We start from the raw sequence: 72,089 nt of genomic DNA, 5'->3' as shown, positions 1-72,089 counted from the left end.
ATTTTTGCAGAAGAGCTGTTTTGTGGCCCCTGCACTCGCTTGTTTTTGTACATTTTATTTGGTTTGAAAAGTATGCTTGTATTATTTTTCTTTAAAATAAAAGATGTTTTGTTATATCTCTGATTTATTATATTTTCATATTTCAGGATTGCAGAGAGTTTTAAGAATACTGAGAGAATTTGAGATCTTTCAAAGGAGGTTTTGAGACAGTGATCCAGGAACGCTTTCTCTTTATGTGTTTCGCGTGAGGAAATTGTGCATTCTTTGACCACGCATTCAACAGGAAGGGCTTTTTCTTTTCCTCTTTGTCTTTCTCTTAGAATTTGGTTATTTTGAAGATCGAAAGTCATTCTTTAGCTTCACTCTGCAGCATGCTGGGAAATTAATCAAGTGTCACATCTTTTTGGTAAGCTTATTTTGAACCACCGGTCCCCATTTTGCATTTAGACACATCTGTTAGGTTCTTTTTACTGCAACAATCCACAGTGAACAAATGATGCTGACCTTTGACCCATAATTGACACTTGTTCTTTGTTTGACCCCTGGGTCATGGTGATCCGAAATTCAAGTAATGCTGTAATTAAAAAGAGTGACATCTGGAGGAGGAACCGGTTTGAAATAGATTAGAATGATGTGTTCCATGCATATCTGAGATTTGATCAACCACCCAGAACACCCCAGCTAACAAAAAATATATTCTAAGAACGATATGATAATGATCCTATTAAGTTATTTCTGATTGTTTCCTGAATGTTCAAAATGGGCTAATAGTTTGAGAACATTAATAGACCAGATAACTTTGAATAAACATTCTATTAACATTACAGGAAGAATGTTTGTTCATTACTTTGATCTGAGCCTTCTGACCCTAGCAACCACAGCAACATAATAAAAACACTCACAACAACTTGTGCAGCCACATTGCAATGCCCTGGCAACCACCTAGAACACCCAAGCAAATTCTACTTGTATTTTCTTCAGAGGCCAGAAATTTCAGTTTAATCAATGCATGTATCCGATGCTGAGACGAAAAACACTGGACATAGCTCACATTAAAACACAAAGATGGATGAGAAAAAGAGCTGAAATGAACCCGCTGATGCATATTGCCAATTATATTTTAAAAGACATGTATAGTTTCAGATGTATTTTTCAAGCTTTAGTTTTGCTGTAAAGTTCTAGTAACAACACCTACAAGTACAGTGTACAACTGTATCAGTGCTATTACAGTGTTGTTGTTTTTTTTGTAAAAATAAACATTGGATTCACTTTCGAGGGAACTCAACGCTGCATCAGAATATTGATGCTATGGGAACTCTTCCGCATGACCGGCATGTGTGAAATCACGCTAATTCTATTGGCTGACGGCAGTCATATGACGTGAAATGGCGTTCCATAATGACTATAAAAGGGTACCTGCATTAGGCATCGTCAGCTTCTTTGTCTTCAGGAAGCACTATGTGAAACCGTTTGTCTTATTTAATATTTGTCAAAATATGAAAGAACATTTTTTTTGGAATGGCGAGAAAACAATTCAGAAGGCATGTGTCTCCATGTTGTTTGTTTGGGAGTGAAGCATGTCAGGGGGCTCACGAGGAGGCTGGCTTAGTGCATTGAGAATGACTCTCAATTAGAGTGCTCCGCTCCCGCTTGGCTATTTTCTCTGAGGCGGAAACCCTAGCTTGTGCACCCCATGGTAGCACAGCGGCTCAGATCATGGGTGTCACAAATACAGCTGAGACGTGTTCTGCCCTTTCTCAGGTCTCATCTGCCAACCCCAAAACCTTTGTTTTGGATCCAGAAGTCTGCTCTGTAGTTTCTTCTGATCTGAACGAGGGCCCGATGTTAACTATATCTGGCTCCAAGGAGTTGGATGTGGTTAACATTGAGGCGGGAGGATTTGAGGAAATGCCATCCCTTGATTGGCCAGCCGAGGAGCAGTAAGCGCTCAGGAAAAGTAAACTGGATTAGTACTTTCTATCTGAAAAAGCAAAACCTCCGCATAGGAGCCTTTCAACTTTTCTGGATCCCTACACCGAGTTGATGAGATCCTGGTTAAAACCGTATTCGGCTTATGTTTATACACCTGCCTTGTCCAACTATCCGACAATTGGAGGTCTAAACGATCATGGACATGGAGCAATGCTTAAGTTTGACGAGACGTTAGCTAACTCTCGTCTGAATCGGCATTGTCTCTGAAGGCTCAGACGCTGCCCACCAAGCTTTGCAGGGTTACAGCTGGGTTGGTGGGCAAAGCGTGTGCCACTGCAGACCTGGATGTAGGCGAGAGAATTGGCACAGAACTCCGCCGGGCCACAGTTTTGGCTCTCTGCACCACCAAGCATTATGGCCTGCTCCCTCTGCAATTTGATGATTGCCATTGTGTTGCAGAGAGGCCAGATCTGAGTGCCGTAATTTCTGCTCGGAAGGCTACTGGCAAAAAACCCCATGGCAGCTGCATCCAACGTGATTCCTTTGGGCCTTTTGTACTGTACATGAGACCATTGCAGTGATGGCTCAAGACCAAGGGGTTTTCCCCGTGGGCAAACTATTGTGGTCACTATAGGTTATATAGTCCATATATGGTCACTATTTGTGTTATCAGGGTTACATGCAGATGCTTATGATGGGGAAGAAACCATTGTTCTTGGCCCAAAGTCCCATGTTGGGGGTATCGTGTCATTGAAAAATGCCAATGTCAGATGCTTCCCTCCCGGTCAGGGGTGCAGTCCTAGACTGCAGCTCACTATCTTTTTTGGCATATAAATTGCTTGGAGATGAGGGCCGTATTTCTGGCTCTAAAAACTTCCTCCAAGATCTTAGAGGCTACCATGTTCTTGTCCAATCAGACAACACTTCGGTAGTTGCATTCATAAACCATTCTGCGTTCATGCCCTCTTTCCAAATCCTTTTGCGTCAGATCCTGCTTTGGGCCTAGGGCGAGCTGCTCTCACTGAGAGCAGTCTACATTCCTGGTAACTGAATAAGGAAGCAACATCCTGTTTAGGCAGAGCTGTCCACTCTGATTCACACTATGGTACTGACGTAGTCGAGGTTACATCTGTACACTTTTCCTCTGATTGCTCTGCTCCCGGGAGTCCTAGCCTTGATATGCCAGGATGGGATTTGTCTGGTACTCATAGCCCCGTTTTGGCCAACCCGAGTTTGGTGTTCAGACCTGATATCTCTCCTGGATGGCCCTCCTTCCATTCTGAGGGATCTTTACAGCCCATGTCAGTTGCCTCTAGCCTGGTCCTACCAGACTCTCGTACATTTCATTTGTACAGAGAGTATGGCCACTCTCCATTGACAAGCGTTTACTTCCTTGAAGGCGGGTGCTCTGTTGAAGTTTAAAACTATTGGATCTGCCAAGAGCCACTCTGGATCTGCCATAACCAATCGCTAACGTTTGGTCGTGACGCATGTCATGCGCCGTTCGCCTTTATTTCTCACATGGAAGTCCATAAAAATAAATGTGTGCAGCCACCTCAGTGATAAAACCTTGTGCATTCGGATTGTAATTTATTCACGGTGGAGGGGAGAGTTTTGCGCTGCTCACGAGGTCCATAATATGATTGTATACTGTAAATAAAATATCATATGCTTGGTATGATAAGAATATATGCTGCCGTAAATAACGGCCCAGTTCAAATGTTTACGTGCTTTTCGTCCTTTTATTTTTTGAGCGGTGATGAAATATATTGCTCTTGAAAATACTTGCTAGCATTTAAAGAAATACAATTCTAGAAATGCATCCAAATTACAGCGAAGCGCAACCGCACGGTGCTCTGCAGTTGTCAAAAAGGATATAAACAGTGAATTTTGAAGTGATCTATTCTTGAAAACCCAGAGATGTGGATTCGAACAGCAATTAAATGACCACACGACCTTGGTGTTTGTCTAAACAGTAGGTAATTCGGCTGGGGATTTTTACATGGGTGGTGGGAGACGGACGGCAATAAAATCACTGACTAGCCCCTGTAAATGATGACAATACCTTCCGACCACACGCGAAACAATTACCGGGGCTTCAGCCAACTCCTTCACAACTAACGGAGCGAGCTGGAAAATCAAACTTTTCCCGGGACACAACATTATGGCCACCAAAAAAACTCAGCAAAGATTGTTCTTGATCCAGCTTTAACTTCTGGACATTCGGCAGTGGTGCCACAACGGAATGAATGGCTTCGCTCGCATCTTTTCTCCGCCGCCATTACTGAACTACAACTCAAACTAGCGCACGACATCAACGTCATCGTTCTCAGTCACTCCCTCTGTTCGCTGATTGGAGCGCTAAAAATTTGTTCGGAGAAAACCTAAGACTATACCGCAGTCCCAGACGGAGTACTGAAGGAAGATGAAAATTGAGCGGAAGTACGTAGGAGGGCGGAGCCAGGCAAAATTGCCTCCTCCTGCCAGGATTTTGCTCCTGGTGGAGTCAAAGCTATTCTTAATCCTAGGCTGGATTTTGTCCCAAAGGTGCCTTCCTCAGTGACACATTATGTGGTTTTTCAGGTCTTCTTTCATCTGCCTTTACAGTTTGCGGAACAGGAGAGTCTTTATCTTTTAGGGCCTGTTTGGGCTCTCTGCATTTATGTCCACCACTTAGGCCAGTGGCGTAAAACTTCACAGACCGGTTACGCAGAAGTGTTCCCATAGCATCAACATTCTGACAAGTGTTTTTTTTTTGTGAATTAATAATTCATGTATCAGAGAGTTAAATTCACCAGTTTCTCTCATTGTTCCACTCAAGTATCTTTCTCTTATCTTACCATTAGTCTTAACGCCCACAAACTATATACAGCACACCCAGAAGCACTCAAAAAAAATTTGTTTAAGGAAACAAAACTAAAGATTTTTTTTATGCATTTACATGTCAAGTTGTTACAGTCCTAAAAACAAAAACATACATTTAGAGATTGGCTGTCCAGTGGAACAGAAGAGAAAAACAATAAAGACAGAGGGAACAACTATAACTCAATGGAAAACATTAGGACAAAAAAGGCAGTTTTATTGCGATTTTAAGTGACAAACAGCATAGTTTCCAATGGCTTTTTAAACAACGAAATGTGCAATGAATAAAAAAAAAAACAAATTCATTTAACGCTAATTGAAGGTGAACAGCTGTCTAACACAACACACACACATTCTCAAACAAATAGACTTTCAATTACACTGACAATGGAGGGGGGAAATCTAGCTTATCAGTTTTATATGATGCCAATGCGATTAAAATTTATGCAAATCTGCTGCTAATATACCAAAAAGGACAGTGGGCCACACATTGCAGACGTATTGTAATGATGCAACAACAGATGACAAATAGATGTCAAACATACAGTACAATACAACAGTATGCAGATATATACTGGTCCATTTGTTCACTATCGGTCATTCAGCAATAGTACACTGCCATCATGTGCAGGATGCTCAAACTTATTTCAACAGGCAAGAAAAGAAGAATAAGGCAGCTATTCCGGAAATGTCTTTCATTTTATTACCACTGTAGCTGTACAGTAGACTGTAAAGTAAGACATATACATAATCTTGTTATCAGTTCTTGCATGTTATTTGGCAGAAAGGTGATGTTTAGATGGTTGAAATGTGAGAATTAAACAAAATTGACGATAATGTCAAAATACTACTTTGTAACTATAATATGCTTTCTTTCACACATCGTTCATAGTTAATTTCTGACTGTAACTGTCTGTTTGATTTTGTTTGCAGGTGTTTTGTAAGTGTATGTTCCCATAGGAGATTTTAAAGGGCAACAGAATGTGGGAAAACTGTGTTGGCATCTCATAGTGACAATTCAGGCAGGTCTCAGGTCAGTCAGTGCATAGTCCACAGTTTGCCTTCCCTGGTTACCGCAACAAGTCAGGAGAAAGACCTGAACAGCAAAGACATTCAGAGATACCTGCATTTGAATAGCTCTGCAAAGAAAAATCTGTGAGAAAACATCTCACAATATTTACAGTGGTCTAGCTATTTCACTTCAAGGGGAAACAGGATGATACTTCTGCGAGAATTAGAGTAACACGGTTTACACAGGCTATACCCGAGCCATTATATCTTTGGATGTCTTAGATGACAGTGTAGATTCTCTCTGCTTGTGAAATTGGTCTCATTTGCTGTTCCTAGCTGGGGGTTAGAGCAGGACTGGGCTCTGCGCTGATGTTCACCAGGCACTCTGTCGACCTCAGGCTTGGCAGGGACTTACAGCTGGGTAAAGAGGACAGAGAACCACACAGACCTAACATAGAGGGTGTGTAGTCCTTTTCTGAAATGAAAATGGAGGAAATAGAGATTATTGATGAATACCAATAGCATTTCCTGATGGAAAATCCACAACTGACAACTTTTCCCTTTAAGTTGGTAAGAAACATTAGTTGCAATCGCATTTTCATCCCCATTGTGATGTTTATCAGATTGAAAAGGCTTATTAAATTAGAAGAAATTTGGGGCGGGACTTGACTTTGTCCATCAGGAATTGACTGGATTGTTTGAGTTCGCCAATTGCTGTGATCTAGTGACCAGTTGCTGGAAGGAGCTTTATTGTCCAACCCTTACACCGGTGCACAAGTTATCATAAAAGAGTTGTTGGGAGAGGGAGAAGTTATTTTGATTAGAGATTATGAGGCTATATAAATTTAAAAATAATGTGCACAGATTTATTTAAATAATTTATAATAAACACTCAAATTTGATTTCATGGTGACTTTAAGGTGGTACCCTTATGAAAAGTTAATTTTATTAAGTATACTTAAAGGTGCAATAGGTGATCTGGAAAATGCTAACTTTAGCCTGCTAACATTAAAAGCCTACAGTCCCAACCTCCCTGCAAATGGCCGTCCAAAGCCAGGCCTTCTCCAAAACCCATGAACGTGCACAGACCAGAAGCTAGACAACCAGAGACAACGTTATTGGATTATATCATGCATCATTCACGGTGAGAAAACTTTACAGTACAGTGAGTAACAGTACTACAATAACTACAGTCTCGCTCTGTCTGCACAGCGCACGTGAACGCGCTGATGATGTACTGTAATATGTCTGTGTGATCAGGCTGCGCAGTGGTATGCAAACACACGTTGACTAGCAGGGAACACATGCAATCATTTCATTCAGACTGAATGCAATGATTGAACAAACATTTTATGGACCTACGCCTTCCACAGATGGTATATCAGGGCTAACAACTTTTCAAAAAATATTGGAGTGAGATTTGGTGGGGCCAACCAAAATTTTGTCGCGTACAAAGCAAATTTTTTTTTGTCTCATTGAGCATCATTACTGTACACAGAAAAAAAAATGAATATATATATATATATATATATATATATATATATATATATATATATATATATATATATATATATATATATATATATATATATATATATATATATATATATATATATATATATATATATATATATATATATATATATATATATATATATATATATATATATATATATATTATTTTGATAATAGGTACACTTCAACTGTGAGTGATGGGTTCTCTATTGGGTTCAGGTCTGGAGACTGGCTAGGCCACTCCAGGACCTTGAGATGCTTCTTACGGAGCCACTCCTTAGTTGCCCTGGCTGTGTGTTTCGGGTCGTTGTCATGCTCGAAGACCAAGCCACAACCCATCTTCAATACTCTTACTGAGGGAAGCAGGTTGTTGGCAAAGATTCCGCGATACATGGCCCCATCCATCCTCCCCTCAATACGGTGCAGTCGTCCTGTTCCCTTTGCAGAAAAGCATCCCCAAAGAATGATGTTTCCACCTCCATGCTTCACGGTTGGGATGGTGTTCTTGCGGTTGTACTCATCCTTCTTCTTCCTCCAAACACGGCGAGTGGAGTTTAGACCAACAAGCTCTATTTTTGTCTCATCAGACCACATGACCTTCTCCCATTCCTCCTCTGGATCATCCAGATGGTCATTGGCAAACTTCAAACATGCCTGGACATGTGCTGGCTTGAGCAGCGGGACCTTGCGTGCGCTGCAGGATTTTAATCCATGACGGCGTAGTGTGTTACTAATGGTTTTCTTTGAGACTGAGGTCCCAGCTCTCTTCAGGTCATTGACCAGGTCCTGCCGTGTAGTTCCTAATGATCATTGATGCCCCACGAGGTGAGATCTTGCATGATGCCCCAAACCGAGGGAGATTGACCTGTCATCTTGAACTTCTTCCATTTTCTAATAATTGCGCCAACAGTCTACAATTTTATCCCTGATGTCCTTACACAGCTCTCTGGTCTTGGCCATTGTGGAGAGGTTGGAGTCTGTTTGATTTGATTGTGTACAGGTGTCTTTTATACAGGTAATGAGTTCAAACAGGTGCAGTTAATACAGGTAAAGAGTGGAGAACAGGAGGGCTACTTAAAGGAAAATGAACAGGTCTGTGAGAGCTGGAATTCTTACTGGTTGGTAGGTGATCAAATACATATGTCATGCAATAAAATGCAAATTCATTATTTAAAAATCATACAATGTGATTTTCTGGATTTTTGTTTTAGATTCCGTCTCTCACAGTTGAAGTGTACCTATGATAAAAATTGGCATAATCGGCAGTGTAGCGAAAATTTGTTCTCCCCACTGTGTGTATATATATATATATATAGTTTTGAATTGTTAAATTTAAAAGTGGACATTTCAAGCTTTTTATACACATATTTCTCATGTCTGTGAGGCAAGTGGCCTGCTGCGTTTCGGTATATTTATGAGATGCGCTCCAGTTCATGTGCAATGCAAGTGCTCCGGCGCCTCCGTCACGATTATTGTCTGATATAGTCTATTTGCTTCTTATTTATTAAATCCAGGCAATTGAAACATTGGTTAAAATTAAGATCCAATTTCTACAAAACAAAACTTAAAGAAGTCTTTGACATATTATACGCATCTTTGCACTTTTCATAATAGCCTAGATTAAATTTTAAAATAGCATTATAATATTTAAACATAAATATGAAACAAAATAAATTGTTTAGTGGCTACAACAAGTAGGCCTACAGATAAATGTAATGTCTGAGCAGGATTTGAGAGTGCGTTGTTTTACCGTTGAGTACGCGGTTCATGAGTGGAGCGCCTTCATAGAGCGGATTATTGAGCTGAGCGTCCGTCACACCACACCGCTTCGCTCATTACAGGCTCTTTCTCGTCAGAACCCAAAACAGAATGTAGCTTTTGGTCGCACTACACTGTATTTATTTGCACATTTATCTTGAACCCCTCACCGAAAGCATAACTAGATCACGAGTGGCTCAACAAGTAGATCTATAGATAAACTCATCTTTCAGGCATTTGACCGACCGGGTTGACACTTCAGCGTGAGAAATTGGGGGTGTGGCGTGTGAGCGTGTGAGCGTGTGAAACCAATCCAATGCGTGAGAGTTGGCAGCTCTGGGTATATATTATAAAAATACATTAAAAACGCTTAACATAGTGATTGCTATCAGGAAATTAGGAGACTTTCAACCAGTATAACAAAAAAATGTGTCTGTAGAAAATCACCTATTGCACCTTTAAGTGCAAGTAAATGTTTAAGTATACTTTATGTAGAAAGTAAACTAATATCAATGTACTAGATGTATACTTGTAAGTGTACTGCTTCAATACTACTTGGGACTAAATTGGACCACTTTTTAGTGTACAAAAGTATACTTTTAAGTATACTTTAGGTGGAACAATAGTAAACATTGAGTGCACAACTAGTTTACAATTAAGTATTTTATTTGGACTGTAACTGCACTACAAGTGAACATATAAATATACTGATAGTTTACCAGTCAAATACTACAAATGCAATCTTCTAATCTTCTAATGTATAAATTGAGGTATATGTCCAAATATTACTGGTAATGTCATCCTTTTGTAGTAGTGGTATCGTGGCGTAATAATCTGTTTGGTTGTAAAAATGTATTACCTGAATTAATTGAAATCGAAGATAGCTCGTTTACAAACAACATACACAGATGTTCAACCAATAAAGATGTTCATCGCTGGCAAATAATAGGATGCATTTGCAGATTTGCCTTTAATTGACTTTAATGTTAGGTCCACGGACACTTCATCCAACGCTCTTGATGTTCTTAAATTCCCTGTTACGACTCAGAGTGAGAAAAGATTCAGTGCGCGCAGGGAACTGAACAAACCATTCAACCCGATTCTCAAACCAATTCAGACAGTTTCAGTTTGATCAACTTGTTTGATCCATAGACCGACTCCACCTAAGTAGGTATTTTCTGTCAGAATAAGCTCTAAAGAGGACCACACCTGATAGTCAAAAGTCTAGTTACCATGCTCCAAAAACCTAGCTTCGCTGAACAACCACTAAAACTAGACAGCAAGTTCAAAACAAAGCTACCACATTAAAGTCACCATGTAATCAATTGAACGATTATTGTTTCAGAATTGCAGTATCTATATTGTATTGTTTCTAAATTTTTCATGTGCCCTCGTAATCTTTAATCAAAATTACTTCCCCTCCCTCTTGCACATCCCTTACATCTCTTCTCTGATGACATGTTTACTGCCACGAGGGTGGGACAGCCTTTCACTCACATGTCACTCTCGCCCTACATTTTTTTCGGGAACACTTTATTTTGATAGTCCACTTTAGACATTCTACTTACTATAAGTAACTTTGCAACTACATGTCAACTAACTGTCATTAGAGCATTTTTAGACCGTCTGATTAACATTTACTAAAACTTTATTTTTTTGGTCCCCCAACAGACATTCTACTGACTATAAGTAACTTGGCAACTACAATTCAACTTATTCTACTAACCCGAACCCTAACGCCTAACCATAACCTACCAGTCTACTGACAGTCAACTAATACTCTAATGACAGTTAGTTGACATGTAGTTGCAAAGTTACTTATAGTTAGTAGAATGTTTAAAGTGGACTATCTAAATAAAGTGAAACCTTTTTTTCTAATTCAAAAAGCTGTTTCACTTGGATAGGCGTCACAATAGAGAAGAAAATACTATTGCAACTTCCATTTCATGCCAAGTTTAAGCTTGTAGTTGGGTTTTAAGATATACCTGCTGTGCACCAGGATTTTCCATTCTGTTTCCTTTCCGACCTCTGAGAATCTGTGGATAGGCTGATATGTGGCTCCGGGCTGGGGAAACTACCCCTAGAAGACAACAGACCCACAGCATAAGTTCATCTGCCATAAAAAAATTTGTCAGCATTCTAAATATATACAGTATATACAGTACATAAGTAACACAAAATCAATACACAGCGCCAGCCGGTTGGTTAAAGGTGCAGTGTGTAATTTATTTTGGGTGGGTGAATTAAAATCACCCACCGCTACCTTTCGAAGCACATAGAGAAGCTATGGTGGCCGACACAGGACAAAAATGTCGTCGCCAGAGAGAGCAGAAAGTGACTTGCGCTCTGTAGAGCTGTTTGTCCATTTAGGGCTACTGTAGAAACATGACGGCGCAAAATGGCGATTGCACTGTAAGGGGACCCGCGGTGTATGTAGATGATAAAAACATAACGGTTCATTATGTAAGGCAGAGGTCTTCAACCCTGCTCCTGGGGACCCACTGTCCTGCAGAGTTTAGCTCCAACCCTAATCAAAGACAGCTGAAGCTAATCAAGCTCTTCAGGACGACTTGTTGAAAATATACAGGCAGTTGTGCTGAATCAGGTTGGAAATAAACTTTGCTGGACAGTGGGTACCCAGGAGCAGGAATGAAGACCTCTGATGTAAGGTCTTTATACTCCACTGAAAACATAGTTATGTAAATTATATTGCATTTCTGTCAATAGATCCTCATAAATACTACACACTGCACCTTTAATGACTGAGATTTTGAGTAAGCAGCTAGCCCATATGAAAGAGAGCCTCTTATCACCTGTGGTATAATTTCCTGTCCTCCTGGTTGTTGTATTTGTGGAGTGTTGGCCACTGGTTAACAAGAGGGATTGACAAATCCTTAGAAAGAGGATGTGCTTCACCTGGAATCAGACTTGTCCTGTAAAACAGTTAAAGACAAAAACATATTATGAACTTAGTGCACTTAGACTTAGTTTTTCATATATATTTTTTTAAAATAGCAACATTTCCACAGATGGTCCTCAGATCAAAATGTAATGTCATTTAGATAAACATATACATTAAACGTAATATCATAATATGTATCTTAAAAAGAACTCTATGAAATAAACTTTTGTTAAAGTTTCACACCTCTTTAATTTTAGTTAACATGATCAGTTATTCATATATTAAAAAACAATTGTAGTAATATTTCACGACACAATCATGTCAACACTGTCACGGAAATAGTAAAGATATTTTTTTGGAGGGATTGTTAGATAATTTCCCTCATTCTAAGTAGCTAGATACATAAGAAAAACAAAATAGCTACTGTTTTTACATAATGTATGTGATGTGCCAAAATATGATTCTTTTCAAAATACATTTTCACGATACATGTTTTTGTATCTGACAGTGTTGATTCACATTAAATGATTGATAATAGAAGCAGTTTCACCAAAAATAGGTGAATATGTCTAAACTAATCCATTAAAAATAATTCCATAAACATCCCATGTCTCAAAAATCAGTGATGTGTGTGTATGTTGCTCTCACAGTTGTTCCTGCAGCTCTAGTATGATGTTCTCCAGTTCTCTCTTCTCTTTCTGGCTCTGTAGTTGCAGTTCTTCTAGTCCAGCTGTTAGTTTCTTATTCTCCATCTCCACATTCTTCAGCTGAGATTCCCGCAGCCTCACCAGCTCCTCAAGGTACCCCTAAACACAAATAATACAAAAAAACACACACTTTAGCACATGAAACATTAATTTGAGTGTTACTCACCCACTATAGGAAATGTGTGTTGAACCTTTTGCGCATTGACGATTTTGAATCTCTGCTCCATTTTGCGACACTTGTTCCTCCAGCTCTCCTCATCGGTGACCAGAGGGATGTAAGGATGATCAACGCTCTCCTCACTGTTACTGCTGTCCACGCTCTGACCGTCCTCATCGTCACTAAGATAATCATAACTGCACAAAACACAATATCTCATTACTATGGCAACTGAGCAGTGGCACTAAAGGCCATTTCACACCAAGGATGATAACAATAAAGATTTAGGGACAAATTTACTAACAGCTTGCACCCGTGCAAATCCTCTTTAGCCGTTAAGAACTACTATCAGGATTTACTAAAGACAAGCAGTGAAAAATTAGCGCTGAAAATGCGTGGACAAGGTTTTTTTTTAGGGCTGACCTTATTGCATATGCATTTTTAGGAGTTTCTCTTTCAAATGCAAAATTTATGGGAGGAGAGTATTTAAATGAATCACGCATGGGGATTTACTAAGGTTTGCGCTTGTCAATTTACTGATATTTGCACCATTATTTTAGCCTGATAGCGTTACTGTTGATCATCTGTCCATCATCGTATAAAGCCCGTCCTGACAATTTGATTGGTCTGAACTGCTCTGGTTCGAGCATAGTTGCTCCACAACGGATCAAGTCCAGACCGAACTTCCCAACCTCAAATGTTGTGTGCGGGGCTAAGTTCGGCTGGCATCCAGGCTACCATTATATACCACCCCAAAAAAAGCACGTCTTAAACCAGATGCTAATTTGTGCTGCTCTTGGTAGACTGTGTTGTTCATTATGGAAATGATCCAGCTGAGTCTGTGTTCTTTAATTTGCGTGTTGTCAGTAGATCACACACAGAACTTTCCACTCCCATTTGCGCTTTTTTGGAATTGCGCTCTCACGTCAATTTGTCCACAACACAACTACAACACCAGAGAGAAACGATATTGCTGGAATCACATTTCACAGCTGATGAGCACTAAAAACATTGACAGCCAACCAAAATGACCACATGTGGCTGTACATTGTCAAAATTAATGATAAACTGATACATATATTTAAACTATATTTGGCTATAGTCAACTGATCAACACCAACCAATAACAGTGGCTACCTGGCTGATTAACAGAAATTAATTAAAAGCTATTTTTAATGAAACGTTTAAAGAGTCATCAGTTCAAAATTCTCACTGAATTCACATCTGACTGAACTCTATAGATTTACTTTAGGAAATAGTTGTCACTTCCAAAAGCAGCCTTATCAAAGAATTACGCATTTTCCATTTTTATAATATTTTGGGTTAATTTTTTCCTTATTGTATATAAATTCATTTTATTTAAAAAAAAAAATGTGTATCTCTTATATGATACAATATCATAATAGTTAATTGTGATCAAATGTAAAATCGGTTGATCACTTATTATCAACAACAATTTCAGAGTAAACATTTCGCGTTTCAGATCCAGATCTATGTTTGTAGTCTCCATTTCAAATTGGATGACTACAAACAAAGTCTTTCAGGCCAAACAGGGAGGAAAAACTGAAAGAAGCAATTTTAGAAGAAGATTAACCTTCTGCCCAACCCCCTGAAGCAAAATGCTGTCGTTATGTGAATGTAATTTAAAACAATGTTAAAAAAGAATTTGCAATGTGGCACAGAGGTTGTACAAGTGTATTTATTCAGCAACTGCAAACAATATAGTCGAGATTTATGTTTGAATTAATTACAGTACATCACTAGCTGCGTTTCTATTACCCTTCAAATTGCGCAAATTGAAGTGCGAATTGAAAATACGGCCAATGGAAACGCGTCTTATTTTTTAATTTATTTTTCTAATTTATCGCAAAAAAGTTTTTATGCTCGCATGAGGTGGTTTTTCAGGCAATTCGAAAAAGGAAATTTTCGCAAAACTGCAATGGAAAACATTTTTCCGCATTTACAGGTCACCTGGTACGGTCACGCATTGCTGCCACATAGGGCCTAAATATTATTTCTTTCCACTCAAATATGTCGTAATAACAAGATGTTATGGCGTTTTAAACAACATCTTTGCTTGTAATAAAGAGATCTTATGTTGTTAAAACGACATATATTTTCTCCTAATAAGGACAGTGGCGTAACTTTAACCTAGTAATAACGGACCCCAGTGCAGCCACAAATATCATAACTATCTATAGGCCTACTGTAATCAAGTCATAAATTCAAGAATTTTTTTTAAAACAGAAAGACGCTATAGTTTCAGCCTTACTCAGAGGCCGAGGAAACAGGCCAGTTATGCACGTCAACGCACGTTTGTTTCTTATTTATTAAATATACAGGCAATTAGTTGATTAAACATTGATCAAAATTAAAATACAATTTATATAAAACTAAATTAATTTTAAAGAAAGACTTTCTAGAAAACAAAACTCAATGAAGTGGTCAAAATCATATGTCTGACCCCACTCCATGTCTCCGGACATGTGCGCATCTGATGATGTAGACAGAGTTCTTTACTAAACTCATAAAAGACAATAGAATTACAGGAATATTGGATTCTTAACAAAGAAATGCAACAATTTATCAAGACCTTGGAGCAGATATGAGGGAGAAACACCCAGAAACACCTCATACTCTCAAGTATAAGGTGCTTTAATGCTTGGATAACACACGTTTCCTTCCATTAAAAATAATGGCTAGTTCGGTGGCTGGGATATACATAACTACCAACATACGTTGCATAATTTTTGGAATGACCTATCACGAGAGGAAAAAAATTGTTTTGGTCGCATAACATCGGTTAATGGAAACGCTGTCATTTCACAATATTTTTTTATTGACTTTTAGAAAAAATCACAAAAGTTTTGCGCAAATCTGTAATGGAAACGAGGCTACTGAGAATGTTTGCTTGAATGAAAGCTTGTGGAGGCTTGTTACCAATGAAAAGACCAGCGGGCCAATATCTGTGGCGATGTTTAATAGAGAGAAGCAGAAATCGTGTTCACGATTAAAATATGATGTGCAGCCGGGGTGATATAAATAAAATACAAAATCTAAATAAAATTTCACCCACACCATTCCCTGCATGAAACGGAGTTGTACAATAGAATATAAAAGTTCTTCACCTTTGTGTGAATTTCAGATAAGGAGTGTAGTCAATAACAGCCTCAGACTTCCCATCCAGAGCCTCTCCTTTCAAACAGAAACTGACAACAAACACAGATCAACAAAGATTAAATAACATTCTAGCTTGGTTACAGAACCAGCATTATAATATCGTACGGTTTACATTAGTGTGGTTGCTGCCTATGTAAAGCTTTCCAAATCAATTACTTATGAGGTTCCATCATGCTGAGAATTTGTGTGTGTTTTATATCCCTCACAATATCCATCCTCTTACCTGAAGTCAATCGCTCCGAGTCCAATGAGCATTCCAGTCAGAACAGTTGCTTCTTCTCGCAACATTATGGCACCTTCATCGTAGAACCTCCTGCAGACAAACACACACATGCAATACATAAACACACACAATCACATTACAGATTTACCATTTTCTACATTCAATAGTTTAATGTTCTTAATGGCTGACTAAATTGTTACGTTTAAACTGGATACATGTATTGATGCCTGGGTGTGACCATAAATAGATCATATTGGTGGTATGATTAAGATTGAGTTTTTTCTCTGTTAGTCTGACCTTGTGGTGCGACTATCTCGCAAAGCAGTGGCGATGTATTCAGACAGACGTTTCTCCATTAGTGCAACCCGTAGCCATGCTCTGCCCTAGAGGCATGGATGAAGCACAAATCACTGCAAGCTTCATCATACAAACCATATCAAACATGCATATGCTGCAGAAACATTAATGAACACCTTTAAAATAAGTTGAGTCCAGTTAAGTGTTTATGAGAATAAAATATATCAGTCAAATTATTGTCAAGCATTTTTTTCAAGTATTCATAACAGTTTCCAAAAATGACAATTGTCATTCATTTACCCTCAGGTCATTCCAAACCTGTATGACTTTCCTTCTTCTGTGGAACATAAAAAAAAATGTATTTTGAAGAATGTTGCTAACCAGTTGGTAACCAGTTTTGGTTAGCATTGACTTCCATTGTATGGACTAAAAACATTCTCAAAATATCTTCTTTTATGTTCAACAGAAGAGAGAAAGCAATAAAGATTTGGAATGACATGAGGAGGTAAATGATGACACAATTTACATTTTTGGGTGAACTATCCCTAAGTAAGAACCTAGGTATTTCTATCTTACCATTACTGTGGTGCAAAAAAGTACCATGGATTTCTTTGTTTGTGTATTAAATAGAATGCAGCATTGATAATTACGGTATTTACTTATCCTACTATAACTCTTTTGCATGCCCACCTTTGCTCGTGAGGAGTTGATGTTCTCCATGTTCTCAATGCTGCTTATGCAGTTATTGGGGACTTTACTGCAGGCCAGACGGATGAAGTCCCAAAAACTGCGCTGGCCATCAAACCAGCTGCCAGAGCCTGCAAGATACATGCCTCCATTCACATCACTGGCTTAAATATATCCTTAATGTTCTAATACAGTTAAAAAGTAAGTGTTCTAGTGATTTCTTACCTTCTTTTATTTCTTACCTTTAAAGCGGTGGCTGAGGATGTGTTCCAGAATAGCAGCAAAGTTAATGAACTCCTCAGACGAGTCATCAATGGGCTCTGCTGTGTACTTCTCTAACAGTGTCTTTACAGAAAACCTGCCATACAAACACAAATAATACGATGTATTCCAATATTAATTGATTGATTGCATCTATAAGAGACAAAAACAGATCCTACAGACCTAAGTTGTGTGCCAAATGACACGTTATACACTATGCACTTATACAATGCACTATGTACTCTACCATCTAGTATTTTATAAGGTTATCATCCAACATCAGAGCCCCTCAGCTATGCAAGGAAAGTTGGGACAGTTGAGTGCAGGAAGTGTCCAAACTTCCACACTTTGTTTTGTTTGTAGGATAATTAAGTTCATCATCTGGCTATTTGAAGTGTAATTTTCTTTTTTTTGTACATGCTACTCACCTTAGAATAGCGCTCAAATCAGGAATGATTTCTCTGCTTTTCATTGTGTTTCAATGTCCTGTATTGGCCAAGGAGTCCATCCCTGAGAAGTCTGTCTGTTCTGCTTTGGCCAAGGTCATTCTTGAGAAACTTGTGTGTCCAGTTTGTTAAACTCCTGCCTGCACTGCCCCAGTCCTTCAGCCCAGTCCTCACTGTCTCACTCCAGTGTCTCCTCCTACTCTGCCTGATCTAAGCATTGTGTATCTGCCTTGGACTGTTTGTTTGCTATAGCTCAGCCCTGGACTGTTGACCCATTTGCTCTGTCTAGAACCTCTGTGCCCATCACTCCACCTCTGCCAGTCAACTCAGCTCCACCTGGCTCATTGTCCCTATGGCTCCACCAGGCTTCCCTGTCCCTCTGGCTTTACCTTGGTCAGTCATTGCTCTGCCTTCGCCATGGACTTCCGGACCTTCACATGGGCTTTGTTCCTCCACCCCTTGGGCTCTGTCTGGCTCCACCTTCCCTTCGGCTCTGCCTCAGTCCTCAAGCACCTTGGCTTCCCCCTGGTCGCACATCCCCGCAGCTCCCCCTTGGTCTCCAGGACCTTCAGTGTTGCCCGTACTCTTCAGCTTTTTGGCTTCGCCTGGGTCTCCATCACTATCTGCCTCCTCTCGGTCAGTCTTCCTCCTGGTCACACCTGCATAGTCTCCACCATGGCTCATCCCTCACTCGACTCCGCCGTAGGCTTTGGCCCTAAGATTATGGCTGAGGGTTCCACCCTGGCTCCTCCTCCCATTAACTCCTCACTGGTTCCTGCCTACATCGTTTCCTCCCTAGACTCTCTCACTGGTTGCTCTGCCCTGGCTCTTATGTTTGTCCTGTGTGCCTCCACTGCGCCCACCTCCTAAACTCCCTCCAATCCTCCTCCGTTGGACTCTTTGTATTTGATTGTTGTTTATAAGGCACGAGGCCGCACCTTCTTGATGGGGGGATGATATGATTATGTTTTGCAACTGTTGTTAATTTCCGTGTATGAGTTTGCCTTGTGTAAGTTCATTGTCCAATTTAGTTGGTGGTTCTGTTCGAGTGTTGATCCTGAGTATCCAGAGTGTTTATGTTACCTTTTTGTTTTTTAATAAAGAGAGACTGCCGTGACTAAATCCTGAGTGTTATTACCATTGCTGCAACCATTTGTGACAATAACATGGGCTACTACAGTTAAAATCATACTTCAATGTACTTTAGTGTGTTAACTACAATTCTCAACAGACAACTAAACAACATAACATAACAAAATGTTAATTGCTGCTGTGTATTTAAGATGTTAAATTAATCTGAATGAATTATATATATAATAAGAATGACTAATACTGCGTTCTAGGAAGCCGCTATACCTTTTATTTTACGTTATTTGTATATTTGTTTTATAAACACCGGGGGCTGCCATTGTTGTTTCGTGGGCTATGTGACGTCAGAGCTCGTAACTGGGAGTACATCGATCTAATACGAGTTCACGGGTGGGAAGTCACAGGTTTGACTGCCGTTCCAGTGCAATTTTATGCGAAGAAGGTTGGAAAAACATGACTTACGGGTTGCCTGGAACTTGGCATAACTCATAAATACTTCACTTGTTTCATTACTGGATGAATAATTTTAACAGTCACTTGTCGCCACCTACTGGTGTAACAATATAATGATCCAAACATTATTTGAAGTTACTTCCAAAAGGTGATTTGCTCTATTTTGATCGCTTCTGTTAATTGATATCAGTGTTTATATCCCAACAATAAACTTTTATCCTAGTACTTCTGTGATTATATGAATATTTGTAAAAATACAAAGAAGGTGTGTGCACATCCTCAAACCTAAACAGGGCTCTGCTGCAGGACAAAATAAATAACTAAAGCAAAAAACAAATGTGATGTTCGCACACTGATTTAAATGCTCCAATTTGGCTCAGCGGCAGCGCCAACGCAGATCTGAATGTTCTGGTGTGACTTTGTCAAAGGTTTAATAGACACAGACGACCTGTTGTCATTTAGGAATGAGATTGTGTGGGTATTTGAATCGAGATTGCGATCTTTTAACTATTAATTGTGTAGTTGTAATGTTAACACATCAAAATAAGTGTCCTTCTTTTTAATGATAAAATATTATTAAAACATAATGATTTAAAATGTTCTTTTAAAGGAAAACTTTTAATTTCACCTTATTACAGTAGAAAGTGTAAGTTAACAGTTAAGTGTAAGTTCAGTTTTGTAAGATTTGATGTGCACTGCACACTATATGCAATAATAAGGGATAATTTAAAAAAGAGTGTCACAAGGTAGGCTAATCTATAGGTAAAGCATACCATCTTTATTAAAGAGACTCTTTAAATTTGTCCACACTAATAGGCTAGGCTACATTACATATTTAAAAAACGAAACAAATAACAATTTTAGATACAAAGATAATATACTAAATCATCAAGTCTTTAATACACTCAAGTCTATGCATCCTGTTGCGAGAAGCAATGGTTAGGTAATAGCCAATGCTGATATGATGAGTAAGTGTGTTCCATAGCAGTTTGGATCACTGTGCTAAATGAATCTTTCTGATAAATGACTAAACATTTTCTACTTAACTACTTACTGTACTTACTTCATCCACAGATAAGTCATGAATAGAACTGCAGTGTTTTGAACAGATACATAGCGTATTATCATACATAGCACAAGACCTGCAATGGGTGTGTCAGATCCAGGGAGACATACAAAATGTGCAGGGCTGGTGGTACTCCAGGACAGGTTTGAGAACCACTGGTATAGACCATTAACCTAAAAATGTAATTGTTACAAATACAAATAATTATTTTCTACTTCTTTATAAGCAAGATGTTTTTAACTCAATTTTTTAAACTCTGATTTATTTATTTTTTTAGCGTAGGAGTGCTGGAGCCCATCCCAGCATCTGATCAGGCTTCCTAACATAATTGCATTTAATTAATAATATTGTTTGTAATCTGATGCCATCATTTTAGTGGGAAGCTATACTGTACCATTATACACTACATTTTTATTTAATGCATAAGATGATATAGTAATACGTTGAGTGGTGTTATTCCTGTAAATTCCAAAAACAGCAGTGACTTCACCATCAATTGTTCTGATCACAACAATGACTCTTTCAGTACAGCCCTCCACAGCAGTACAATAGGCGGAGTGGGGCCTGACAGCCAGAGACTGGAGAGAAAAACCTTGGTCCCACTTTTTATTAAGTGTCTTAACTATGTATTAACGCCAAAAAAGCAATTGTTAGCTGCACTGTACTTATAGTGTTCATGTTGTATTGCAAAACATGCACATTTTGGTTGTTGCTAAAGGACCTTTCAGTTCTTAAAAGGAAAAAATGGTTACACTTTATTTTACAGCTTATGTACTTACAGTGTAGTTACCAAAGAAAGCACTGGTAAGGTAACTACATGGGATAGGTTTAGGGATAGGTTAAGGGTTAAGGGTAATAACCCAGTTATTGTAATTGCTATAATAAGTACATGGTATGTACATGCGGTACAGGACTGTAAAATAAAGTGCTACTGAAAGATTGTTCTTAGTGAGAAGAACATTTTAATCACTCTTTATATTAGGTGTCTTTAACTACTATGCACATAATAATAATACTAATACTAATACTACTAATAATAATTGTTTTGTACAATGTACTTATTCTGTTCATGTATTGCAAAACTCTGGCTGAGGTTGGATGCGGGTAAGGTAAGGGACAGTTTTTTAATCATCCTTGAAATAAGAGTCCTTTATTAAGAGTTTTATAACATGCAAGCCAAAAATGTAATTTATATGATTCAATGTCCATGTAATAAAATTTACAGAACATAGAAGTGTAATAAACAGAGAGGATATAAAGAGCCCTGTTGCAATAATTTTTTGTGAGTGTAACCATTAAATATAATCTTTTTTCTTCTTTGTTATTTCAAAGATAAAACAGAGTACAAGAGGTGGTATGATTATATTAGGAAGAAACAAGAGGCTTTTTGGATCTTCTATTTGAAAAGTCTAGGTATGAATGGGCACTTTTGTCCTTGAGTTTCTTTGATGTTGTCTATTGTATTGTAATGGCAAATGTGACCTTTTTGTTTGGTGACTAAAAGTGTGTGTAAAAATGTTTGGGTGATTGTTTCATTTCGATAATTAACCTTTTAACCAATCAGTGTGACTCTTGAGTGGAGCTTGTCAGCTGTTGTTCATTTCAATAAGTAACTTAATATGGAGACCTTTTCTTAAAATATTCATATTGGCTGCGTCCGAAACCTGGAAAATGCTGCCTTCGGAGGACACATTTCAAGGCAGGAAGGCAACAAGGCATGTCCGAATCTAACGTTAGCTTCACTTCCTGTCTCCTGAGAGACCCTTATCTGATCAATTTTTGAAGGCAGCATATTTGTATCCTTCGCTGCCTTTGATATCCCACAATCCTGTGCTTTCCCTTCTGTGACAGTTGAGCTTGAAAAAAAGATAGCGTCCGAAAGTTGCGTTTGCTGGTCAGTTTGTGTGTAAATGTACGTTTTTGACCAACATTTTCTACTTCTGATGTCATTTCTGGCGAGAAATTACTAATGCAGTAATGAAATATTTGTTTAGTTCTCACCAAAGCTCTCTGTATTTTGCTGTAGATCATTAAACAGTTACACTCCCTAAGAAGTCTGTCCGAAATCAGTTTTGTGAGGTGCCTTCATGCACAAACGTTGCCTTACAAGCCATTGTCTGATAAGGCAGCGAGGCAACGAGACAGCTGCCTAGGTTTTCGGACGCAGCCATTGTGTCTGTTGTATACCCCTTAAACTGTAATGCATTGGTATTTTTTAGAAAGTATTCCCCTTACCAAAAGTGTTGCTGGATTCCCTTTTGTACTTTGTAAAAACATGTGTTCTATGTACACAATAAGCGCATTGTATGCAAAATATTAACTTAAATGTTAATAGGTCTATGCCTATAGCCTAGCTGAAAACACTTAATATAAAGTGGGACCATCTAAAGAACCTTTTGAGCAAAGGAAAGCTTCCATGGATGTTAAAGGTTATTCGTGGAACCATATGTCCATAAAGAAACAATAGAGACACTTGGGCCCAAAACGTTCAATGATATTGTTCCGAATTTTGATAATTAAAGCGCATCATTGTATGACCCCTATTCTCTACATCACCGCAGATTCCCATCGGCCCCCGTCAGCCCTGCTGCCCTTGCGGGAGGAAGGTTGTCGTCATAGCGACGACATCATCCGGGGAACAGACATAAATCACATAGCGTGCATTGACCGGTTTCAAAGATAATGTTTGTGTCCACACACATTTGATAATATACCCTTAATAATTAGGAATATGCAGACAGATTTGTAAAAACAAGTCAACAGAACTTGACCAAAGATATTTAGCAATACAGACCTCCGTGAAGTGTTTAAATGTCTGACACACCTCACCAACGTACAGGCTATATCTACAGATTTCTTTAGGATGATGGTGAAACGTTCACCTTTGTTTCCATCAAACCTCCCAATAAACCCGTTTCACTTTTAGTAAACGAATTAAGGTAACAAATGCAGCGTAAAAAATACATTTGTTCGGATCGCATCCCTGTTTATGACTCCTGAAGGCCGTAAACATTGCAACATAGGCTACATTGGTGACTTCTGGAAGCTTGTCACTCACCTACAGACCGTGATAAGGTTTTTTCTTTCCACGGCGATGCTTCTGGAGAAGCCTTTCTTGGACTGTGCACCCATAGCCATCGCGGACTGCATGAAACTCTGCTCCATCCCACTGGACCCCTCCCTTACGCCACAAATACACACACAACCGCATTCAGAGATGAGGCATAACAGGCGAAGACAGTCGATATGAAAACGCCATTCTCCACTATTATAAAGTGCTGATGAACAGAGGCTTTCTCCTTGAGCGCTGTCAAAGAGAGACACCGATGACGACCGTCTGCACCCCTCCTCTATACTGACCTCATCATGATCTCAGCATCCATCGGATCAGCAAAATCATTTTTTGGATGTTTCACATTTCGTTCAAATCCAGAAAGAGCTTTTCATATTAAACAACAATGAGGCTAAATGCATAAGATTAATTAAATGGATATTTTAAGAGGGTCGTATAATGCTGAAGGGATGCGCATGAAGGACGCGCAGACCTTTCCACCGCTGCTGAGACGCAGTGAACCAATGCTGCCGCTAGAGGGCTTCAGACACAAAATAGGCTGTGCACAAAATAGCACAGGCTATGGCATATGGCAAGCTGGGTTGACTTTTATTCATTCACAGGATATGAATTCTTGATATCAACGAGAAAAACATTTTTCACTAGTTAAAATGCCAATTCTCGGTATCAACAATTCAATTTTCACTAGTTAAAATCCTAATTCTTGATAGCAACAATTCAATTTACACTAGTTAAAATGCTAATTCTTGATATCAACAATTCAATTTCAACTAGTAAAAACTCTAATTCTTGAATGAATGTGATTGTTACGAGTAAAAAAGCCATTTTAGATATCTGAAATTATACTGATATAAGGAATTGAATTCTTGATATCAACAATTACATTATTGATATTAGAAATGTGAATTGTTGATATCAGGAATTGAATTGTTCATCAGGAATTTAATTGTTGATGGCAAGGATTCAATTGTTGATATCAACAATTAAACTCCTGATATCAACAATTGAATTTGAATGGCAGCCTTTATATTGTCACTTGTGGCAATTCAATTGAACATTTTTACTAGCAATTCAACTGCTGATATCAAGAACTGAATTGTTGATATCAAGAATTAGCATTTTAATTAGTGAAAATGTAATTGTTGATATCAAGAGTTAGCTTTTTAACTAGTGAAAATTGAATTGTTGATATCACAAATTAGCTTTTTAACTAGTGAAAATCTAATTGTTTATATCAAGAATTCAAATCATGTGAATTAATAAAAGTCAAAACGGCTTGCCATACATTTTTACTAGTTAATATAAAAAATTAGCATTTTAACTAGTGAAAATTTAATTGTTGATATCAAGAATTCATTTATTGGGAATGAATAAAGATCAAAATGGCTTGCCATACATAGGCTACTACCAGGTTGCCATCTGTAAATGGATTGCCAATCCATTTCCACCACATAAGAAAAAATAAAATAAACCATGCTTTGGTAAATCATAATACATATAATTATGACACATAAAAAAGTCATACTTATTATATTCTAAGTCATTATGACATAAGTCATAATTATGGCAAAGCCTAATGAATCATAATTGTGAGATGAAAAACATCGACGTTATTAGGACGTAGGCTAGTCATAATTATGAGATAAAAAATTTGTATGTCAACTTTTTATCTCATATAATTTCGAAATTATGAAAATGATTCATCTCTTCTATCACTTATGTATAGTTGGTAACTAAATGTTTTTGAAAATAAAGCAAGATGTCAAAGTTAAGTGATTAACTTTACACCATTCACAGACTTGCTTTTCCACTCACTGATCCCTCTATATTGAGATTAGGCCTATAGATTTTCCCCCCACAATATTTCATATAAACACACCCCTTCCAATGTCACAATTCATGTAACATCTAGAATTAAGAGTTTCCCACTTGTAAAAAATGGCTTTGCTTGGTTATTCATGTGCTCGAGTCGGAATTATGATGAATTATGAAATTATGATTTTTTTTTCCCGACATAAATTACCGTAGGTAAAGCCACGTGGCCCAGATGCTGTTGTGGGTGGTTGTCAGAGTTGTTATATGGTTGCAAGTGGTTTTTACGTAATTTATATGTAGTTTCTAGCGTGTTGTGGGTGGTTGCTAGGTGGCTTATTGTCTCAAACCTAAGGTGTTTTATTTGTAGTTTCTAGTCGGCTATCTTTATGCATCTTTAAAACTCGTGCATAGCCCACGTTTACAAACTTGATCGAGATGCAGTTACCAAATGAATCCACTAGAGGTTCTCTTGTCAGCATCATTCGAATTGCTAAAACACTTGACATATGTTGTTGTAGAACTGTGAAATATGAAAAGAAGTCAGTAGCCTAATTATTCACTGCAGATTTATAATGCCAAAAGAATAACAGATAATGCCGCTGACAAGTTTAACGTGCTTGCACATTTATCTGTGAGGCCGGATGAGACTGTCTACGTCCTGGTCTAGATTTGGACCTGAAGCTCAGCTGTGAAATTCCTGACTGCAATGAGAGGGCGTCTAGGGCAGAGTGCTGAACTACTGTGAAATGAATAGAAAGACTATGGGGGAAAGAACAGATCCATAATACAAAGACAAAATGTTTGTTTCAAATTGGGATCGAAGCAGCTGGTCTGTGAAAGTGTTTGCCAATCAAACGCATGCATCCTTTCGCATCCATCTCACTTCAAACATTTTGAATCATATAATTAATATATATCCATTTACAATATCTCCACTTCTACTGGAAATTAGAGTGTTTTGCCAATGATTTGCATAAAAAATAAGTATAGGCTACTTCAATTTGATTTTATTGAGTGTACTTTTAAGTATAGGCCTACTTTATGTTGTAAGTAATATCAATGTGGTATACTTGTAATTGTACTATTTTAATACTATACGTTGTACTAATTGGCCCACTTTTTAAAGTATGTTTTAAGTACTTTAAGTGTAACAGTTAAGTACAGAGTAGTGAGTACATAACTAGTTTACAACCAATTTTTTCATATGTACTGCAACTATACTAGACCATACGTATACTATAAGTGAACATAAGTATACTGATAGCTCACTAAATACTTGTACCACATTTTTTTAGTTTATGAAAGTACACTTTAGGGGCACAACCTAACACGGTGTTAGTTGGTTTAACACTTTCCACACATGCCAAGATGACGAAACAGTGTGTATTTACTAGTTGCCATTTCAACCTTTTTTAGAGAAAAAATTGCGTCAAAATTAAAAAACAATCATTGGAAGATATCACTGAATATTTATTTAACTGTAGCAAAAGTACATTTCTTACTTAAGTACATTATTCATCTCTGTTTTTTTTTTTTTATTCTCTGTGTTTATTTAAAATAAGACAAATCTGATATTATTTTAAATCTTATATCTGTTATTTAAAGTCCCTGTGAACTGGAAGTTGCAACTGATTTTATTTCAGTGCTGTGACATATTTCCAAGTGAAACGGAATATTGAATAGAGGGCAGGGTTTTACTTCAGCGCTCCTCCTCTCCATCTCTCGCTCATAACAGACTAAAGGTGATGATACATGGGGCAACATTTTTGAGCAATGTTGCTGGGCAATGTTACAAAGCAATGTTGCTTGGCCCCTTTCCCATTGGGAATGGGCAACAAATTCTATCTGGATACTTTAGATCGGTCATGGGCCCTGTGTCTTACCTGGTCGCCCGTTGACGGCAACATTGCCAAGTGACATTGCTCAAAAAGTTGCCCTCTGTATCATCACCATAACGGTTGGAGGGGAGTGGTTAAGGATATTCAAACCCACGCCGTCAAACTGCCGTCATCTGAAAGGGAACGCCATTCCAGACCGGAAATTACTTTTCAGATTTTGATTAAAGAATACCACAGCCTTTTTTTTTCTTCTGTGTATTAACTTGCACGCAATAATTGTTCACCCTAAGACCAGTCATGTGTGCTAACAAAGTAAATAAGATTGATTTTGATTTCATGAGGACTTTAAGAGTTGAGATTGTTCTTTAATGCTGATCTCAGACACGAGCCGGTTTTAAATCCCAGTTGTGCAGATGGGGTGCGTTGTAACATTGGGTTACAATGAGCCCCTATTAGAACCACACTATTATATTCTATACTTTTATGAAGAAACCATGAGAAAAAGGTGAATAAAGACTGAGAGTCAATGTTCAGAAATGCTTAATTATTAATATTTTCTTTTTTCTATGCTGTTTAACTGTGTTTTGAGGTGTGTTTGTTGTCAAACTAAAACAATTAGTTTATTTTTAATGATTAAAAATGCCATTTTTTATTTGAAAAAGTTAATAATTGTTTTTATTGACAAAATGTTTTAGTTTGTCTTGGATATTTTTTTTATTATATCAGATAACATTTTAAGCTGTCATTTGGTCATGTTACAATGTGCTACATAATTGTACGTGTGCAATTAATATGGGAAAAAATAAATACTTAAGTCAAAAAGCGTTAGGTTGTGCCCCGCTCTCCCCTACTCTCAATAAACTACTAAAGTTTTATACTGCAAGTATACTTGTAAGTTTTCTTTATGTAAACTTAACATCATACTTATAGTTTACTATTTATATATTATTTTTGAACTTTATGTATACTACCAAGTTACTATTTAGGTATTTTTTATACTTGAAATATACCTTTAACTGTACTTTAAGTAAATTTGAAGTACATTCTCAGAATTAGGAACATATCTGTTTTCTTTAAAAATCAACATTTTCAAACAAATCGATTGTATTGGATGTCAAAACATGTAAGTTATTTAAAATTATCTGGGAAAAAAGTATTTAATAGGCTACTCAATCAAAAGAGTAAACAGAACTACAAGCCAAAAATACTTAGAATGTATTATAATTTTAAATATATCTCGATCAAAAGATTGAGTAAATGTAGTGGTCAAACACTTAAGACTTTTCTGTCAGTATAAATCAAGTACACTTAAGTGTAATTTTTCTGAGAAGTACATACAAAGTAGACTAAAAGTACACAGTACTTATTTTTAGTTTAAAATATGTATTAGCACACTTGAATAAACTTTTTTTGTAAGGGAATGAGTGCTGGTTTTACTTTTACTGGTGAAACTGTTTTCTGTCATCATTTACATTACAATGACTGACATTACAAATTCCAGTGACATAAAGTATTTAATAAATAAGTATTACATGTTACAGGCATTCCGGATTTTATTCAACACACATTTAAAATAATGATTTTACATTAGACACAAAATCCATTTTTAGTCATTGACAGGTGGATTTCTAGATCTAAAATCACTTTATTTTATGGATTTTATGGAAGCGTAGTGATCACTGAAGAGAGAGTGTGTGAAAGAGGATTATGACAATGTCTTGATCTTCCCTCATCACTTACTAATTCAATAAACTACAGCAGTCCAGCATGCAACCATCCATGCGCTCAAAATAAAAGATTTATGTATTTGAACTGCATATAAAATTTCCATCCATTTGGATTACACTGTTTTAACATGAACAAACAAAAAATGTGATGCATATTGTCAGTCATACATAAGCAGGATTCCCACTCATCCTGGCGTCCTCACAGTTGTGTTATAAAGTCAGAATTGTGTGATATAAACTCACAATTGTGTTTTAAAGTCAAAATTAATTGCGTGATACAAACGCACAATTGTGTTATAAAGTCAGAATTGCGTGATATAAACTCATAATTGTGTTATAAAGTCAGAATTGTGTGATTTAAACTCGCAATTGTGTTATGAAGTCAGAATTGCGTGATACAAACTCTCAGTTGTGTAATAAAGTCAGAAATGCGTGATACAAACTCGCAGTTGTGTGTTCTAAAGTCAGAATTGCGTGATACAAACTCACAGTTGTGTGTTCTAAAGTCAGAATTGCGTGATACAAACTCGCAGTTGTGTGTTATAAAGTCAGAATTGCGTGATATAAACTCGCAGCTGTGTGTTATAAAGTTAGAACTGCGTGATACAAACTCTGTGTTCTAAAGTCAGAATTCCGTGATACAAACTCGCAGTTGTTTGTTCTAAAGTCAGAATTGCGTGATATAAACTCATAATTGTGTTCTAAAGTCAGAATTGCGTGATACAAACTCACAGTTGTGTGTTCTAAAGTGAGAATTGCGTGATACAAACTTGCAGTTGTGTGTTATAGTCGGAATTGCGTGATACAAACTCGCAGTTGTGTGTTCTAAAGTCAGAATTGCGTGATACAAACTCATTATTGTGTAATAAAGTTAGAATTGCGTGATATAAACTCGCAGTTGTGTGTTATAAAGTCAGAATTGCGTGATACAAACTCGCATTTTTGTGTTATAAAGTCAGAATTGCGTGATACAAACTCGCAGTTGTGTGTTATAAAGTCAGAATTGCGTGATATAAACTCGCAGTTGTGTAATAGTCAGAATTGCATGATTTAAACTCGCAGTTGTGTGTTCTAAAGTCAAAATTGTGTGATACAAACTTGCAGTTGTGTAATAAAGTCAGAATTGCGTGATATAAACTTGCAGTTGTGTAATAAAGTCAGAATTGCATGATATAAACTTGCAGTTGTGTGTAATAAAGTCAGAATTGCGTGATACAAACTCGCAGTTGTTTAATAAAGTCAGAATTGCGTGATACAAACTCACAATTGTGTTCTAAAGTCAGAATTCCGTGATACAAACTCGCAGTTGTTTGTTCTAAAGTCAGAATTGCGTTATATAAACTCATAATTGTGTTATAAAGTCAGAATTGCGTTATATAAACTCATAATTGTGTTATAAAGTCAGAATTGCGTGATATAAACTCGCAATTGTGTTATAAAGTCAGAATTGCGTGATACAAACTCACAATTGTGTTATAAATTCAGAATTTCGTAATATAACTCGCAATTGTTATAGTCAGATTTGCGATATATAAATAGTGATATAAATACGCAATTCTGACTTTTTTTGCTCGCAATTGAATTTTTTTTACGCAATTGTGAGTTTTTATCTTGCAAATCCTGACTTTTCTCAGAATTGTGAGATATAAACTCACAATTGCAAGTTGAAGTTGCATAAAGTCCAATTCTGAGAAATAAAGACTTACTTTTTTCAGAATTGTGAGTTTATATCTCACATTTCACAATTCTGACTTTATAACTCGCAATTGCAAGAAAAAGTCAGAATGGCGAGATAAAAAGTCACAATTACCTTTTCTTTTCTTTTTATTCTGTGCGGAAATAAGCTTCCATAGTCATAATGTATGATTAAGAGCTCATATTAAAAATTGTTTTTATAGTCATGGCAATAAACTGTACGCCTTTTAAAGGCTTAGAGAGCAATATATAGCATTATCCTTGTCTTTTATTCCCATCGTAGTAAAATTGAAAATGTAAGATTTCTGCACTCAAAAAAAAAAAATCATCACATAGTTTATTATGACCTATTTGCATTATTTTATTTTATTGAAATTATCACTTTTATTAAATTTGCTTAAAATCTTCTCACTGTGAAAACAATCAAATTTATTCAGTTCAAACGTATAAATTTGATTAAAATATGGAAAGCTGTGGAACAAGCAATATTCAGTTAGTTCAAATGTATAAGTTTGAAACAAACTGGATTGATTGAAGAAATCTATAAACCTGTTTATTTTGTATTTAAAAAAATGAGTGCTATTATATAAATCTTACCCATTTAATTTATGCATGACTGACAAATATACATAGACATTAGTTTATTAGTTTGTTTTTGCTCCAGGAACCAGGATTATTTACCTGGAAAAAGACTGAATTTTGAGATCTGGAACCTAAATATTTGTGTGTGTTTGTGTTTGAAGCACAGTGGTTGACCAAGTGACAAAATATTAAAGGAGATAGCCATCATGATCTTCTGAGTTTGGTTACTAATGTGCAACATACAATTTGATAATGTCTCTAAAATTATAGCTTATATTTCAAATACAGATTAAATAAGCATTTTATCAGTTTATGCTTGCTACACTTATAAATATCAATACCGGTTTCTAAGAGGGGCATTAGATTCTTACTGAACATGCAGACATTGAGTAAAGTGAAAGATTGATTTGGAAATATTTGAAACTGAAAAAGAGAGGCAACTGATATTAAAGTTCATTTGTACAGTACAAGTGAAAGTTTATCATATATGCAATAGGCGATAGTAGCGTAAAGTTTCCTAGTGGCCTTCTCGTTCTTTACCTATTTTTTTCAAAATTGCAATATTAAAAACTGTTTTTAAAACTCACCAACACAATACTGAGGTTCTGGTGTTAGTTTCTACAGTGTTGTTATGCAGTTACTAGCTTGCTAGGACATTGCTAGATGGTTGCTTATTGGCCTAGGTCAAAGTGCACACCATCATTTTTGTTTCTTCGTTTATTTGTCCAGCAGGTGAAAAACACATTTCGTACATAATGTTGATTGCCATAAAATATTATTTAGACTCATTACTTTCTTTTTTTTAAAGCAGAATTGAAGTTACGGCAAGGCCTTTGCAATGGAAGTGAATGGGGCCAATTTTTGGTGGATTACAATTACATTTTTTATGTATTTATAAAGTATATAAATTACATTTTTATAAAAGCACTTACATTAATTCTTCTGTTAAAATGTGTGTTATTTGTGCTGTAAAACTGTTTACATCATTTTTATAGGGATTTTAGGGTCAACAAGTTTATGGTGTTCCGTTGTTATGACAACAGAGTTGTAAAAATATAACTTTACACAGGTAAGGTTAGTAAGTGATTTTTCACACTAAATTTGTGTTAAAGGGATAGTACACCCAAAAATGTAAATTCTGTCACCCTTTACTTACCCTCAAGTTGTTCCAAACTTGTATTCATTTCTTTCTTCTGCTGAACACAAAAGAAGATATTTTGAAGAATATGGGGAACTAAGCTTTAACTAGAACTTTTGTGTTCAGCAGAACAAAGAAATTCATTCAGATTTGGAACAACTTGAGGGTGAGTAAATCATGACAGAATTATTGCTTTAACACGAAAATTGTTTGCATCATGTGGCTATTCAGTTGAAACACTGTATATTTTAATACGGATGACCCAATTCACTTTAATTGTAAGTTTTTTAAGTAAGTCTTTAATTTCCTCATATGTAACCTCAAATTTAACTTTTTTCTTTTTTTTAAGAAAACAAGAGACAGGTTAAAATTATTGATTGAAATAAATTGAGCTTAGCTTATTTAAAGTCACCATGAAATCAAAATGGACTAATCTTATTTTTTTCATGTGCCTCATTATTTTTAATCAAAATAACTTCCCCTCCATCTTGCAGAGACATCTCTTCTCTGTTTTTACTGGCACGAGGATGGGGCAACCTGTCACTCATATGACATCACAGAAATAGCAAAACTACAACCATCCAATCAATCCCCATGGACATTTTTTTTCACTTGAATATATACAATATTGCCAAACGTTTTGGGACGCCTGCCTTTACATGCACATGAAATTTAATGACATCCTATTCTTAATCCGTAGGGTTTAATATAGAGTTGGCCCACCATTTGCAGTGATAACAGCTTCAACTCTTCTGGGAAGGCTTTCCACAAGGTTTATGAGTGTGTTTATGGGAATTTTGACCATTCTTCTAGAAGTGCATTTGTGAGGTCAGGCACTGATGTTGGACGGCCTGTTCCCAAAGGTGTTCTATCGGGTTAAGGTCAGGACTCTGTGCAGGCCAGTCAAGTTCCTCCACACCGAACTTGCTCATCCATGTCTTTATGGACCGACGCCTTGTGCACTGGTGCGCAGTCATGTTGGAACAGGAAGAGGCCATCCCCAAACTGTTCCCACAAAGTTGGGAGCATGAAATTGTCCAAAATGTCTTGGTATGCTGAACCATTAAGAGTTCCTTTCACTGGAGAACACATCTCCACTGCTCTGAAGTCCAGTGACAGCGTGCTTTATACCACTGCATCCGACACTGAGCATTGCACTTGGTGATGTAAGGCTTGGATGCAGCTTCTAGGCCATGTAAACCCATTCCATGAAGCTCTCTGCGCACTGTTCTTGAGCTAATCTGAAGGCTACACAAAGTTTGAAGGTCTGTAGCTATTGACAAAGTTAGCAACTTCTGTGCAGTGTGCGCTGACCCCGCTCTGTGATTTTATATTTTCAAGGCTGAGTTGCTGTTGTTCCCAAATTATTCCACATTGTACCACTAACAGTTGACCATGGAATATTTAGTAGTGAGGAAAGGGTGAGGATAGGGTGGCAACCTATCACGGTCTCACGTTTGAATTTTGAGTTCCTGAGAGCGACCCATTACTTCACAAATGTTTGTAGAAGCGTCTGCATGGTTAGGTGCTTGATTTTATACACCTGTGGTCATGAAAGTGATTGGAACACCTGAATTCAATGATTTGGAGGGGTTTCCCAATACTTTTGGCAATATTAATATTTTGATATAAAGATCACAATAAGAAAAGACTATCACAACTTCCATTTCATCCTGACTTTAATACTAGCCTATTTAATACTTAAGAGTTTCTAAAACCAGTAAACACCACTAATAATATCCAGCCAGGAGATCATCAAAGCATCGTTTCCAGTTCTTTCCAAGACACGGAACCAGAATGTTCCTCATCTGCTACATAACATGGCTCAGAATCATGCTCACGTTCCTCTCCATTCCTGCTGGTCTGCTTGGATGGAGACCCTTTCCCATCAGTCTGTCTCAGAACCAGCTCATGCTGCTGCACTGTAAAAAACACAGTCTCTGTGTCATGAGGTGTGTAGCCAGGTAAGTTTCCTGGATGGTGGAGACGTGGTTGTCCTTTGCCCCCGATGGTCCCCAGCGGCAGGCCTTTAGTGCCACTGACACTGAGACACACGCTCTGTGTGGTGGTATGTGACATCATGCCTCCATAGTAGCCACTCCCACATCCCGCACTGCTGTTGACACGAGCCTTCTGCTTCAGGTCTAATGCAAGACTGCGCCTCAGCCATGCCTTCTTAACCTCTGCCTGCACCTGTTCATGATGGCATGAAAGAGAGATATGAAAAGTGAGACCGTTTACAAATAGACTCTGACACACACAAATTTAAAAGGTGATGTGTGTAATAATTTATTCACCCTGATGATGATTTTCACACAGTTCTTTTCTATGCCATGAAAGTTAATGCAGGGAGGGTTTTAAGCAACAAAAATGTCCAAAAAATATAGATAAAGCGACTTGTGTAAGCTGTTACAGTATATGGACGTGTAGTGTACATCAAATTTGAAAGTATACTTTTAATAAACTGTACTTAGATAACATATTAATTAAATAAAAGGCCACTTACTGTAAGTGTACTTACAGAGAGTACACTTTCATGGCTGTTTCTTTTACAAAGTGTACTTAACAATTAAATGTTTTACTTTAAAGTACATTTACATTACATAAATCATTGTTTAAATAATATTTTGTCATGCTTTAAGGGTGTACACTCTTTGCATGATGTGTAGACTAAAGAACAATGATGACAATTATAACTGTAGAGTTATTCAAAACTACATTTAAAGTTAATATATTTGAAATGTAAACAGTAAGCACTCCAAAGTTAGCAAATTGCATTTACTATAAATTTGAGAAAACATTTAGTTTGCACTTAAGTATATCCTTAAGTATATTATATTTGTAATAAGTACTCTTTTTAAATATATGCTAACGTGTGCTTTTTTGTTTTTTTACAAGGGAAGAACTGCGTGAAACTTCTTCAAATATAAAAATCAGAAGAAAAAAGACACAAGTTTGGAAACATTTTAAATTTCTGGGTGAGCTATGCCTTTAAATATACAGATACAATTATAAGCCATTTGTTGTTTAATTCGCCCAAAAATTGTAAATACTGTGGTCCTATCAAAACATATCTCTGTTTGTTTGAGCTTCCAAACAGCCTGACACATTAGCTGAACCAATGGTATGAGTTTGGGTAGGACTGAACAACCAATGGCAGACATGGGTAGTGTTATGGAAAGCTATTACAATTACAATTACTAAAGTGTCAAAAACTCACCTCCCCATTGCAGAAGCAGTAAATAAATGCCACAAAGAAACCCTGAGGAAATAAAATTCATCATAAAATAAAAGCACCATTTTTTTTTCATGTATCCTATCCAGGAGCAATACGAAAGGTTCCAGCAACAAGTCATGTGTCTTTCCACACTAAAAGCAGAAAAGCTGTGTTACATGACATAATCACAACCAATCAGCATATATTATGATTAATGTACAGCTGTGTGGAGTGGAAATTTGGAGGGTCTACACAGTGCAATGGCACAAAAATAATTTAAACCACTCAAGGCCAACAATTTTACTGTACTAGCCCTAGTAGCCGTTTATTATTTAACTGCAGTGCCCAACTTTTTCCAAGTGGCATATAGTGTGTGAGTTTCCACTCTTATTGGAAGATGTTTTTTTTTTCTCTTTATTGCATTGCCAATGGTGTCTGTTTACTCAAAACGCCAATTCTCATTGAAAATTAATGATTTTGAGGTTGCCTTGTTGCTGAAAGTATAAATAATTGTCACTATGAACATACTGTAACCCATTTACAGACTATTCTATTTTCTATTTTTAATTCAAATGTAATGTCCTTCATATGTTCTTTATTTCAGATTATAGGTTCAAAATTACCGTGGGCAAACAGGTCAAAGAAGACCTGGATTTTGATTTTTTTTTTTTTACTGGAATATACCTGTGAGGAGTTGAAGAGCATCTCATAATGCATCTGAATCTGCCACAGCAGTCCTGTGACGTCAGTGTACGGAAGAGCCATAAACAGCATGTAATGAACTCCAAACAGCGGCATCAGCACCAGGGTTGACTTCAGCAGCTTCCTACAGGCCACAGCAAACCAATCAACAAATCGTGTGTGTGTGTACAGGTATTTGTACAGGACACAAATGTATATAATGCCATGGGTATTACAACGTAAACATGGTTTATGAGGACACTTCCTGTGTCTTCGTAAACCAAATGGCTTAAAAACGTACTAAACTGTTTTTCTTTTATTATTATTATTAAAAAAATGCCTAAAGTTTTGTGTGATGAGACGTTTTTTTGGTAGGGTTAGTGTAGGGGAATCAAATACATGGTTTGTACAGTATAAAAACCTTTACGCCTATGAAGAGTTCCCGTAAACCACATATTCAAGAATGTGTGTGTGTGTGTGTGTTTAGTAATTTATAACCTGTACTGCTGTCTAGGGTCCAGTTTTCCTGTGTTTGTTTCCCACAACTTAGAGGCCAAAACCCTGATGATATTGAGGAAGAGGAAGAAGTTTACCTAGATGAAAAGTTATGAGGAACATAAGTGACAGATATGTGTGCATTAAGACGTAACAAGTGTTTATAAAATATGGATGATATTTTTTGTATTTTATAAAGTACAGAGTATATATCACATTTACATATTTTAATTATTAGTATTATTTATTGGAGAAAAAAAAATCTTACAACAATGGCTGCCAGGATTGGTACTTGATAGATCCATTTCAGGTTTCCTGCGCTTATATCCCAGCACCTATAAAAGCAGAAATTCAACCTTCAGTGCTTCAGAAACTATTCGCAATCATCTATTATTTTATCTATTATGCAATCTGCAGCAGTCAGGTGGTACAAGTAAGAGCTCTGTAAGTTGTTTACGTTCATCATTATTGTAATGTGTATTGTTATGTGCTTTGAGACATGAGGTAATTTAATGCAGTCTGTCGTAATGCTTTGCAAACTCTGCTCTGCTGTGTGCATTAATGTGTTTTGGAGGAGGCGTGGCTTTGGAGACGCTCTGAATGGAGGGTGGGTCTTTTGCTTTCAAAGCTAGCTTGCTAATGCTAGCCTCTCTGAAATTTTCCCTACTCTACCTTTAACTGGAGTTTTATTGATAACTAGTGGTAATATTTTAGAAGGGCTGCTGTGTCAAGCAGGCGAAAGCCATGAGAGAACGGTCTGAGGCCGGTAGCGTGATTGCAAATGAGCGTTACCTGCGCGTCACACCGGTCTCATATCTCTCATGGAGGAGCTACGGAAGTATAAAAGGAGGAGCGACGACAGTGAAATACGAGAGAGGACCAGGCCTGGACTTTTACATTGTGTTTTATGTTTTACTATGTGTGTGGCAGTTTTCTGTGAGGAGGCTGCCGTTTTTACTTTCATTTGTGTTTAGTTTTAATTTAAGTGTTTGAACGTTCGCCGGTTCTCGCCTCCTTCTTCCCATAACAACGAACTTAGTTACAGCTGCATACACCTACTAAGGTTTTACATTTTGCTGAAAGATTATGAAGTCATTCTTTTTTTTACTTAGGAATAACTTGCACTAAATAGGTGTGCGTAATAACAACAGGAATGTGTATAAGAAAAATTTCATCAATCCATCCATTCTCCCAACCACTTTATCCTCTGCAGTGTCTTGGGGATGCTGGAGCCTATGCCAACATCTCGGGCCACAGGCGGAACACCCCTTGATGGCCAGTCCATCACAGGGCTCACACACAGACACACATTTACACTCTCATTCACACCTATAGACAATTAAGTGTCTCCAATTCACCTATGCTGCATGTTTTTGGATTGTGGGGTAATGTTCATTCATGTTTAATGATAGTTCACCCACATTTTTTTATTCTGCCTTCATCTACTTACCCACGTCATTCCGAACCCATAAGACTTTTGTTAATCTTCAAAACACATTTTTTTTTTCAAAACCCTGAGAGGTTTCTGTCCCTGCATTGAAAGTCCAGGTAACCAAAACTTCAAGAAGAAGTTCGAAAAAGGCTTTATAAAAATGAATTCATATGATTTGAGAGGTTTAATCCAAGTCTTGTGAAGAGCACAAGATCCAATGAGGTTTATTTATACATGTGACATACACATAAGCTTCCGCATTTATCATATGAGATGCACTCTATCTCCCCCAGTTTCACAAACAAGGCTTAAGCCTAGTCCCAGACTAAAATGCATGTTTGAGCTGTTTTAACTGACAGCAACTTGCACTGACAGATCGCAAAATATGTCACTGCTGCCATTGTTTTGTCTCAAGATGCTCATCAGTAATGTTTTTTTCCAAGGCATGTTTATTATTGAACTAAGGTCTAATCCTGGCTTAATCTTTGCTCTGTCTGTGAAACCAGGCCTATATATGTGTGTTTATGTGAATAAAAGATTAAATTAAATCTGTTCCTCATATAAAGTGATCATATCTGTTCACAGGACTTGGATTAAACCACTCAATTCATATGGATTAGTTTTACAATGCCTTTCTGACCTTTTTGGATCTGGTTTTGTTACCTGGACTTTGAATGTAGGGGACAGAAACCTCTCAGGTTTCATTAAAAATATCTTAATGAGTTTTTCTGAGGTTAAAGTCTTATGGGTTTGGAATACCATGAGGGTGAGTACAGTAAATTATGATTTTTTTTATGAACTATCCCCTTAAGAAAACATGTTAAAGGGATGAACATTGATAACATGTTAAAGGGATGTGCTTGATCGCACCATAAATCATAAATGTTGACTTCACAGGTTCAGCCAGAGTCTATTTTTAGAAAGGCTGACATATGGTCATGTCTGGAATTTGCGACAAAACCATGCGACAAAACCTAGACCTTTTGGTAGAAAATGTTGTGGTCTGATGGGCCCTATTTGGCCTAAAAGCGAAGTGCTATGTTTGCCCCAAGCCAAACAAAGCTCAACACCCAGGTGATCATCCATCCACCCATCCATTTTCCAAACCGCTTGTTCTATGTAGGGTCATGGGGATGCTGGAGCCTATCCAAGCATTTCATGCCAAAGGCAGGGAACAGGTGATCATGTGGAATTTATTCCAAGATGTAAACATTTACCAGAAATCTTTTACAAAAACAAATGCACAAATAAACCTACTGTGTGTCTGCCAGGGATGCTCGGGCACTGACCCATATGGATACAAACACTGCAGGTATCCCTATGAAAGAGAAAGCAAGATAGAACGAAACTGGACGTTCATGGAAAAAACAATCTACAAATTTCTTTTCACCCTCAAGATCATAATGGATTGCTCGACAAATATTATAATCAGTTGCTACCTTCAAAACAAAAGTGACTCACCCCAGCCTATGATTGTTAAAGCCCACAGACAGTTCTTATCAGACAGGAAGGCCATGAAGATCAGACTATGCAAGTACAGACCCTCCACCAGGATCCAATAATGATTGGTAGCCAAGAGATACAGGAAGAGGGTCACAGCAACCTTGCAGCCCACCTGATAAACACACAAACCAATAAAACTGATGTTGGGCTTTGAAGCATTAATTATGTATTCATGTGCAAATGTGTTTTTGTGAGTACCATATAGGATCTTTGTCCAGCTGCCCCATCCTCTAGTTTGCCGTCATCTGTGACGGTGTAAAGAACGGCGTCTTTCACAAATATACTGATTGCTCTGCATATGAATGAGGTGAAGAGGTGGATGTGGATGTAGTTACGGGTGCAATGGAGACGTCTGGAGAAAAAAGAAACACCGAAAAGAAAAGAATCTTGACTTTGAAGTTTGATTAATTTCAGTGTCTCATAGATCACAATGCATCCGGATTACATTCATATATACTACATATATATAGAGCATACTGATTTAGCGGTTGCGAAATCAAATGTAGTGCCTACGCTAGTGTCTAGTGTCTTTTTGTGTTATGAATAACTGTATGATTTATGCATTCAACGATTCATTAAAAACACTTTAAATGAAAATATATTTTATAAAAATGTGTGACTACATAGAGTATTTAAGCATAATTAACTAAAGAAATAAGACAAATTCACAAATTAAATGCAATTAAAGGAATAGTTCACCCAAAAATGGAAATTCTGTCATCATTTACTGTGTGAATTTCTTTGTTCTTCTGAACACAAAAGAAGATATTTAGAAGAATGTCCGTAACCAAACAGTTGAACCATTGACTTCCATAGTATTTTTTTCCCTACTATGGAAGTCAAAGGGGTCCATCAACTGTTTAGATTCATCAAAATATTTTATTTTGTGTTCGGAACAAAGAAATTCACACAGGTTTGGAAAAACTTAAGGGTGAGTAAATGAAGACAGAATTAAAATTTTTGGGTGAACTATACCTTTAAGTGTACTTTTAAGGTGACTAAGGGCGTTTTCACACCAGAAAGTCCGCACCAAGGTCCGAACCGAAGTTCATGTTTTGATACATTTGATACTTTCGGTTAGTTTTGGTTTGGTTTCACATTGCCATTATGCGAGCAGACTAAAGAACTTTACATGACACACTTGTGTCCACTCGTCATCATCTCTGTGGGCGGCATCTGGACATTGATTGGTTTGTAAACGGACGTGCGTCTGACGTCAGCATCTTTGACAAGAATGAATAAACGGACGCATATCGTTGCCACTATTGAACAGGGCGCATTGCTTGACTATTTTCTTTTCGTCACGTTTAAAAGTGGACATTTCAAGCTTTATATACACATATTGCTCATGTTTGTGAGACAAGTAGCTGCTGAGTTTCGGTTTATTTGAGACGCGCTCCAGTTCATGTGCAAAGCATGTGATCGCTCCCACGATTATTGTCTGCTATAGACTATTTGCTTCTTATTTATTAAATCCAGGCAATTATCTGATTAAACGTTGATTAAAATTAAGATACAATTTATACAAAACGAAATTCACATGAAAGAAATGCTTTCTAAGCAAAATCATACAAAAATTCGTTCAAAATCATTTGTGACCTTCTGTCTTCTGACATATTGCGCATCTTTTCACTTCTCATAATCAATGTAGCCTAGATTGAATTTAAAAATAACATTAAAATATTTAAACATAAACAGGATCTTCCTGTAAATGGTCTGAAAGTACGAGCCATACAGAAAATGCTTTCACACTAGAAACGAACCGAACCTTTGTTCAGTTTGATCCGGACCGAGACTACCTCTTTTCGTCGGACCAAACTTCGTCTGTTAGGTCCGGACCGTGGTCCGGGGGAGGTTTCACACCTGTAATTTTGATCCGGACCAAACTGAAAAGTCCAAAAATCCGGACCAAACAAGGTAGGTGTGAAAGGGCCCTTAGGGCGCTTGTTTGGTCCGGATTTTCGGACTTTTCAGTTTGGTCCGAATCAAAATTACAGATGTGAAACCTCCCCCGGACCACGGTCCGGACCAAACAGATGAAATTTGGTCCGACGAAAAGAGGTAGTCTCGGTCCGGATCAAACTGAACAAAGGTTTGGTTCGTTTCTAGTGTGAAAGTATTTTCTGTATGGTTCGTACTTTCAGACCATTTACAGGAAGTTCCTGTTTATGTTTAAATATTATAATGTTATTTTTTAAATTAATCTAGGCTACATTGATTATGAAAAGTGAAAAAATGCGCAATATGTCAGAAGACAGAAGGTCAGAAATTATTTTGAAAGAAATTTTGCTTAGAAAGCCTTTCTTTAATATGAATTTCCTTTTGTATAAATTGTATCTTAATTTTGATCAACGTTTAATCAGATAATTGCCTGGATTTAATAAATAAGAAGCAAATAATCTATAGCAGACAATAATCGTGGGAGCGATCACATGATTTTTACATGAACTGGAGCGCATCTCAAATAAACCGAAGCTCAGCAGGCTACTCGTCTCACAAACATGACAAAAATGTGTAGCTTATATAAAGCTTGAAATGTCCACTTTTAAACGAAACGAAAATAAAATAGTCAAGCAATGCGCACTGTTCAATAGTGGCATCGATATGCATCCGTTCATTCATTCTTGTCAAAGACGCTGACGTCAGACGCAAGTCCGTTTACAAACCAATCATTGTCAAGATGCACCCCACATAGATGATGAATTAGTAGAATTAACGTTATGTGCAACCCCGCGTGAAATTCAGACCGGTCAAACAAATTCTAACAAAAGTCCAGCAGAACACCCGTTCGCAATGTTCAGAGGATTAAACGGACTGAATGAGAGGAGGCGGGTGCGTGTCAACTCGCTGTCGGTCGGAGAGGTGAGCGCAGCAGCTGATATCGATACTGTAGAAAATGAGTATTGTATCGTTTCAGATATTTCAGTATCGATACATAGTGAAATATCGATATTTTTGACAACACTAGTAGGCATACACACAGGTTCGAAGACTCGTTCTCTTACCACCTACAGTGCAATTCGGCTAGGTATACATCCGCGCTAAAATATCAAGGTGAAAGTCATCATAGCTTGCGTAGTATAGACCCAGCTCCCAACCCAACTTTGAGAATAGATTAACGGCGATATTTTTTTTATCGCCCGATAAGAGTCTCACATTAACGCAGCACGTTAACGCAGATAACGGCCCACCACTAGTATATATACATGTATACTTAAAGGGATAGCTCACCCAAAAATGAACATTCTGTCATCATTTACTCACCCTCAAGTTGTTCCAAACCTATATGAGTTTCTTTGTTCTGCTGAACACAAAAGAAGATATCTTGAAGAATGTTTGTAACCAAGTAGATAGAGCAACCATTAACTACCATAGTAGGGAAAAAAATACAATGGTAGTCAATGGTTGCTCTCTCTGCTTTGTTACAAACATTATTCAAAATATCTTCTTTTGTGTTCAGGGAACAAAGACACTCATACAGGTTTGGAACAACTTGAGGGTGAGTAAATGATGACAGAATTTTCTTTTTTGGGTGAGCTATCCCTTTAAGTCCTTACGTAATTGTGGCAAAAGCACTCAAGTTCAAATAAAATTTTAATTCTAATACATTTTTATGTAAATAAAAATGATGTGCGATTACTGTAAGTGTCAGAAAACATTACATTTAGTTCTCACGTAAGTACATTCCTTTAAATTATATTATTTCCCTGATAAGTACTGGTATAGTAAAGTGCATGTACTTCTTTTTCACAAGGGTTCTGTGGGTAAACTGCAAAAATCTATTGTATTCTATTCCCTACTCTCTTCCTCAGAGAGCAGAGGACCTGCTGACTGTCTAATCAGATCATAGCAAAGATATCTCAGCTAGTGAACATAAGTCTGTCTGTACACATGGTTATCACATGGATGTAGATAGGCATCAAGGCACCACACACGCATGAACATGAATCAGACACTGTGGGGACACGGTTTGTTTACTGTCTCGGATATATTCATTGCTACTCTTTTATTTAAAAACATGAAATTTGTCTTGTTTGCACTTACTTGAAATAGCAGAGGATAAAGACAGCCACCAGTAACGCTGCCAGTGATATGGAGTATCCAATAGTGTACATGAGGTAAAGACGCTCAAAGACTTCCTAGATAAACACAGCAAAATAGTACACAATAGTATAGAATTTTGTACATGTTAATGCCTACATATTTCAGTCTATGTTCTTATGTAGACCAAAAAAAATCACCCAACTAAATAGCCTACATTTTCTATGTGTTACTATGTGGATGTTTCTGCATGGTTGCTACTGTAGGTGGTGGTTAGTTACTGACCCATATAAAATCAATCCATGTTGAAGTCTCAATGATATTTTGGTCTATAGATATGGTTCAGGTCTTTTCTTCAATTGAATATATAGATTTTTTCACCCATTTTGCTAATCTGCCAGGTGATAAAAGTCTAATCATTCAGAAAATGGCAGTCAATCAGTTACTTTCTAAAGTTTAATACTTACAGTTAGGGATTTGTTCAAATCACTCTCTAAGTATGCCTAGTAATGCATGCCACCAAGATTATAGATTATAGCAGCCTAGGAGTTATGAAAAATGCACACACCTCCTGATTGCTGTGGTTAGTGTGCAGGTAAGTGGTGCATTCTGTGTAGTTGGCCCATGTCCGGTTTATAGTGGATACCTGCTCCCAGTTACCGGATTCATCACAGTGGCGATATGCATGTCCTAAAATGCATTTAAAACAGACATGCTTCATTCCTAAGCCGCATATAAATAGGTACACCAAAAAGAATGAACCAAAAGATTTCATCATACAGCTATTTTGTGTTCTCTTACAAAAAAGTCTATTCGATTATTGCCATTAGTATACTTCTTTTAATCTAAAAAAGTAAGACTTTCCTACTTTTTATGTATCAGATACTTAAACATTTATACTTAAGTCTACTTGGTTTATACTGAAATGTCAAAGGATATTTGGTCTAAGAAAAGTATACATAAGTATTCTAAATATACTTCGTGTTTATACTCTTTTTTGATAGCATAGATAGCCTATTAAATACATTTTAACACATATTGGCTTCTTTGAAGTAGTACTCCAGCATACGTTTTATATACAGTGCCATCTGATGAACTTACATGTTCAAGTTTATAGTCAGCTTGTTTAGGGAGTAGGAGTAGTATACAAGTAGTTGTACCAAGAAGTATACTTAAAGTGCAAAAATAACTATAAGTAGTCAACTACTATAAGTACTATAAGTACAACCCCATTCCCCATAAAATCAGAAATCTGTGATTTGATAATTCTATTGAACCTCCAAAGTTTTCACTCACCAAATTAATTGTATTTTGTAAATATAAACAACATTTTAATGGCTTCAACACACTCAAAAAAAGTTGGGACAGAGGCAAAATAAAAGTGAAAAGACTATAGAATATCCGCGTTAAACGGTTTAGAAACAGTCCACAATAAGGTGAATTGGTAAAAGGTGAGGGTATCGTCATTGGGTATAATACCATACACCAAAGACCATGGGTCATGAGCATGGCTCATCACTCTGTGCCAAATTTCATTATAATAGTCAAACAATTCAAAAATCTAATTTCTCAATACAAGATTGCAAAGTATTTAGGTCTTTCGCTAGCCTGACAAGCAAGACCCACATCAAGATGTTGGGTCTGGGAACACACCATTGGCAGGGCTCAATCCAAGGGGCTTGATAAACGGTTGTCTTTCAAATTCCCTCTGCACGCAATAGGATGGCGCTACAACCAACCAGAGCAATGAAGATGGTGAAGCGGAGCTAGTTGATAGATTAAACTTTTGCCGTATCCGTAAAAAAAACCTCTAAACACATCTTCCTTTTTTAAGAATGACTTCAGTGCCGTTCTTTGTTCTTTTCTCAAAGAAAAGTTTAACTCCAAGTCTTCCAGAGTCGCGGCCAAAGCCGGTTTGAAAGACCGCTGTTCGCCAGCTTCTTTGTTTTCAAGTAGCATGCGGAACCGCCGCAACCCTTCCGTCATTATGTTAAGCACGCCCACCGACTCTATACACGATGTGATTGGCCTGACTAGAGTTAGGTTTTTCCAGCTCGCAAGCCAACGGAGAGTTGCTAGACGCCCTGGCTGCAAATTTTCTAGATTTCTAGGCTAGTCTTTCGCCATCTACCATACATAATATTGTGAAAAGATTCAGGAAATCCAGAGAAATCTCAGTCCGTGTAGGGCAAGGCAGGAAACCTCTCTTGAATGTGCGTGACCTTTGAACCCTCAGATGGTATTGCATGAGAAACATCATGCTACTGTGTTAAATACAGCCACATGGGCTTGGGAGTACTTTGGAAAACCTTGTTACTTAACACAGTCTGGAAAATGGATATCAAGTTCTCTCACTCCCAAAGACGAAAGGCACCATCCAGACTTTCACTGTCAGGTACAAAAACAAACTTCTGTCATGGTATGGGGGTGCATCAGTGCAAACGGCATAGGTGACTTGCATGTGAGTGAAGGTGCCATTGATGTAGAGGCATATATGGGATTGTACAGAGACTTATACTGCCATCAAGATGACATCTTTCCTGAGAAGCAAGACAATGCCAGGACTCACTATGTACATGCTAAAACTAAGCAGATTCTTAGACACTCTACACCGTAGAAGGGTTGTGCTTGACTGGTCTGCCTGCAGTCCAGATAATTCTATTAATGAAAATGTATGGCCTATCACAAAAAAGAGAATCAGACAAGAGCAGCTGTCTTGTATCAGATGGGATCGGCAAAAACTAGTATCCTCAATTCACAAACATTTAAAAAGTGTAATTAAAGGGAAAGGTCATGTGACAGTGGTAAACATGCCTTTGCCCCAACTTTTTTGAGGCGTGTTGCAACCATCAAAAAATAAATACAATTAAGTTGGTCAGTGAAAATATTATTTTATATATACTTTATACTTTTGTCAGTTAAACAAAGTTTAAAGAGAATTCCAACTTTTATTGAAATGGGGTTGTAGAGGTTAAGTTTCAAGCATACTTCTTTAATACTATAAAAACTATTAAACCATTTTCTGAGAGTGAAAAAGTGGGCTAGAAGTATAGCTATCAACTAACAGTATACCTATAAGTCTAGTACTGTTCACAGTATAGTTGCAATACAAAAGAAAAACTAACTATTTGTGTACTCAAAGTTTACATAAGGGTATGCTTTTATAAAGTAAATGTGAGCCAGTTTAGCCCTAGAAGTATTGAAATTGTTCAGTTACAAGTATACTACGAGTACATTGATTTTAGTATGTAACAAGTATACTCGGGAAATATAATTGAAATTTACTGAAGTTTAATTAATTAAATTAATTTGAAAATAAGTTTTTACTTGTAAGGGTATGTACATTTTCAGTGTTAAAATAATTCCTCCTCTCCAAGCTTAATATACAGAGTAATATAAGTAAAAGAAATGACATACTTCAGCTTCAGAGTTGGGGGTAACGCATTACAAGTAACGTGAGTTTCGTAATCAGATTACTTTTTTTTTTCGAGTAACTAGTAACGCAAGTTATTTTGTTTTCCCATTTATTGACTGTTGGGATAAATGGGGAGTAAGTGCAGAGGCATTGTGCGCTGTGTGAACATGATGGTTATAGTTCACGACTAAATGTGAGCATGCATTTACTCATCTCACTTGCATACAATGATGAGCATACAGATCCATAATTCCTCAAAATGAATAAAAACCGTGAAATGCAAACTCAGGATATTTCACAAACCAGCACTAATTAAATGTTAAAGGTGCATTATGGGTAAATTTTTAAAAGTAAAATATCCAAAAACCACTAGGCTAGTGTTATATATTTTGTTCAGTTGAGTACTTACAATATCCCAAATTTTTCCAACTATTTGTATGTCGTGAGAAAATTGCTATTTTAACCAAGGAACCGGACGCGTGAGGAAGTCTCCTGTCAATTGCGTCATATCTGCGTTACCCTCGGTTTCTGGTTTTATTTTGCAGAAACGCTTTACTCTTACTGCAGTGTGCAACAAGCGTCACAGCAGCCACCAAACGAACGCACAGAGTAACGTCATAACATAATTTTCAACACACTCAGATGTATCTGATATGATAAACAGAGCTGCGTTACCTCATACTCATGACCGGAAAAGCGGAAGTGGCGCCGGTGACTGTGGCATAATAACAGCCGTGTGTTCCGCTCTTCTTATTAACAATTGCTCCAGCGGCCTTGCTCAGCTCCCACAACACTCGTCCTGCTCTGCTTCATACTACAGTAACGTTAATAATCACATCTATGAACAAGATTTCTGCCCGAGTTCTATCCCGATTCTTTTCCACCCGCTGTGAGGTGAAGACCACATGTCCCAAGATTCATCAAACTACGCATTTGTTTTGAATAGGCGACCTCTAGTGGACGGAAAAGTTACATAGTGCAGCTTTAAATAACACAAATATACTTTATGTACTATGTCTCACTTTATTAACAATGTCTTTGCTGCTGACCAATGATCCAATTTAACCATTCGAATAGGCAAAAATTACTTTAGTTAAACCTCACATTTGTATTTCCTTTTTTTTTCTCTTTTTCTTTTCTTGAATTCTATGCTTCTACAATCCAGAACGGCAGCACATCTGAAAGGTTTGTTTGAGCTGCGCCTCTACTGTACAGGCTTGAATTTGCATTTCCTTCAGCCTGAGGCTTTTTCGTTTCACTCTTGGGGCCAGATTTACTAAACAGGGCAAATTAGCGTGTGAGTGCAATTCCAAAAAAGTGCAGATGGGAGAGGAAAGTTCTGTGCGTGATCTACTGACGACACGCAAATTAAAGAACACAGACGCAGACGGATCATTTCCATAATGACCAATACAATTTACCAGTTAGCGGTTGGTTTAAGATGCATTTTTTTGTAAATAATGGGGCAAATACCAGTAAATTGACGAGCACAAACCTTTGTAAATCACCCCGCATGATTCATTTAAATACTTTCCTCCCATACATTTTGGGTCTGAAAGGCAAACTCCTACAAATGCAATAATGTCCACCCTGTCCGCGCCTTTTCAGCGCTATTTTTACACTGCGTGTCGTTAGTAAATCCTGACAGTAGTTTTTAACGCTAAAAGAGGCTTTGCGTTGGCAATTGGTGTGAAAGGACTTTCACATTTAGCAAAAATATCATTTTTTGTTTTTAAAATCAAGCAAGCCTAGCCTGGTCTAGAAAAAAGTAAAAGTAAAAAGCAAGTAACACATAAAGTGTTTTGCGTAAAACTTTCCATAAAGTGACCAAGTAACGCAATTAGTTCTGTTTTTGGGGAGTAACGCAATATTGTAATGCATTACTTTCCCAACACTGCAGCTTCAATTTGATTTAGTTCAAGTTGGTTTAGCAGACCTCTGTGGTTGAAGTCATAGATGTACTCAGGACACAGAACTGCAACCATCTGACTGGGTTTTCCTGCGGGCCAGCAAATGATCCCATCCCACTCAGGAACACAGGAATCCTCTGACAATACACAAAAATATCAGATTCATGTTTTACAAGTTTAATACTTCTATATTTAACACAACATATATGGAATAAAATTATTCTCCAACAAAATGTTGGAAGGTGACAGGTCAAATTACTCTCTTCAATATGAATCCTGAATCTTTTCTCATAACCAAACAGCAGCGGATCTATATTCATTCCACAGTTCTGGGTATGTTCGTATCCAGATAAAGAGACTCATCACTATGAATAACAAAGGAATCTGAGCTCAAATCAATATGCCTTATCCTAATATCTTGCTATAAACAGGGCCCCAGTCTAATTTGATCCTGCTGTCTACAGGAAATTGGATCTGTAGGGTTAAGAAGATACATGCCTTTGATTGCTTCAGTAGCTGTTAGTTTGTCACAGCTATTTTTGTTAGCTTTATATAATGCCAAATTACACATTTAATTGATAGGGTAGTTTTTGTCTCCTGTTTTATCATACACAGTCTGATAGCTTAAAAGGTAATACCTTAATTTGAGGTTTCAAAGATGAATACTTAGGTTTAGGGGTGTTGCTAACAATTATGACATTATATAACAGCCATATACTCACACAAAAATTATATTATAATACCTCTGACCACATCTAACTGTGCACGGATGTTTCTCTCACACCTCGCCCGTGCACCAATCAGAAGAAAGATCTGTTCATCTCTGGTGAGGACATCATCAGAATCAATCTGTAAGAAGAACAACAGAGCAACAGCACAGGATCATCATCAACATACTGTATCTTTATCTGTGATTCTGAGATGTGTAGTGTTTTTTTGTATCTCAATGTCTACATTTTCTAGATAAAATTACTTTTATAAAAAACATTTTTAAATTATGTAGATGGAAAAAAACAATGGTTGTTTCCTGAACTTTCGGCACTTTTACTGCATGGTGTTTTAATTAGCCTACAACAAACAGATTTCAACCTTTTTCTTTTTGTTATTCCTAGTTGCTTGCAGATAACCATCTGAAACCATCTGATAAATAAATATTAATTAAATAAAAGGCCACTTAAGTGCACTTAAAGAGAGTTTCTGAACACACTTAAATGTACTTTTAAAAAGTCCTCTTTATAATAATGTCAAATAAAGAAATACGCTTATTTTGATCTGTTCACTAACATACTTAGGCACATAAAGCACTTGATGAATGCAGCGGCACGTCTTGTCTTCAACAAGCCCAAAAGGGCCCATGTCACACCTCTCTTCATCTCGATCTGCACTGGCTACCACTGCTCGCATCAAGTTCAAGGCATTGATTCTTGCTTACAGATCCACCACAAGCTCAGCACCCGCATACTTCAACTCGCTCCTACGAGTCTACACCCCCACCAGAAGCCTTCGCTCAGCTTAGGAACGACGGCTCGTGGTACCATCACAGAGAGGCATGAAATCCCTTTCCAGAACATTTTCATTAACCGTTCCTTGCTGGTGGAATGATCTTCCCACCTCCATCCGGAATGCAGAATCACTGACACTGACACTGACAGCTGAAAACTCATCTCTTCCGTGAGCACTTAACCCCATCTTAAATTTGAAAAAATATATTTTTTTTCCTCTATTCCCTCCCTAATCTAGCTTGTGCTACTCAAGGTAATGTCCAAAACTTCGCCTCTTCATGACGGATTGCTTCCTGTATTCCTCAGTTGTAAGTATATTTGGATAAAAGTGTCTGCTAAATGAATAAATGTAAATTATAATTTGTAGTTATTTGATATTACATTTAAAGTAAATATGTTAAATTAACTGAACTGTCACTTTTTCATTGCAAATGTGAAATAGAATGACATTAAATTGTATTTTAGTTGACCATAAATGCTAGCCTGACAAGCCAGACCCACATCAAGATGTTGGGTCTGGAAACTCACCATTGACAGGGCTCAATCCAAGGGGTGGGAAAAACGGTTGTCTTTCAAATTCCCTCTGTACGCAATTGGATAGCGCCATGAGCGCCACAACCAACCAGAGCAAAGAAGAAGGTGAAGCCGAGCTAACGTTAGTTGATAGACTTTCGCCGTATCCGGTAGGCAAAACTTTGAACATATCATACCAACAGCCATATCACCCTGTAGCCCAAGACTGGTTTCCCACTGAAGCTAAGAGGGCTGAGCCTGGTTAGTACCTGGATGGGAGACCAACTGGGAAAAACTAGGTTGCTGCTGGTAGAGGTGTTAGTGAGGCCAGCAGGGGGTGCTCACCCTGTGGTCTGTGTGGGTCCTAACACCCCAGTGTAGTGATGGGGACACTATACTGTAACAAGCACCGTCATTCGGATGAGATGTTAAGCTGAGGTCCTGACTCTCTGTGGTCATTAAAAATCCCAGGATGCCCATCGATAAAGAGTAGAGGTGTAACCCCGGCATCCTGGCCAAATTTGCCCATTGGCCCCTGTCCATCATGGCCTCCTAATCATCCCCATATATATATACGATTGGTATCATCACTCTGTCTCCTCTCCACCAATCAGCTGGTGTGTGGTGGGCATACTGGCGCAATATGGCTGCCGTTGCATCATCCAGGTGGATGCTGCACATTGGTGGTGGTTGAGGAGATTCCCCCTTCTATGTAAAGCGCTTTGAGTGCCTAGAAAAGCGCTATATAAATGTAACAAATTATTATTATTATATCTTGTTTTCTTAAGAATTACTTCAGTGCCGTTCTTTGTTCTTTTCTCAAAGAAAAGCTTAACTCCAAGTCTTCCAGAGTCGCGGCCAAAGCCGATTCAAAAGACCGCTGTTCGTCAGCTTCTTTGTTTACGAGTAGCACGCAGGTTAAGCAGGTTAGCATTAGGTTAAGCCCGCCCACCGACTCTACACACGCTGTGATTGGCCTGACCAGAGTTTGGTTTTTCTAGCTCTCAGGTCTACCGAGAGTTGCTAGACTACACTCGCGGCAAAATAAATTTTCTGCCGCTAGGGTGCGTCTAGATTTCTAGGCTACATAAATGCTTGTCAGTGTGACAAGCAGGGTGGGCGAGAGCTGTGAGAGAGCACTGCGAGGCCGGTGGCGTGATTGCAGATGAGCATCACCTGCGCGTCTCGAACCCTCTCATGGAGGAGCTCGGAAGCATAAAAGGGGGACCGACGACAGTGAAGGACGAGTGAGGACCAGGCCTGGACTTAATGTTGTTTTGTTACGTTTGTGAGGAGGCTGCCATTTTTACTTTCAGTTTGTTCATTTATTTATTAAAGTTGTTCAACATTTGCTAGATCCCGCCTTCTTCTTCCCATAACAACGAACCTTGTTACATTGGTGCCGAAAGGAGGGAGGGACATGCTGTCGGAGAGTCCTCACTACTGGGGGGGATCGCGGTGCTGAGGAGGTCGGGCAGTGCGGAAGAGTGAAGACCGCGAGTGGCTGCCCGAGGCGGTGGTGCTGGAGCGAGTGAAGACCAGGTGCGACAGAGAGCTCGCTGGCGTGCTCCTGGGTCGAGGTGGGGTGGTTGCTGTCCGAGAGGGAACAGAGGAGTCGCCGGCAATTGCCGTGGGCCGGAGTCTGCAGCCGTCCGCCATGATGGGGAGGAGCAAGGAATGCGGGACTCGCTGCCGGCTGCCCTCAGCTGGAGGAGCCATCGGCCGGCCGCCAGGAGGCGGAGAAGTGTCGAGCCGTCCACCAGGCGTCAAGTACCATGACACGGCACCACGAGGAAGAGCCTCTAGGTTGGTTGAGAACCGTCGATCTGCGTGCTTCTGTCTCCTTTTCTCTCGTCTCGTCTGTCCTTACTCCCAGATTCTGCGGCCGCCGAGACTGGCCCCGGGGGGGAGTAGAGCGCAGTCTTGTGGGTTCCTCCCCGGCCTGCGAAGGGCAATGTGGAATGTGACAAGCCGGGCAGGCGAGAGCCGTGAGAGAGGGGCGTGAGGCTGGTGGCGTGATTGCAGATGAGCGTTACCTGCGCGTCACACTGGTCTCGAATCCTCTCACGGAGTAGCTCGGAAGCATAAAAGGAGGAGTGACGACAGTGAAGGATCAGAGGGGACCAGGCCTGGACTTTATGTTGTGTTTTGTTTACGTTTTAGTATGTGTGTGTTTTTACTTTCAGTTTGTTAATTGATTTGTTTATTTAGTTGTTAAACGTTTACTGGTTCCCGCCCTCTTCTTCCAAAGAACGAACCTTGTACAAGTACATTTGACAGACTCTCTGTCTCATTGCTCATTACTTAGAAGTCATCTGTAATGGAAGACACGTACTACATAGGCCTACTTAACCCAGATCAGCATTGTTGGGAGGAGGGGGTGGAAGCATGTCAATAAAGAAAGTCAATGTTTATGACGCTCTCTTAGTAGATTTGTTGTTTTACTATTTAATCTGCATTGCACAGGCATGACACGTCATATCACTAAAGACTGCCAAAAACCTTGTTTGTTTCTAAGCATATACTGTACACGTTGGTTTTTCATTTTCCACGATCTCAGCTGAAATCATTGACATATCATCCATCTATCACCACATCTGGCACACCTTCTTTTAGGCTGATGTGCTGTCTCTCAGTGTTGTGAAATATTTGCACTGTCCTGTGGTATGTGACGAGCTCTCTTCAACCTTCAGGATGAGAGAGCATATCCAACCTTACACACCCCACACCCATGGGTATCCCTCACCACCATCCCAAATTATGAGCCCTGATCTCTGGGTCCTCACGACTGAAGAAACACAGGAGCATTTGTGCCCTGAATACATTCACAACCACCAAACAAAACTCACACACCTAACATGAGACAAAGAAAGAAAGAAAGACTCAAATAATAGCTCTTTGGCTGAACATGATTCAATCATAGACAGTGGACCCATGTGATCGAAACAAGTAGCCAATAAAATCAACCATGTAAAACTAACTAGAATAAATGGTGTTCATTTAATATGAATTATTCAAGCTTGTATACAAGCTAACTAAATAGAACTTCCCTTTACACCTTGTCAATTTAATGTTCTGTTTTGGTACTCTTATTTTGATTTTAGCTTAGTTGTCTTCTGTGTTCCTAGTTCCTGTCTACCTTATTGATCTAGTTTCCTAAGCCCTATTCGGATGGTAATTGTTTCTCATGTGGAAGTCCATAAAAATAAATTTACATGCCACCTCAGTGCTAAAACTCGTGCATTCGGATGGTGATTTATTCACGGTGGAGCACCGAGTTTAGTAATCCTGTGCACATGGGAACGCGCTGCTCACATAGTCAATAACATGATTGTATCCTGTAAATAAAATGTAATTTGCTTGGTATAATGAGAATAAATGCATATTTAATTTAATAATAGGAAAATAATATCCTAATTATAATTTGATTATTTAAATCTGTTTAAAAATAGGAAGATATATAGATGCACATTATAGTTAAAATGGTTTTCTGTTTTGTATTTTATCTCAAAATAAAGGATGTCATTTTATTCCATATGGAAATGAGCGTGATGTAAATGGGGGTAAAATGAGGTAAGCATAATGCTGCTTGGTTATTTTAACATATATAATCATGTTTATAGTTTCAAAATGTTTATAAATGTTCAAGCTCATTTCAATTGTTTACGTGCTTTTCTGACATTCTGGATTCAGACGGCAATAAAAATCACTGACTAGCCCCGTCAATGATTAAAATACCTTATGACCCCACAAGGAACAATTACCATACGAATAGGGCTCTAGTGTGTTCCTTTTTGATACCATAGCACACAATTATTGTTTCCACCTGTCCCTTGTTAATTAATTTATTTAGGCCATGTCCACACTAAAACGTTTTGGTTTGAAAACGTATATTTTTCTCTCCATTTTGGCCTTCCGTCTTGTCTGGCTATCACCAGACCAAGCTCAATTTAAGATTGAACATTGGTCTGGGGAGTCTGCTATGTATTTTCTACTGCACAAGAGGCGTTATAAACGAGCATAATTCAAATGACTCTGTATGCAATTGGATAGTCCTTCAACCAATCAGACCACAAGAGGCGTCATCAACAGGCAACGACCCATCGCTTCTCTATCTGTCATCGTGTCAAACCCTCCAATAGCGTGCCAGGTGGATAAACTAGTCTGTTGTTGGTTTCCGCAAAAGTGTAACAGAAGCAGTAGAAATTAATGTACAGGTTTCCAGACTGAGTTGCGGGGCAAAATCAAATCGCCGGCAGATCAGGCTAGGTTTACCTAGTCTACCTTCCGCCCACACTGATATGTTTATTTTTATTAAACGAAAACGTAGCTTTTTGAAAACGCTCTCCAAAGCGGATAAATTTGAAAACGCCGTCATTGCGTTGATGTGTGGACTGTGAAAACAGAGGTATTTGAAAACAATGACGCATGTTTAGTCATGTGATGCATATTGTACCAATAGGTATTAATGTTCATACCGCTATTGTGCTATGTATAAAATATGTTACTTCATGCACTCTTCATATCAGTCCTGCAAAGATGACAAAATTTACTCGCAATTACTGTCCTGTGGCAAAACATGACAGCAGTTGCGTTTTAGACCAAACCTATAATGATGAGTGAATGCAACCTGGATGGATCAATGAAAGGTGAGCTATTTTGCTTAATAAAATGATCCTGCCAGAAGAATTGATAACTTGATAATGTCTTGTTCTGTCTGTCATCTCTGTGAGCTTTTATGAGGTTTAATGCATGCACAGTAAGGTGAATTTAGTGTTTTCCGACGTTTCAGTGTGGATAAGAATCTTTCGGAAAATATTCGATAACGAACGCTAGTGTGGACAGAGAGCGCTTCAAAATGAAAACGGCGTTTTCAAATGTATCCGGATTAATGTAGACGTAGCCTTAGTCTCTGTATATATCCTTGTCTAGTTTAGTTTTTCTCCTGCGTGGTTTTCCCTATGTGTATTGTTTGTTTTATTTTTGTAAATTAATATGTTTGCTGCTGCTAGATCCTGCCTCTGCATTTCCAGCAAGCTAACAGAAGAATGAACCAACCATAAAATATGAATCTAGCAGCAGTCACCCCCGAAGACCTTCTGCTCTCCCTCTCACTAGACGACTGTCCCCTGGAAGACTACGTGGCGGAGTTGCTCAAGCTCAGCCACCTGGTGTTGTAGGGCGACGGTGCCCTGAAGACCGCTTTTTTTAAAATGGGTTGGATGATTATCTGTTTCAACTTTTGCCAGACGGAGAGACCACCTGTACCCTGGAACAGTGTATAGACTATGTACTATGGTTGAGTGGTTCCTCCCTCACACTATAAGTTTATGAAGACACCAGTGCCATTCAGCTGCAGCCTCCCCAGTCCACTCGAGTAATCCTGTTGCCGTTGCTCATCATCGCAGCGCCACCACCTGTCTCGGAACTCCTCCCTTCCTGTCAAAGACCCTGAGCGCATCCAGCACCTCACCACACCTGCCACGGTCACAGAGCCAGAGCCCACCACAGACCCAGAGCCCGTGCCTGCCACGAGACCCGCGCCTGTCACGAGACTCATGATTTACCTTATGTTACAGGTAAACCATGAGCTTAAATAATGTGCTTGACAGACTAATACTAACATTTAACAAGCACTGTGGCACACTGAAACGGCACTCCGGTGATGACGTCACCTTCCGCTCCAATCCGTGCCTTCGCCCAGACCTCTGGGACCTCCACGTGTGGTCTCTGGACAGGATGAGGAGGAGTCTGCCAGCCGTGGTAGACACTATCAAACATGCTAGAACTGCCTCTTGCGGCTGTCCGCATCTACCCTCAAAGTGTACATGGCTGCAAGCATAGAGAAGCATGACCTGATTATCAGGTTCCTGAGAGGGGCACAGAGGTTGAATCCTCCAAGCTTGGGATCTCTCCTTGGTCTTACAGGCCCTACGGAGGGATCCGTTTGAGCCCTTGGAGTCAGTTGAGCTCGGTGCCCTCTCCATGAAGATGGCCCTCCTGACTGCTCTCACCACCTCCATCAAGAGGATCTTCAAGCCTTTTCCATCAGCGATACGGGCCTAGAGTTTGGGCCGGCAGGCTCTCACGTGGTCATGAGCTATGTGCTATGGCTATGTGCCAAAGTTTCCACTACTCACTTCCTTGACCAAGTGGTGAATCTGCAAGCACTCTTTCATGATGAGGGGGACCTAACCCTGTCTCTATTGTGCACAGTGCGCGCTCTGCGCATGAACCTGGACCACACGGAGAGCTTCAGAAGGTCAGATCAGATCAGATCTTTGTCTGCTTCAGAGGTCAGCAGAAGGGGAAGGCTGTCTCAAACTGAAAATGGAGCACTGGATAGTGGATTCCATTCATCTGGTTTACAAAGCCCAAGATGTACCTTGTCCTTTAGAGCTCAGAGCTCACTCCAACAGAGGCATTTTTCAGCCCTGGCCCTGGCCTCTTCAGTCCTGGCTAACGGTGCGTCTTTGGCAGACATTTGTAGAGCTGCAGGCTGGGCTACACCCAACCTTTGCAAGATTTTATAATCTCTATAATCTTGTCCTGAGTTTTAGGCAATAACAGGTAAGGCTCAGACAACATGTCAGTGTAGTGCTTGCATGAGCGCCCTGCAGGAGGCGGAAACATGCACTGTTTCATCCCAGAGAAGTTCCCCAGGTTAGGTGAACCCAGGACGCCTTTACCCCCTAGCACTCTTCGGTTCCATACCAGGCCCATTACTTGTGGTATGCCCCTTTCAGGTGAGCCATTGATAGGAAGACCTGAGGTCAGTTACTCTGGCGTTGGTAGGTTGCGTTGGTTGCGTAGCTTCATTTGTCATTTTGGCACTCAAAAGCCTGCTAGCAATCTGCACCGCCAACTCTTGTGACGCAGTTCAGGTGGTGGGATTTAGTGTCTTTCATTCGACACAACATCGAAATGAGCAACAGAAAGGGAACGTCTCGTTACTCGTGTAACCTCTGTTCCCTGGTGGAGGGAACAAGACATTGTGTCCCTCCTGCTATAACGCTGAACTGCCTGCTGAAGGGTTGAGATGCCATTTCGGCTCCACAGCACAAACCTGGATGTGTAGAGCACGCTGGTCTCCTTTTATATCTGTATGTCCAGGGGAGTGGCCAGACATGCAAATTCTACATGCCAACTTCATTGGCCTTTTCTAAAAACGTCAGAGGTGTTTGAGGCTTCCAAGTGTGACCCCTACTTTATAAAACATGCTACTAGTTCATCTGTCCATATTTGATTATATTTTATAATTTCTGGACTAGGGCTGTCACTTTTGTAAAAAAATCCTGTTCGATTTTTGAGACACAAGTGTTCATTGAATCGATTCTAAAATCATTTTCAACGCTTAATATAGCCTACGCCAATCCACGGACAACTAACGGGCATTAGGATGAAAGTAAAGAGGGCGCTTGAGACACACAAGTCAGCAATATTTCTGATGATTTATTTTGTGCACAATGACAAACAGGAGTGCAACATTCTGGGAAAAAAAACATTAAGTAGAGTGGACTGCCATAACGTCAAAGAAAAACATTAGCTACAGGCTTTAACATGGCTGTGTTTACGATTATAAATTCCACAACAACAACAAAAAAATTGTAGCCCATGAAAAGAGGTTGAAAATAAAGCTTAAAAATTTACTAGCCTACACTGAGTGTGAAGTTTGTGTGGATAATAATTTAACGTAATTATTCAACCGTTCAAAATTAAACTTTGAATGAACTTAGCTTGCAAACAGGCCATGTGTTTTTTTTAATTGAACGTAACCGACACTTAGGCTATGCGGGCGTTTTTTATTCACTATATGCCCAGCTGTTGAGAAGACGCGCTCCGACCGCACTGATGTTCCAGGGACACTCAGGTACTTCATTGCCAGCTGCGAATGGTGGGGGTATTTCGAACTGCCAATCTTCCACCACAAAAGCGGGTCGCTGTCAGCTGGCAAAGGTGGTTCCTTTTCATAAATCAACATCTCCTGTAAGAGGTCGCTTTCGACGTCTTTCACTCTTTAGTAGCCCCTTGTGTAGATGTCACCAAACAGATCCCCCATTGCTGTTAAGGCCGTCTTTCCCCTGTTTGATTTCGAGCTGCATGGCTCCGCCTCCACGGGTCCTTTTTTATTTGTTTAATTCGTTCAAAAATAATAGTGTACATATTTGGTTAAAATCGATTCCCTATTTTCGTTTTCGAAACTTGTGTTGGTTGGTCCGATCGATTGTGCAATCGATTTTCGAACGTAAAGTGACAGCCCTATTCTGGACCTTGTATTCTTTATTCAGAATGTCATAACTCGCTCTTCCTGTGATAAGACTTTTTAAAAAATATATATAAGACAACGCTGCAGTTAAGCTTGCATTCAGATCTTCCTCCATTCCAGTGTGCATTTCAGTGTTCACTATCTAATCAACAACCGATGGATAAATTAAGCTTGTCTTATCCTGTTCAATAGTAAGTATGCCCAGAAATTTCAGTGACCGAAAATTATTGGCCAAAAATGCCAGTTTAGTTTTTTGGCCAAAAGAGAATCTCAGCCGAAAATATGAGCGAAAATGTCACCCTGCGCCATAGTGTTCAGCACTCAGATTTCACTCTCACTTCAGCTTTTATTGCTGCACGGTGTGATGCTCCGCTCAATATTCTGCTCTGTGCTAGGGGTTAAACGGATCATAGTTGATCCGTGATCCGTACGGACCAGGCCCCACGGTTCATCACGCATGTGTTTTGCGGATTAATTGCAAGGTTTCACCATCAATTCAGTACTTGCATGCTGTTATGTAACGAGTGCACACACACAGACACACACACACACAGAGGCGTGAGAATTTATTCCTCTTTTGAAACTCTGTGTGCTTGAATGGACACATACACACAAAATTATCAAAATACCAGTCTCGGCAAGCATTCTCATTAATACATTCGGTTATGTCTTAAGTGAACTTAAAGGGTTAGTTCACCCAAAAATTTAAATTAGTCCATAATTTACTCACCCTCAAGTCATCCTAGGTGTATATGACATTCTTCTTTCAGACAAATAAAATCGGAGTTATATTAAAAAGTCCTGGCTAATCCAAGCATTATAATGGCAGTGACTTGTTGCCTCGTTTATGAAGTCCATAAAAGTACATCTATCCATCATATAACTGCTCCACACGGCTCCGGGGGGTTAATAAAGGCCTGCTGAAGCGAAGTGGCGCGTTTGTGTAAGAAACATATCCATATTTAAAACTTTATAGACTAAAATAACTAACTTCCGGCGGATTGGCGTACGCATCGATTTATAGCGAAAGAGTAACCCTCCTAAGTTCAACTAAATTAAAATAATCATACATTGTTATTTCAGTGTAAATATCATGCATTCTGTTTTGTCTTCTCTTTTTAAAACTATGCTAATGTGTACTTTTTTATTTTTTCATTTTAAGGTTGACACTCTGATTCCTAAAATAGATATGTATTTTTAATTTTCTGATGAAAAAAACTGACCTGGCTGGTGTGAGGTTTTTTTTAGCACATTGTTAAGCGGTTTCATAGTCAAGGCTTAAGCCTAGTCCTAGCTAAAATGGATATTTGTGCTGTTTTAACTGAAAGCATCTTGCACTGACATCTTAAAATATGTCAGTGCCATTGTTTTGTCTCAAGAGGCACATTTATAAAAGCTACTTAAATATCCTAATTGTATGAAGACCTACTCTTGGCTTAATCTAAGCCCTGTCTGTGAAACCAGGCAGGAATTGTTCACAACACACTGGTTGTACACACATTTGGGAATGAGTTACTAGCTAAATAATAATTTGAGCAATAGTAACAGTAATACTACTAATAATAATTGAATTATAATACATATATAAATAATAATTGTAATTGTAATTTTATTTATTTTCTAATAGCATCACAAAATGTATTGGATTAGACCTGTATTGAATGCTTTAAGACACATAGCATTTAAATCACAGCATTATATTTCACATTAGTCCATAGGGAGTAGGTAAAATTACAGTTAAATTCCTTACACTGAAACAGCAAGAGTCAATTGACCAACTGTCTCATTTGATTGTTGTTTTTTACCCTTGGAAAGCATAGGCATTGATGAATCACACTGTCAGATGCTCTAATGCCATTGATTCTTAATAATTGGTTTGTGTTACTACCCAGTGCTCAAACACTTGTAAGGATATCATCATGATAGATGATATCCAGGATACGGAACACATTTAATTCCAATTGCCTTCTCCAGCAAAGGTGAAATTAAAGGCACGGTAGTGCCCTTGATTAATCATGATTTTCAGGGTCTAAATTGCCCGTTTATCAAGTGTTCATCTCTCACTGACCGGCTCATTTTCTGCTTCATTGAGCATGTGCATGCATTGCCAGTAAGTCTTTCTGAGGTTGACAGCACAAACAAAGAGATACACTTTCCCTTCCTCATTACCAAGAAATATAGGGCATGCGCAACCTTGAACATACATCTCTTTACACCCAAGACAAATTTCCTTACAAAATTTCTTAAACATTTTAGCTTTGTTTTAGTTGGCTGATAACAGTTTAAGCTAAAGATAACACTTTAGCTCTCATTGTTAACATTGGTTACTGCATTAACTAATGGGAACTAATAATAAGCAATATCTTTTTTACAGAATTTACTAACCTTTGTTAATGTTAGTTAATAGAAACGTTCATGTCAGTTCCCAATGCATCAACTAATACAAGTTTTGCTTTTAATGTATTAGTAAAAATAGAAATGAACATGAACAAAAATAAATGCTGTATAGAAATATTTTTCATTAATGCAGTTTATTAATGTTAAAAAATGAAACCTCATTGTAAAGTGTAAAATGTTGCTACTTATAACAAAAAAATTTAAGAAAAAAGAGTGAAGGATGAAAAAGGTAATTTTCTCTTTGCCGAGTGGTTTCTTCGCTGGGGAATCTCACACACACTGGCCTGTCAGTGGTCATCCACACGGACCACTCAAACCAAACAAATCTATTTGTGTGGCTGATGAAACATTGATCCAGCTGTATTATTGGGAAAGCCGTTTAACTGAAGATGATCATTTGTGTTCGACAGAAAACTAACCTGATGAATAAGATGAATTCTAATTTGGATTCAAAGTAAAAGATCAGTTTACAATTTAGCCACATCAATATATATACTGATAAAAATGGTTTTGTGGTGAAGTAAATACTACAGAAAAAAAAAGAAATATAATTTTACATGAAAAAGTTAGTTCAGGCAAGAATAAAAAAAAGTAAGTAAATTCTATATTAGTACTCAATTCAAGCTTGTAGAATTTAAAGCGTAAATATCAATGATATTAAATGTAGTAAAACTACTCAACTTTTCTGATACTGGTGTTCCCATCATGCACTAGGGTTTGAATAATTAAGGAGATGAGTTGATTTTTCACTGTTTTCCAGCTGTATTTACTGTTTTATCATTGTGTAATTTGCCATTTTGTGACATTTGGAGTTCATTTTCTACTCAAAATGACACATTCAAACTCAAAAACGCTCCATCAAATGTTACCCTCACTGTGTATTGTGTACCAAGTATTGAGGTCTCTCGTTCATTTGCCCCTTTACTAGTCTAGTACTTAGATATGGGATCTACACAATATCTATTGTGTTATTTACTTATTTATTATTTCTAAATAAGGCATACACTTTAAAAGTGTGGTTTAATTCAATGTTATATTTATGTATTGCAAAAGAAGCTTCAACTAAGTAGAAGTTACTCAACCTTTTACTGGCCAAGTTAAAATTACTTATTTTCTTTGTTCATTTTACTTAACTTAGTTAATTTACTTAATAACATATGTGAAATTTATTTTAAAAATATGCGTGCAAAAACTTGGCAAAGAAAAATTAGTTAAATATTACTTATTGTTTTTGTCAGTGTAGTAAAAACTTGTTTCCTAACTGTAGTTAATGTAATTTTAAATGTATACGTAGTTTTTAGAAGTAGAAAAAAAAAAAAAAACACTGACATGACTCAAACTGACCCAAAATGTCCCGCTTGACATGCTTGAAAAAATTGTTTCTCCGGTTTTTTTTTATAATCATTTATGTACATTTTGGTTTTATATTACATCTAATGTTAAATTAATGTTGATTGAATTACTTTAGTGTCATGTGTGTTACCATGATGGTGTTTAGAATGACACTGTGCACCTTTGGATATATTAGTAGTATTTACTTCTAGTCTCTGAAATATGGTTACAGTGCACTGCTGAATGTACTGACAAGCATTTAAGGTATACTTAATTATTTTTTTAATGTCATTTATCAATAATGAAGTTGCCATTTTGGACATTTAAATTGCATTGTAATGTCAAAATACACACTACAGTTAAGATTATAATCAAGGACTTTATATGTGTATTATTGTCAATTTTGTCATTCATCAATTTCAAATTTTAAAAGTGTACTTAGTTGTGTTAAGAAATTATCGTCAAAACCACATTTAGGTACACTTAAGTACATGCCGATTTGAATATACTTTTAAAATCTGAAGTTCACTTCAAGTGCACACACACTTAACACAACGTCTTTTTCACAAGGGAAAGACTAGACAAATGTGAACCACAAAACCAGTCATAAGGGTCATTTTTTGAAATTGAAATTGAGATTTATACATAAATAGATAAGCTTTCCATTGATGTATGGTTTGTTAGGAAATGACAATATTTGGCCGAGAAAAAGCTATTTGAAAATCTGAAATCTGAAGGTGCAAAAAAATCTAAATATTGAGAAAATCGCCTTCAACGTTGTCCAAATGAAGTCCTTAGCGACGCATTTTACTACTAATAATACATTTTTGATATATTTACGGTAGGAAATTTACAAAATATATTCATGGAACATGATCTTTACTTAATATCCTAATGATTTTTGGCATAAAAGAAAAATCGATAATTTTGACCCATACAGTGGCTATTGCCACAAATATATATACCCATGCGAGTTATGACTGGTTTTGTGGACCAGGGTGGACCACAAATATGGTTAGCACTACATTTTACAGTCTTGTTCTGCATGTACATACTTGTTAGTAATTATAATAACTGGCTAATGACTACACTAACCCCGAACCTACTCCTAAACCTAATCTTGATGTAGTTACCTTATATTGCCGTAAGTGCACATACTGTAAAATAAAGCGCAACCCAAATGTGGGTAAACTGCCCCCACAGTATGTATGTGTAAAGTTTCTGTTATGAATAAAACAGGGAAGCCAGGCGTACTCACCAGAGCTCTGGCTTTCATCAGCACACTGCACAGCACAAACGCCACGGCGACCTCCACTGACAACATGCTTAACCCAAGACCTTTGACCTTTTCCAGAACTTCTGTTCACCAGAGAGCTCCTCTCACTTTTCAGGACATGGTGGTCTCAACGAGGAGCAGAGAACTGAAGTCTGCCATTACTGCTTTATTGTGTTAAAGCTGTTGTTATTCTGATGCCGTTGTGTCCACCAATGATTCATCTGTTGGAGTCTGTTAGTTTATGGAATATACATGTAGGCAAATTTAAAAAAAGTAAAATCCACTTTCTCATACTCATTTTAAAGTAAAAAACAACAACAACTGAATGCTCTTTACCCATCAAAGATGATATTCTTCCATTTCTCAGATTCTTGTTTTCTTCTGAACTCTTATCCTTGATTGAAGATGAGACTTCCATTTGGAGATCTGTTGAAGAGAAACTTCTCTGCCATCGTAGAGATGTGATCTCCTGCATGTGTGAGTAGCCTATGTGTTGTGAGAGTGTTCAGCGAGGTTATTAGTGTGATGGTCATCACTGGCCCTCGGCTGTTGGGCTCCACCACTGTTTATCATGTGGGGTGTGCATGAAGAATGTTAACCCTTCACTGTCACGAGAAGACAAAGCCCTGACCCTTCTGATTACCAAGGTTTCTATTTTTTTCTAAGCCTATTCCAGCACGCACATTACAAACACACTTTACATGTGGCTCTTGAATACTAGATTGTGACTAATCATTGCATTCAAATATATGTATATATTGTATAACTGAGTCCCTTGTATCCCTGCAAGCTCTTTGTCTACTCACGTGAACATGTTTGGTATATGTGGCAGTGTAATAAGCAGTGTGACACATGAACCCACATAACCTATAACCTTCCCCTCCAGGGTATTACCCTGCTTATTTTGGAATAAAAACTGACTAATTGCACCTACATTATCCATACTGTATTTCCTGGCTTTGTGTGAGGAAAACAAAGAAGAAAAATCAAGACAAACATAATTTGGTCCGCAGTGATGGATTGACAGCTGGAGTGAAGCCGTTCTCAAGAGATCAATGCGGGAAAACATTTCTTAGGGCGTGGTGAGCTCGTGCCAGGGGCGTGAGTAGTGAGCATAGATAGACCTTTTACAGTCTATGAGATAGACCGTAAAAAAATAGTGAGCCGTTGGAAGAGCCAACATACGTCAGGATGGCAAACAACGTCCAATAGGAAAATTCAACTGCAGTAGCCACCGTTCAACCTTAAGAGGGCAGGACTCGGACGTTATTGTAAAATTGAAACACTTTACACTTTATAAATGTCAAAACATTTAACGTTACTCAAATCAATGTAACAGCACTAATAAAGCCCCAGTCTTGCAGATCATTAACTCAAAAAAGTTGTTTTAGGGTTTAGTTACCCTTTAACAATTCACTGAATTCACAAGTCTGACGCAAAATGAGCCAAGAAAGGGAGCTTGAGTGCGTGTGCAATTGATGGCGCGAAAATGCCGAATTTCATGATATATTATTGTACAGTTCTTGTTTCTAACAGTTTCTTGTATTGTTACAGTTTTTCTTAAAATGGTAAGACATTTTCCCCTCAACAATATTTTACTTTCAGTTGTTTTCACACTTGAATTATCAGTCATTATCAGTGTATGACAAGTTTTGTTAACAAAATAAAACGTGTTCTTACTTGCAGAGCATATTAAGTGCATAATCTTCCTTATTGACTAGTGTTGGCTACTTGACATTCATAATAATTCATAATGTCAGGCTGAGCTGTAAACTATTTTAGTACACACAGGCATATTTCGAGCAGTAAAGTGTATAAAATTGCTAAATAAAAAAAACATTCATCAATCAGTACTTTTTACTTTGAATACTAAAGTACAATAAAAAAAAATCTATTAGTTTTGTAGGCCTACTTGATTTTTTGAGTGCAATTTTTCTTAATATTAAAATATTTTATTGGGGTATCTGTACTTTTACTTGATTTATGTACTTCGTCCACCACTTTTATATTATATTATATTATATTATATTATATTATATTATATTATATTATATTATATTATATTATATTATATTATATTATATTATATTATATTATTATATTATATTATATTATATTATATTATTATACATTTTTTACTTTTTCGTAGAGTGTGGAGTGAAATATATTACTGAAAAAGAGGTGCAAAAAAAATATTCTAAACAATTTGACAACGATACATACGAGAGCGCCTAAAAGGACTTTTATTTTGGCATTAGTTTGTTCACCCGGCAATGACGCGTGTAGTGTTGCTGTCTCTTGGGCTCGTGTGGGATAAATTAGCCATTCAAAAGAGCTATGGCAAAATTTGACATTACCATTTATTTTCGCAAGTAACGAGCACGGAATATTTTTAATCATGGTCGTAAAACGTTCTTGAACCTATCCGTTTTTTTTTTTTTTTTACATTTTGGTTAAAACGTGCGTGTTCGAAGCTCAAGACCTGTAAGCCAAAGACAGCATGACATTTTAAAGTTTGACCCAAGTCATTTGATTTTGGACACTTGCATACTTGCGCTTCTGTTTAGTGAAGGAAGGACAATGTTAGGAGACCTGATGCTGAGCGCTTTCAGACTGACAGTGAGAGTGTCTGCTGCGGTTCAGAGAGGCTGTCATTGTCCAGCCAGAGCATTGCACTCGAGCCCTGTGCTCTGGGCAGGACACAACAAATGGTCCAAAGTGAAGGACATTAAAATACCCAAAGATGCTGCTCGAGCCCGTATGATTGCCAAGTACGCCATGATGATTAGGATTGCAGTCAGAGGTGAATAAGATTTGACGGAAAAATTGGCATTATCCAATCTGGCACTAACCAACAAGTATGGTATTACCGGTAAAATACCGGTATTTTAAAATACAATGGTATTTTAAAGAATACTTGTACCAAGTAAAGAACATAATATTTACCATCTGATACACCTGGTATGATCAATGTACCGTGGTACCACTACACAGTACAGTGACATTGATCAGTGCATGCTGAGATGACCCTGTGCTTGTGTTTCAGAGGGAGGACCCAATCCAGAATTTAATATTGCACTGGCACAACTTCTAGAGCAGTGTCGGAACAAGAGTCTACCCAAAGCCACTGTAGAAGGAGCTATAAAAGGAGCCGTAAGGCAGATTTTACTATACTATACTATACTGTATAACATGATTAAGAAATTTTGATTTTCACCCTCATACAGTTAATTTTTTCCTGCTACAATAAAAAAAAATAAAAAAACGATATATAAGAATCTACATGCTCCATTTATTTGATAAAAAATACAATAAAAAACATATGTTAAATATTATTACAATCTTCTATTTGAATATATTTTTTAAAATGTAATGTATTCTTGTGATAACAAAGCTGAATTTTCAGCATCATTACTCCAGTCTTCAGTGTCTCATCCTTTAAATATTGCTGCTCAAGAAACATTTCTTATCATTATCATTTTTTTTTTTTTTTTTTTTTTTTTTTACTGTTTAATATTTTTGTGGGAACTGTGATGCAGTACCATTCAAAAGTTTAAAAAAGGAACAGATTATTAATTTTATTCAGCAAGGACACATTCACGTGAACAAAAGTGACAGGAAAGACATTTATAATGTTATAATAGATTTCTATTTTAAATAAGTGCTGTTCTTTTAACAGCACTTATTTGGTTTCCACAAATATATTAAGCAGCTAAATCTGTTTCAACATAAATAATAATAAATGTTTCTTGAGCAGCAAATCAGCATATTAGAAAGATTTCTAAAGGATCACATGACACATAGACTGGAGTAATGATGGTGAAAATTCAGCTTTGCCATCACAGGAATAAATTGCATTTTAAAATAAAATAAAATGGAAAATAGTTATTTTTGTTTTAAATAGTATTACTGTTTTTACTGTATTTTTATCAAATAAATGCAGCCTTGATGAGTATAAGAGACTTAGAGAAACATTTTAAAAATGAATGATTCCAAACTTTTGTCTGTGTGTGTATATGTATATATGTATAAGTTTGTATATGTTTTTATATATATAAATGGGATGATTAAAAATAAGGTTTTAACAAGATTTAAAGAAATACCGTTCCATTTGTTTCCATATACAGCAATCACTGGAAAATAAAATCTTTCAAAATGCTCTAGAATTTTCTATTCTGTTACTCATGCATTGATGAAATGTTTGTATTAATACTGAATCTCTTTTGTATTTTTTTAATGTAAAATAGAAGTCAAAACCAGGAGTACAGTATCTTTATGAGGCCATGGGACCGGGCGGGTGCACGCTACTCATTGAGGTTTTGACTGACAACAACACACGATCCCACAGTGAACTCAAACGTATCATGACGAAACATGGGTTAGTACTGATGAGTTGTGAAGATAATAAGATATAAGGTATATAGGCCTAGTTTCACTGACAGGGCTTAGATTAAACCATGAGTAGGACATTTAAGCAGCATTTATAAACATGTCTTAGAAAAAAACATTACTGGTGTGCATCTTGAGACAACAATGGCACTGACATATTTTAAGATCTGTCACTGCGAGTTGCTTTCGGTTAAAACAGCTCAAAAATGCATTTCATGAGACTAGGCTTAAGCTCAGTGAAACCAGGCAATGAAGTAATAGTACTTAAGCACAACTAAATATGCAGCTTTACTCTGTTTGTCCACAGCGGGGCGCTGTGTGAAGGAGCACGCCGTAACTTTGACAGGAAAGGGGTTGTGGCAGCATCCAGAGATGGGATCTCTTCTGAGAAAGCTCTTGAACTGGCCATTGAGGCAGGAGCTGAAGATGTGCAGGAGACAGAGGATGAGGAGGAGAGACCCGTACTACAGGTCTGATCACACTTTCTTAACTTTCTTAATTGTACAAAATTCAGAAGTGAAGCATTTAATTCTGCCTTTAAATTCATGAGTGTGAATTTGAATTTTCTTGGCAAACATGCCCAAAAGGATGGACATTTAAAATGGATTTACAGGTAGAGGAGTATGTTAATTTATTAATTCAAAACAGTCACAAAACAAACGATTTCATATTGTAGTTTTATAACAAATTGACTAATTATGCTTATTTATTCCCTGAAATGTAGAATGCATGGTTCAATATATCGGATCAGTCAAGAAACAATGATAGTTTTTTTAAATAATAATACTGTCAAAATAATAAACAGTCATCAAGTAAGATTACATTTTTTGCTGTAAATCACACAATGTTTAATTTAAATTTGTAAAACTATATTTGTTTATTATATAAAGGCATAACCACACAGGTTAATACATATTTTAACATTTGAAAATGAATTACAAATCTCTATATGTAGCATTTTATACATTTTAAATGTATTTACATTTTATGTAAATGTTTGTTTACATTTCACCCCTGTGGTGAAAATCAAGTTTTTATCGTTATTTAATGTCCATGTGGTGACAAATTCACCAGTCAACACCATTGCTGAGTGCTTTCTCTTTAAAACTGCAGTGTACCAAAGAAAGTCTCAAAAACGGGGTTTGAAACCGCCCCTGTTTCCTACCGTCACAAACACATAACCAGTTAAAACACTTTTCCGCAGTGAGCACGAGCACTTTTAAGAAGGGACAGGAAAAATCGGGCACATATGGCAATATAGCGGGTGAATTATGTACAGTATGATGTATATTATAATGTTGTGATGAACTCTATATGCCCTTTTCTACTGAATTTCTATGATGTTCAAAGAATTTCTGGGGATGCTGATTTTTAGAAGGCTGCTGTCTGAGATGGCAAATGGGAACATGGTTTGTGTAACTTTAGCAGCACATTATTAGCTGTTTGTTAACGTAGTCAGGCCAAAGGGTAATCATATCAATTTCCGCTATGTGGCCGACGCTATAGAGAGCGATACATAAAACTTGTTACCATTCTGATACATCTGCTACAAAGATGACCCTGTATAATTCGCTCTTCATCATCTTCTGATTCTTTTTCTGGTTCAAACATATATGGCTGAATTAAACTAATATTTCCACTTGCCTTTGTGCAGCGTATACTAAAGCTGCCCGTGGAGGCGGAGACTAATTTGCATAGTCATGGATCCGCATATACTAAATGGAGGGTGTAGCGTTACATTCAAGCTATTTTAAGGCATGAAGAAATTATTTTCACAGGAAAAAATTTAAAAGATGAGTTTTATTGACTTCAGGGGGACTTTAATGTCTTCTAATGTTCTAGAAGGGAAAATAAATTAAATATTCATTATCACTGAGAAACTAAAGTACTTATTAGAAACCACATAAAAGAAGATATGATGCTGCAAGAGGGAGGGGAAGATATTTTGATTAAAGATTACAAGGGCACATATGTTTTTAAAAAATAATGATGTGCTCTGATAAATCGTTCATAATTAAAACTACAATATTCCATAAAAATGGTCTATTTTTATTTTAGTGATATTAAATGCCTCCTGTAATTAGTGGATTTTTGTACAATTTGTCATGAGAAATTGTCTCAATAACTATTATTAATAACTATCCTTCTGTCCCTTTCAGTTTGTCTGTGACATGACGTCCATGAAGGCTGTGCGGGGTGCTCTAGAAAGTCTGGGCATTCACACACTATCAGCCGGGCTGGAGTTTATTCCTCACACCCCCTCTCTCCTGACTCAGACTCAGCTAGAAACAGCGTTCACCCTGCTGGAGGCTCTCAATGACTGCTCTGATGTGGTCCGGGTATGGGATAACATCCACGCACAGAACTAGTGTTCACGATACTGTAAGTCACAGATAGATGGATTAATTAACGCTCTACATGCCTTAAGAGCAACTGGAAGAAAATGACCTGCTTGGCCAAATTTGATTGGACTTTACTTGGACTTTTTGTGTGATGATCAAATGCTTGACCTTGTTGATTCATCATGGAAATAAAGAAGATATCAGTCATCGATATGTATCATTTTGAGTAGCATTATATACTGAATGTTGTGATCATAAAACTTTTGTTATAAGATTAGATTAGAAACTAATCACAAATGAATATTTAAAAATAATTTGATATATTTTTGAAAAATCAGTGTATAAAGAGATAGAAAGGCAACTAGCAAGGACTTTTCCCAACAGCCTAAAAACAAAAAGGAAAAACAAAGCTGCTCTATGCAAATGTTTATTGAACAGTGAGAATCAGGGTCAGGAATTAATCGTGGCTTGAGGCAAAAATGACACAGGAAGTGAAAAAAAAAAAACCTGCCCCAGATATTTCAAATTCAGGCTGAATTACTCATTTAAACATTTTATATTTTTCATAAGGTTCTTGGCCTTTCTTGTTATGGGTTTAGTACTTCGACAGACACTATATTCAGTGTCTCAGAGGTGAATGTTGCTGAACGTAACCACAACCGCACAACCGCAACCAGACAATTATTTCAAATGGATAGAAGCAGAGCATTTACTATGTTATGATATCCTACTTTCATCAACTTTTAATTTCATTTAAAAAAAAATTCAACAATTTTCCAGTAGAATCAAACCAACAGGTAAAGGTTTGTGCTTTTGATAAGGTTAGACTTTTTTTTCTTAAAATTCAAATCCAGAGGTCAAATATTGCCCCTTATTAAAAAAAAAAATACTGCATACCAGCTGTTTTATAAATGGTAATGATCTGTTCAAGTCATGTCTGAAAGATAGCATTTATGAGTTGAAC

At 37.7% G+C, this 72,089-nt stretch overlaps 3 protein-coding genes across 4 annotated transcripts; 1 reads left to right on the top strand and 2 right to left on the bottom strand.

Moving 5' to 3' along the window:
• Positions 1 to 4,992: 4,992 nt before the first annotated feature.
• On the bottom strand, positions 4,993 to 24,116 carry rundc3ab (RUN domain containing 3Ab). Its single transcript, XM_079801299.1, has 12 exons — positions 23,907 to 24,116; positions 23,605 to 23,727; positions 17,474 to 17,589; positions 17,235 to 17,362; positions 16,545 to 16,630; positions 16,248 to 16,337; positions 15,973 to 16,053; positions 12,879 to 13,041; positions 12,629 to 12,786; positions 11,892 to 12,011; positions 11,064 to 11,158; positions 4,993 to 6,280 (listed from the first exon to the last, which is right to left on the bottom strand). The coding sequence occupies exons 1-12, from the start codon at positions 23,927 to 23,929 to the stop codon at positions 6,138 to 6,140; spliced, it is 1,326 nt and encodes a 441-aa protein (XP_079657425.1). The 5' UTR covers positions 23,930 to 24,116; the 3' UTR covers positions 4,993 to 6,137.
• A 10,053-nt stretch (positions 24,117 to 34,169) lies between these two features.
• On the bottom strand, positions 34,170 to 65,687 carry pth3r (parathyroid hormone 3 receptor; the record flags this gene model as incomplete). Its single annotated transcript, XM_079801310.1, has 14 exons — positions 64,731 to 65,687; positions 64,377 to 64,625; positions 49,852 to 49,957; positions 49,135 to 49,245; positions 44,352 to 44,473; positions 43,787 to 43,881; positions 39,941 to 40,094; positions 39,701 to 39,854; positions 39,497 to 39,557; positions 37,076 to 37,142; positions 36,811 to 36,905; positions 36,316 to 36,457; positions 35,635 to 35,676; positions 34,170 to 34,607 (listed from the first exon to the last, which is right to left on the bottom strand). Exons 2-14 carry the CDS (start codon positions 64,440 to 64,442, stop codon positions 34,170 to 34,172), a joined length of 1,653 nt encoding a protein of 550 aa, XP_079657436.1. The 5' UTR covers positions 64,443 to 64,625; positions 64,731 to 65,687.
• A 985-nt stretch (positions 65,688 to 66,672) lies between these two features.
• Positions 66,673 to 71,619, top strand: taco1 (translational activator of mitochondrially encoded cytochrome c oxidase I). 2 transcript variants are annotated; one of them, XM_079801306.1, is made up of 6 exons: positions 66,688 to 66,878; positions 66,962 to 67,197; positions 67,441 to 67,547; positions 68,642 to 68,772; positions 69,091 to 69,253; positions 70,943 to 71,334. In XM_079801306.1, the coding sequence occupies exons 2-6, from the start codon at positions 66,975 to 66,977 to the stop codon at positions 71,150 to 71,152; spliced, it is 834 nt and encodes a 277-aa protein (XP_079657432.1). In that variant the 5' UTR covers positions 66,688 to 66,878; positions 66,962 to 66,974; the 3' UTR covers positions 71,153 to 71,334. The 2 variants fall into 2 exon arrangements, with proteins under 2 accessions (XP_079657431.1, XP_079657432.1); XM_079801305.1 differs by having other exon boundaries at positions 66,673 to 67,197; positions 70,943 to 71,619.
• The last annotated feature ends 470 nt before the right edge of the window (positions 71,620 to 72,089 follow it).

This window comes from Gobio gobio (assembly GCF_949357685.1).
Source record: "Gobio gobio genome assembly, chromosome: 20".
Lineage (NCBI taxonomy): Eukaryota > Metazoa > Chordata > Actinopteri > Cypriniformes > Gobionidae > Gobio > Gobio gobio.
This window is presented reverse-complemented; position numbering and strand designations above follow the sequence as displayed.

Coding starts and splice junctions, on each gene's coding strand:
- rundc3ab (XM_079801299.1), bottom strand. CDS start 23,929: ATGGATGCTGAGATCATGATGAG. Junction 17,590..23,604: donor AACCTTATCACGGTCTGTAG/GTGAGTGACAAG, acceptor TTTGTATGGCAG/GTTTTCTGTAAAGACACTGT. Junction 16,338..16,544: donor CGAGATAGTCGCACCACAAG/GTCAGACTAACA, acceptor GTTTGTCTGCAG/GAGGTTCTACGATGAAGGTG.
- taco1 (XM_079801305.1), top strand. CDS start 66,975: ATGTTAGGAGACCTGATGCTGAGCGCTTTCAGACTGACAGTGAGAGTG. Junction 67,198..67,440: donor GATTAGGATTGCAGTCAGAG/GTGAATAAGATT, acceptor CTTGTGTTTCAG/AGGGAGGACCCAATCCAGAA. Junction 68,773..69,090: donor CGTATCATGACGAAACATGG/GTTAGTACTGAT, acceptor GTTTGTCCACAG/CGGGGCGCTGTGTGAAGGAG.